At 42.6% G+C, this 61,895-nt stretch overlaps 1 protein-coding gene across 1 annotated transcript; it reads right to left on the bottom strand.

Moving 5' to 3' along the window:
* Positions 1–3,136: 3,136 nt before the first annotated feature.
* LOC120528502 (tripartite motif-containing protein 16-like) lies at positions 3,137–31,945 on the bottom strand. The gene is made up of 6 exons (XM_039752678.1): positions 31,302–31,945; positions 27,353–27,448; positions 20,868–21,101; positions 14,619–14,778; positions 10,199–10,264; positions 3,137–5,110 (listed from the first exon to the last, which is right to left on the bottom strand). Exons 1-6 carry the CDS (start codon positions 31,884–31,886, stop codon positions 4,569–4,571), a joined length of 1,683 nt encoding a protein of 560 aa, XP_039608612.1. The 5' UTR covers positions 31,887–31,945; the 3' UTR covers positions 3,137–4,568.
* Between the last annotated feature and the right edge of the window lie 29,950 nt (positions 31,946–61,895).

The raw sequence follows: 61,895 nt of genomic DNA, 5'->3' as shown, positions 1-61,895 counted from the left end.
CATAAAGCACAAGGGCGTGGCACGTCGCTCTCTGCCATTAGACCTCAAAGGGCCGCTTGAATACTTTCACGGCGCGTACATGCATCTATTATTTAAGCGAGAGTGTATTTACGTTTATCTCTACGTTTATTCATATTTAAAATGTGAAAAAACTTGGCGAAATCACAATAAACAACCATGCACTAAGTTTGCAGACTGGCACAAATGCCACCTTCGCGCAGCTCCAATCGTTTTGTTTACAAGTTAGTATGGCAAGTTACATATCAAAATGCTCGGCTGCTCATTGGCTGTAAGTCTGGAGTGTCACTCACAGTGTCCAATCAAACTGGTAGATTCTACCAGGGTTTGGAGTTGTGCGTCATCGTTCAGCTGTCTGTGACACTCGTTGGCTATACGAGGTGCCAGTCACCCCCAGACCCGTCGTAATTGGCCAACTTAGGTGTCGATCAGAAGCTAACACTTCTGTGTTACATGCGGTAGCATGGTTATCGCCGACAGAAACAAATTACGTCTGATATGACCAATAGAAATGAAAAAAAATGTCGGAGCTAGTCTCAAGTTATGAAACGTTTTCTGGAGTTTTTGTCCCTTTGAGAATATATCGTGTGTTTTGGACCTAATCGTTTTACTGGATTATATTCCCTGGAGCCTTACGGACACAATGGGATCAATACTGCTCGGAAATATTGATGTTTGACTTGCAGGGGGTCTTCAAAGGTAGTCAAAAGTAGGAAAAGTCAGCTCTTAAAAGTATTTACTTCTCTGTAAAAAAGGCTTTAGTGTCAGTGCTGTGGTTGTTGTGTGTCAAAATGGTTTATATCATCGGAAAGACGAGACTTTGAAGTTTCATTTGATGGGTAGTATGTCGAGATGCATGGCAGATGGGCATGCACACATTACTGTAACGTTTTTAAAACACTGTTATGTCCCGGGACCAGCACGTGTGCGCGTTAATGGCCTTTTTATAACTTCAGTTTAACTTAATCCTGATACTCTGTATGTTCAATTCATCACAATAACTATTCATGGTGGCTCTAAAATCAGTACTGACCCCAACTCTCTTTTCTGTTTCTTTTTCCGGTTTCTTTGTGGTGGTGGCCTGCGCCACCTCCACCTACTCAAAGCTTCATGATGCCCCAACAATGATGGATGGATTAAAAGGCAGAAGTCTACGTGATCATCATCATCAGGCCCTTCCGTGAGAACCCTAAATCCAAAGAGGACTGTTTCATTTATGTTAGGTAGAATGCCCAGAGGGGACTGGGCCGGTGGTCTCGTGGTCTGAAATCCCTACAGATTTGTTTTTTTCTTTTTTCTGTCCCCCCCTGGCCATTGAACCTTACTCTTATTCGATGTTAATGTTGATTTATTTTGTTTTATAATTGTGTCTTTCATTTTTCTATTCTTTAATATGTAAAGCACTTTGAGCTACTGTTTGTATGAAAATGTGCTATAGAAATAAATGTTGTTGTTGTTGTTGTTGTTGTAACTGTGAATGGGGGGTATATCGAGGGGGGCGACTGTCAGAATTGTTACGTAAATGAAAGTGAGTGATTGTCTCGTTATTTCATACACAGACCTCGTATAGGCAAACAGTTCTTGCACTGTCAGTGAAGAAAATGCAAGCCGCTGTCGTTCATGTGAGACCCCCAGCTTGGACCCTCACTTTGGCTGAGGAGTTTGATTAGAGTGGCACAACATAGCTGGGCACACACGTCGGTGACATTTCAAAGGACTGACCTCAGTCATCCTCTGGTGGTCCCGCTGATCCTGATGTTTGCGTCTGGGGTGTCTGGGATGTCTGAAGAACACGACTGAGTGTCACTAATAACACTTTAGCTCAGGAGAGGCGCATTTGACATCCAGGAGTTTCACTTTACACTAAACTGACAAAGCATCTCTTTGACTGCACAGATGTGACGACGATGGCCAGAAAACATCCCAAGGTATGGAGGAGCAGCTCAGTGGTAGTAAAGCCCAAATTTGGGCCTGGGTACAAGTAAACACAGAAGCCCCCAACTAATACTGTCTGCCAGTGTGCCAGTTTGTGCTCAGAGTGCTGAGAAAATGTCTACTGAACTTGATACTTGTTAGGCTACAGAAAATGAAACACGTGGGCTTACCGTACAACTCGAACCATCACGCTGTCAGGAAAGTTTTACATCCTTTTACACCCCGAATAACTTTCAAAAATGAATAAACAGCATCTTTAGACCTAGAATGTTCTAAACCTGCTGAAGGTGCAGTGGGAGAGCCCACCTTGTGAAGATGGTGTGAAACGTCATCAATGGGCGTTAGGGAACACGTGTAACATTTCTGATTTTCAGGGCTTCCTCTTCACTCTCTCCATTCTGATGATGTTGGTTATGAAGTCGTTCATCTCTTGACTGTGTCCATGATAAGTCATGTTGATGGCGAAGTGGCCGCCACCTCAGCAATCCTTGTATGCCGACTGATTTGGGCACTCGGTGGTCCGCATGTGCTGACATTCTACATGAAGAGCCATGAGTCGGGCACCGTTCACTCTTTTGTGTTTTCCAATTGTCTTTGTTGTTTGGCGGCACGGTGGCGCAGTGGGTAGAGTTGCGGCCTCGCAGTTAGGAGACCCATCTGGGTTCGCTCCTCCATGCGTGGAGTTTTCTTGTTCTCCCCGTGTGGGTTTCCTCCCACAGTCCAAAGACATGCAGGTTAGGTGCATTGGTGATCCTAAATGTCCCTAGTGTGTGTATGTGTGTGCCCTGCGGTGGGCTGGCACTCTGCTTGGGGTTTGTTTCCTGCCTTGCGCCCTGTGTTGGCTGGGATTGGCTCCAGCAGACAGACCCCTGTGACCCTGTAGTTAGGATATAGCGGGTTGGACGATGACTGACTGACTGACTTTGCTGTTCCTTGTGTTTCTCACCACCCAGCTTCCAGCTTTCTACTTGTAGGCCTGTTCAGACCGAAGCCTGATGATAGCAGTGGGCCACTGGCTGGGTTGGGTTGAGCTTCTTCTGGGCTGGCCAGCGACGTTCCTGAGCTTCGTTTTCAATCCTACCACTCATGTTGTCAAGTTTGTGATGCCATCTCAGAACATGAAGTCCTTCATCAGCATTGTAAACGAACTGAAAGCAGCATAAAAACGACTTGAACACATTGCAGCAGTCAATCCTACTAAACGTAGGTACATCTTTATTTTTCAGTACCCTGCATATTTGTATAATTTCTTAGTTTTACAGTATTTTCAAGATTAAAAAAAGAAAAGCAAACAAAAAAACAGGTGTTAGGTAGTTTTATAAGATGTGTTTTGAAAGACATAGTGGTGTCTCTGGAAGAAAAACATTGTAATTTAACAAAAGGAGGTCTTTATATTAGCATGAATGCTGAACCAGAACTTTAGTTGATGTCCTGAATGCCCAATTAGCACAGTGAACTCTCTCGTTCGCTTGAAAGTCGTCTCCCCTTCTCTTAGCTACGTCGCAAATCAATCCCAAACTGCTTAGTTCATGCCAGATAAGAGTCGGGTCACATCTGGTGACTTTTTGGTGACCCTTAGTCACCATATTCTCAGTTTTGTTGCTTATTGAAGTCCTAACAGTAACAGCCTGTCTTCAAACTCCAAGATCCTCCATTAACAAAATCAGGACACAAGTCACATCACCTTCACTCAACGCTAAAGACGGGCTGTGGGAATATTGGATGGGTTTGATTTACTTAAGAAATACTTATAAAGATGCAGATTGGGTTCGAGCTGACAAGAACATAACAGAGTTAACATACATAGAGCCAGTTTATTCGTCGTATCGCTAAACATCCATCTATTATCCAACCCACTATATCCTAACTACAGAGTCATGGGGGTCTGCTGGAGCCAATCTCAGCCAACACAGGGCGCAAGGCAGGAAACAAACCCCGGGCAGGGCGCCAACCCACCACAGATCGCTAAACATCAAAATATATTTTTCTAGTGAGAGGATTTACGGCTGAGAGCAGAACACAAACCCTGAATGGAGACACACCGTATATCCACATATGTACACACACGCAACACAAAGTGAGCAGATATTCTTCAGAGATAAAAACTGAGGTGCCTTCTGATTGAGTGAGACACTTATAAAATATTGTTGAGGTCTGCAACATTTCCTCTTGATTTTTCAATATTAAGAGACAAGTCATTCTCATCCATCCACTCTTTTAATTAATTCAGGATCCCATGAGAGACACAGTATGTCACTTGGTCTACAACTAAGGCCTAGCTGGGTGTCATCAGCACACATGTGGAAATCAATGTGACATAAAGTGAGAACAATGATTGGACTCTGCAGGACACCATATTTAACTGTTGAGTATAATGACATAATGAGTCCTGTCAGCACCTTACTCTACATACTGGAATCAGTTTGATAAATGCAAACTAAACCAGGAGAACACCCGAGAGCTCAAACATAATTTCAGACTCAAAGGTGCCAAACCCCATTCCCGTCAAACCCTTCCAAACGTCCATCTTGCAGAATTCATTTTGATCCCAAGCTACAACCACAAAAGAGGACCTCCACTTTTGGAGACATTAAGTAACTAGCAGATGATGCTGGTCACTTGTCACAAGGCCTGAGTTGGCAGATTGTTACACTGGAGTTTAGATAAACCCAAAACCCTGGATAGAGAGGCTCAGTGAAGGAGGTGTTGAACCTGTGCAGGAGGGTCATTGTGGGAGAGACGCTATAAAATGACAGAGAGCCAGCAGGCCAGTCCAGACACACACCTATCCTGGGGTTGTGTGGTGCACGGATTAGAGTCTCCTTGTTATTGTGACACACAAAATACTGGGAATCAGAACGGTACAAACTCCAGGACTTGTCGTTGTATCCAAGGCCGCACTCCCTGCCCGGTCCTTTCCTGCTCAGTCCTTCAGATGCCACTCCAATTGCCATACTTTTTCCAGTCCACTCCACCTCCCAGTAAAAGCGATTCCCATTCAGAGCCTCACTACACAGAACTTGCTCCCAGCAGTCAAACCTCTGAGAACGATTGGGGTATGTGTTCATTTTCCAGTGACGTGTCACCTGCTTGTTCTCTTCAGACAGAAAGAGACACCTGTGTGCCATCTTGATGTCCAGTGTGAGTGGACAGGAATCTGAAAGGAGAGAAAAGAAAACGAGTGAGGAAATCTGGGACTGGGGCGGAGCAAAACACAGACAATTAACAAGAACCAATCAGGAGCTGCTATGACGAGTCACTAACAGTAAAGAGCTCCTCTGATTGGACAGAATGTGTGGGAATTAAAAATGAAATGAAATGAAAAGTGAAAACAGAAAACAAAATAAAATGCAGGCAAGCTGGACAACCAGAAGAAGCCCCAGTAGTCTGGAATTACAGGAAAGGTCAGAGTTCAAATTGACTGTCCACACTGACCGCTGGCTTTATTAAAATGGCCCTTTTTATTGTCACCGTCCACCTCTTTAATTTAAAATCAATCCACTGCCACACTTCATCACCAAACTGATTTTTCTTTCCTCACAATAAGTCTCTGATCCTCGTTGTGCTCCTTCCATTCCCATTCTTTTGTTCTTCTATTTCCAGTGGTCTATTAAACATTTAGGGGTCCCTCCACAGGTCAGGGCTATGCTATCTGTGATTGAGTTAGCCTCATGACTGACATCTTGCTGATTTAAAAAAACAGGAGAAAAAATGGACATTGAGCATCTAGTGATACGCAACTCATGAGACAAATAATCCTTTAAGCAAACTGAACCTGCTTATTCAATGAATGGAATACTCAGTTAATAGAAATGACCTGAAATAATAGTGAAATAATTGTACTTTCTGGTGATTCGTTGGCCTAATGGTCAGGGCTGCTCCTTCACAGATTCTACCTTCTGATTTTGAGTCCTGGACCCGGTTGTTGTCTGCGTCACATCGGTATCTTTTGTGCGTTTGCAGATCTCTCCTCTGTTCTACCAGCACATCTTCAAGTTCATTTCTTTCCTGCTGAATGTGTCGTGTTCCAGACAGAGCGTACACTACCGTAGACATCATGGCCGACTCACAGAGTAGATGTGGAGGAGATGACTGCACTTCTCATTGATCTACATACTGCTCTTGTCACAAGATGCTCTTTCTTTCTTTCTTTCTTTCTCGCTTTTTTGTTTTATTGTTATCAAGTAACATTCATTTCTGTCAAGACATATTTGTTTTTTTTTTTCCTAGTCCAATATTCAGATCTCAAACTTTGAACTTTATTGCCTGAAGTTTCTCTTGGTGTTTCAAACATACAAATAACAAAAGTAAATATTCTGTCTCACGTCCTGAGCCGTGATGTCAAAGGACTTCAGCGTAGTGCAGTTTCAGGGCCGTAATCTTATCTGCTGCAGTTTACGCTCTCAGTGAGCCGATGCTTTGCCATATCAGACTGTCATGGAGAAAGTGAGGAGGATTTCAATGACAGCTCTCTAGAACTGGACCAGCACCACGTGGGACACTTCTGAAGATGGTAGAGAATAAGAAGACACTGCTGAGCTTTTACGATGAAAGAAGATCTTCTTCCATCCAATTTCAAACTGAGAGTTTTGGTAATGCCAAGTAATTTAAATAATTTCAGCCTTTTGGCAATGAAAGAATCTATTAAAAATAACGGTTCTTTAACACTTTGAATACCAGATACAAGTTAAATCGTTGAACCTGTCGAAACAAGACATACAAGATGTGTTATAAATAGACAGTCCATAGTTATGTCATCACAAGAAAAGGGATGAAACTGCTGATGTTATGAAACAAGTAGATTTGTTGCCAGATTAATACAAATGACAGCAATCAAGATAGTGACAATCAATTGGATGAACTTGTCGGCTCTGGCACTGATGCGGATCACTGCCCCGTTTCTTCATTCAAAGGTGTCTTACTTGTCACAACTGTCAAGACAGAACTACAAGGACATTCTGATGCCCATTAAGTGCCGTCACTGAAAATGACCAAATGTGTTGTGTGCAACAAGCATGGACAGCACAAAGAAACACGCTTGTGCTGCTAAGCCTTCACTCTGCATGGTGCCACACTTCAAGGGCTCATTCAAATGGAGATATTTACATGTTCTTTTTTTTTTATACATTTAACAGAATTACTATCGCTTTCTAATATATTTCTTTACATTTTATATGAGTTTTGATCGAGTTCATAATTTTTCATATATGCACAGACCGATACTGCAGTGTTCTGGTGATAAATGGTCCAGCAGCCAATGTGTTAAAGATAAATCCACCCCACAATCATTGCTTTGCTACTGAAAAGTCGCTCTCAACTTTTGAAAGTGATATGCGATTTACGTGAAATGTACTGTCTACTTCTACACTGTTTGATACGAAACTGGTCTACAATCAGTGTACTCTGCTCAGCCTTTGTGCATCGGAGTTATCAATCAACTTACCCAGCAGTTTACTAGCCTTGGAACTCCAAACACTCTAGAAACTGGGAATTTTACATTGGCAAGATTCAGACGTGTCCGTGCAGCTGTGGACTCTTTGGACATCACTGACCGCAGCTGGAAGCTGCACAAGCGGCGTGAAAGACCACGCCAATGCGGCACTCCAGAGGTCATCAGTGCTAGACTAAAGGCCTATAAATCTGCACTTCTGTCTATTCTGTCGTCTACCGTCCACTCGCTGGAAATTAAAATGGACAATTTAAGAATGGATGTGATCGCCCATCGTGAGGTGGGTAACTGTTGTGCCCTGATCTTCACCGAGACGTGGCTAAATTCTGTTATCCTGATAGCACCATTCAACATTCTGTGCGGACAGGAGCCACACTCCTAGCGGTAAGTCTCGAGGAGGAGGTGTATTTCTGTACACGAACAGCACTTAAATTATCTCAAGCCAACTGCTCGGAGTTCCTGAAGCTGAAATGCCGACCATTTGACTTACCTAGGGAATTCACCCCATTGGCATCACAGCCTTAGACATTCCCCCAAGTGCGAACACAAGAGACGCAATATCCTCACTCTATCAGTCGGTCAGTGCGATGCAAAATACAAATCCGGACTGTGTGTGACCAGATTTGTTTACACGAACAGGCACTTAGGGCAGCCCTCCTCTCCGCCACCTTGGAAATTCGGACCATCTCTCTGTCTCTTATTCCAGCATACAAGCCACTGCTAATTAGAACAAAGGCGTCTGTGACGCAGATAAGGATCTGGCCAATGGGAGCAGCTTCAGCACAGCAGGACTGTTGTGAATACGCAGACTGGAATGTGTTCAGAGGGTCTGCCACTGTCAACCAGGATGATCAGTAGGCCGAGTCATATCCAAGTGTGTGGCCGTCATCAAGAATATCACCACAGGTGCCAACTGGAAGCCCTGGCTCACCAGAGAGGTGCAAGCGCTTCTGAGAGCACAAAATGCGGCCTTCATTTGATCCACATGAGCCAACCTGAATCGGGGCGTGAGAGCAGCAAAGATTACTTTTGGACAGAAAATCCAGGGTCACTTCACTGATTCTACAGACCCCCGGCATACGGTCGATCACAGACTACAGGTGTCCTCCACCACTCTGTGACAACAGCATTGCTTCCCTCAGTACACTTAGCACCAACAACAACACCATTGATTTCTATACAACATTCCTACACAAAGTGCCTTACAAGATGAAGAAAGAAAAGTTTATAAAAATCAAAAAGAAGATTAGGCAGTACTCTGGTTTCCTCCCACAGTCCAAAGACATGCAGGTTAGGTGCATTGGCGATACTAAATTGTCCCTAGTGTGTGCTTGATGTGTGGGTGTGTGTGCCCTGCAGTGGGCTGGCACCCTGCCTGGGGTTTGTTTCCTGCTGTGCACCCTGTGTTGGCAAGGATTGGCTCCAGCAGACCCCCGTGACCCTGTCATTAGGATATAGCAGGTTGGATAATGGATGGATGAATGAAGATTAGGCAATACTAATTAACAAAGAATAAAGTGAATCCAAATGGGCTGAAAAGAAAAACAAAATCTGCAGGGGCTCCACGGTCACGAGACCACCCAGTCCACACTGGACATTCCACCTGACACAAATGATCTCAATCAGTCCTTGTGGTTTTCAGGCTTCACTTATTTCAGCCGGTTGGTAGAAAAGAACAACACAACAGCAATAGACGATGAAGCACTCAGTCTCGACCAAGCTGATGTTTGGAGGACACTGTGCAGGGTCAACCACAAAAAGTTGCAGGTCATGATAACAACGCACAGGTTTTCCCCTGTCTGAAATATTTGTTTTTCAATTTTATTAGAACACTTGAACACTCTAGATGAGATCAGGCCATTCAGCCCAACAAAGTTCGCCAGTCCTGTCCACTTATTTCTTCCAACATCAAACATCAAGTCGAGTTTTGAAAGTCCCTAACGTCTTACTGTCTACCACACTACTTGGTCACTTATTCCAAGTGTCTATCGTTCTTTGTGTAAAGAAAAACTTCCTAATGTTTGTGCGAAATTCACCCTTCACGAGTTTCCAACTGTGTCCCCGTGTTCTTGATGAACTCATTTTAAAATACAAGTCACAATCCACTGGACTAATTCCCTTCATAATTTTAAACACTTCAATCATGTCACCTCTTAATCTTCTTTTGTTAAACTGTAAAGGCTCAGCTCTTTTAATCTTTCCTCTTAACTCAACCCTGTAGCCCTGAATCAGCCTAGTCGCTCTTCTCTGGACCTTTTATTTTGCTGTTATGTCCTTTTTGTAGCCTGGAGACCAAAACTGCACACAGGACTTTAGATGAGGTCTCACTTGTATCATGTATTTGTTCTCAGTTTTTAATTCATTCCTTATAACCTCACTTGTATCTCACAACGTCAGCAAAAATGAGCTCAGTAGTAACTGGTGAGAGTGAATTAGAAACAGATGGAAATGGAGACTGAAAAGGGAGAGACTTGAAAATAAGAGCAAATAAAAAAGAAAACCAAAAGAGAAAGAAGAAGAAGAAGGGGACGTGGGTGAAGCACTTGTTTCGGAGGTCGACCCCATGCTTTTCTTTCCTGAGAGTCTGTTCACAATTGAAGGGACTCCCTCGGATACTGTCATCTCTTGAATCTCTCTATCCCATAATGCACTGGTCTCAGGACCCCCACACTTTCAGCACATCAGTCACTTGACACTCACACGGAGTTTTCTGCTGGTTATCACAACTTTGTCTGAGATATTAAAAGAGAAACAATTTCAGTTCTGGTGGTCCAATCAGTCAAAGCCCAAACTCACATTGTAAAAACTCCTCTCTGCTCCGAGGTTCAGGAGTCTGGAGGGCGAAGACTGGAGCTGCATGACCTGAAAAAAAAAGAAAAGAGAAAGGAAAATGTGAAGATGTGCACAAATAAACTCTAGGAAGTCACTGCACACTGGGTGACCGGTCAGATAGATAGATAGATAGATAGATAGATAGATAGATAGATAGATAGATAGATAGATAGATAGATAGATAGATAGATAGATAGATAGATAGATAGATAGATAGATAGATAGATAGATAGATAGATAGATAGATAGATAGATAGATAGATAGATAGATACTTTATTAATCCCAAGGGGAAATTCACAAAATATAAAAAATACAAGAGATACAAGCCATTACAGGCCAGTAAGCTTAACAAGCATCACAGGAAAATAAATGGAAGGAATTATTAAGGATAAGATTGAGCAACACATGACAAGGACAGGAGTTATTCTGAACAGTCAGCGTGGGGTCAGAAGAGGGAGGTCGTGTTTTACTAACATGTTGGAATTCTATGAGGAGGCAACAAAAGGATACGATCAAAGTGGAGCTTATGATATTATTTATCTGGACTTTCAGAAAGCATTTGATAAGGTGCCACATGAGAGGTTGGGCATCAAGTTAAAAGAAGTGGGAGTTCAGGGTGATGTGTTTAGATGGGTGCAGAATTGGCTCAGACACAGGAAGCAGAGGGTGATGGTGTGAGGAACCTCATCAGAACTGGCCGATGTTAAGAGTGGTGACCAGCAGGGGTCAGTGCTAGGGCCGTTGCTATTTTTAATATCTATAAATGATTTAGATAGGAATATAAGTAACAAGCTGGTTAAGTTTGCAGATGATACCAAGATAGGTGGATTAGTAGATAATTAGAATCCATTATATCATCACAGAAGGACTTGGATAGCAGACAGGCTTGGGCAGATTTGTGTCAGATGAAATTTAATGTCAGTAAATGTAAAGAATTACACATAGGAAGTAAAAATGTTAGGTTTGAATACACAATGGGCGGTCAGAAAATCAAGACTACACCTCATGAGGAGGATTTAGGTGATCTGATTATGGACACCCAATGGTTTGAGAGTTTGAGAAAATCTGCCAAACCTCCACGACAAAGTTTGTTTTTGTGGGCTGATGTGTGACAACCAAAGCTGTGTGCTCTGTAATAGTTAATGAAATACTAAGTGCCTTGAGCATGGGAAAGGCGCTATATAAATAAAATGTATTATTATTATTTATTATTAAATACTAAATATGCAGCTTACTTTATAATAAAATCATTATAAGGTAAGCTTAAGGTGTTTGGCCAGTCGTAAACACGGGATAATTAAAGTGGACACGATGAAAGGGAATACAATTAAAAAGAATGGTCACATAAGGAAATCTGCTTCTTTATATTACTGTTTTCATGTTATTGTCAGTCAGTCCGTCATTCTCCAACCCACTATATCCTAACTACAGGGTCACGGGGGTCTGCTGGAGCCAATCCTAGCCAACACAGGGAGCAAGGCAGGAAACAAACCCCGGGCAGGGCACCAGCCCACCACAGAGTTTTATGTTATATGCACTATATAATTAAATCAAAAATAAAAGAAAAGGAAGAAGAAAAATCTGAAGAGAATTCCAGAATCAGGATGAGGTTTGGACCAAAGTCGCACCGCCAATTCGGCATAAAGTGGAGAGCAGAGTTGACTTCAATCAGCATATACTGTATGTATACTGTATGTCACTGAGCTCTGTACAAATATATTTTATACATCGACTTTTCTTTCCATGCACAGTGGACAGATTTAGCACAGGGGGCTCGTCATTTAGAACTGCTAGGCCAAGCATAAGACCAGATAGATAAAGACAGCTGGGGAAACGTGGAGTCAGACTGAGGACCACTGTGTACTATTTCTGTGTGTCAGAGTCGGCATGACATTGGATCTTCTCTGTGCCTTGTTTGGACTGGCAGGATTCACCTAAGTGGGGGTCTGCACATGAAGGAAGAGTATAAAGCCTTGGCACATTGCCCGGCACACCTTTGAAACCAACGGACGAATGGGAGATAACATCATATCGATCTGGAGCGGTGAAAATGGCAGACTGTACACATCGGGCTCCCACTCCCGAACTGGCTTCTTGTCATGGCTTCCCTCGTCTGTTATATCACGTAAATTGTCATTAAAGAAAGCTAAGTTATTTCTCCTATGTGATTTCTACCGCCATATCACTAAGGGAGGGGTATGGCCTTTTGATATCATATCTGTATAGTTTCAGGTTATGTGACCCTCCGCAATGGCAAAAGAACAAATTCCAACAAGGGAGCTAGCGCCTCCTGCTGGATACACTTCATGCTGGCATTCAAGACACTAAGAGAAGTCAAATCTGTGTTATTATTATAACATCTTCCTTCTTTGACTGTGTTACTCTGACTTTAACTACTGTACTCTAAGTAGTGAGTTTAATTTATGTTATTCCTGTATTTGTATTTTCATAAATTAGATTTATCAATCATTTGGCCTACGTTCTCATGTTACTCTGGTCTCAGAGGTCAAAGTGGTTTCTTTGAAGGGTTAATGAGAGTTAAAGTTGTGAAATATAAGAAGACTCAAACTGCAGGATCAACCTCAAGCCCCAGAGGTCACCACTGCCTTCAGATCTCTCACTGCTTAGCCTGGAGGAGCTGAAAATGGTCAGCTAGGTGATTTGGTTGACATATTTGATTGTAAAGTAGAAGAGTCCTGCATATGAGGTGGAGAGAAGCCTGAAGATGACTCTTTAGGTGAATATCCTAATGCATTTGTCCACTCGCTGATTATAGAGGTGGTAGGACGTCACATCAGAAGCAGACGTATGAGCTCTCCAGAGCGAGCCAGTCTAAGGTTTAGTTTGTCCAAAATTCATCGCCCAATTTACAACTCTCCCTGTCAAAAGTAAAATAATCAAAGCACTTCTCGCATTGGAAAGTCTGTCTAACATGCATGTGTCTGACCTTTGGGCAACACAAATATAAAAGAAGTGAGACGCCCTCTGCAAACCACATTTGATAAGATCTTATAATATGTAATCCATCTCTCACACAGGAGGCCGCACACGCCTAGACCAGTACAAGTGCTACCATGTGACAAAGAGGTGTCAGTCCACCATCACAGGCACTGCAACAGCTTCATTCTCAGCACAAAGTCATCTGAAGGCTTACAAACAACGAGTTGACATCCTTCCAGAACCAGTAGCTAAGACTTCAGCTTGGTGTCTTCCTCTCCTTCAACGATAACTTGAAGGACTCGACCACCAGCACTATGTAACCTTTTCTTCCAGCCAGGACCTTGTTTAAAGCTGCCAGACATCAGCCCAGAGCTGAACTTGACTGACGAATGGCGAACACACTCTCCATGTCTAGGCTCCCGTAACGTTGTTATATACTCTTTGCAGCCAATCCCAGTTCATATTTTTCACAACCCACCCCATAGGCTTACACACCACCGCCCTTGCAATGCAGCATTCAGTCACCTAATTACAACTCCTGTGACCGCCAAGTAACACCAGGATGTGGGCACATGGATTTGCACTCAGCCTGCTAGGCTTCTCGAGCACACACGATTGTCCGTGACATTCACCGACGGTGCTTTCCTGTTCAGCTAGTTAGCCACTCATGCTGGCACCCCACTCTATACCAGTGCAACCCTCCAACATCCTTCACTAACACCTCTGCTCACCCTTCCTCCATGCAGTTCCTCCTTCTTTTGAGGTAAATCCAAAAAATAACTTTCAAGTAGGACAAATGGTTTAGTTGGTTTCTCCATTCCCTAACTTAAATTAACGCTGTGACTCAGCCTAGTGCGTAAGCCGAAGTGTCCCGCGCTGAGATGCTACTGTTTAAACACTCAGGCCTCATTCAGTCAGCTGCGACACCAGCCTGAAGATTGTTAATCCTGCAGAAGTTGATTCAGACCTCGTACAAGGCACTAGTGCCAGTTTACATCTTCACTGGCCTCAAACAGGCCACACTGGGCACTGAGCAGACTTGGCCAGCTTATAACAAATGAAAAGAAGCAAATGAAATCAGTCACAATGTCAAATAAAAAGGAGATTCTGAGACAGCACACCAAAACCTTCATAGATTTTTAAAATGTCATCAGCAACTAACGAAAAGCAACTCTAAGTGTACAACATCACTGCACAGAATTAGTCCCTGCAAAAGGTGCCATATATGAGAAAACAGGATTGACGGTTCAGGATAACGAAATAATGTTAAAGAAACGACCCTCCTGGTGCATCTCACCTCTCTGCCTTCTCTTACCATCCCTCTGGTCCTTTCAAGGCAGCTGAAACAAAAACCTGCAGCCACAGTGGATCCTCAGGACCGAGTTTGGGAATCATTGATCTAATGGACTTTAACAAAGGATACAATGTCACCAGACACTCTACCTGATGGAGTCCTTGTCATGAAGTCCCACTGGCTGATCTTCTCCAGACTCTTCTTCAGACTGTAGAGCTCATTTCTCAGGTCCTCAGAAGAGAAGTCAGCAGCGACAGTGAAGCTCAGCGAGTCTCCATCATCATTCAGGACAGAGTGAGACGAGAAAGTCTGTGACAGGAGAGAAGAAGAAGAAGCTCTTTTCATTTAAGGGGTCTGTGTGATGGACAGTCGATATAAGGGGGTAAATGGGGAGGTCCCTTTCACTCATGTAATGTTGATTTATGGAAGTATTTGAACATAGCAGAGTGTTTAATATTATTGACCTCAACTTTCAATGACCTCTTCACACAGAACTCCATGAGAAGAAAGTCATTAGAGGATCAACTCCAGATAAAAGAACTAAGGGGTGCAGCGAGGTGGGCAAAGAACTGACTTAAGTACAGAAAACAAGGCATGATGGTGTGCAGAACTGTAGAAGTAGAAGAAAGGGGGACTGCTGTGTCAAAGCCTAAGCCACAACGTTCTCAAAAGGAAGACAATTTAATTAATTGAAATATATTACATGTAGAAAGGAAACCATTAAATTCAATTGCAAAGTGGAAGGTCTGCAGTGAGGAAGTGGAATCCACCCCATAAGTGCCAAATCATCTGAGAATGTCTGCAAGTGACCTGACCTGCTGTTATATTTCCAGTCAGAGGTCTACAGAGTGAAGAGTAAAGCAGACAGGCCTGTTCCTTGTGCTGCTCCAGTGTTGCTCGCACAGTCCTTGAGTCTTTCTGACAGATAGTCCATCATCAGGACACCACAGGCTCACCTACCTGCTGATCTCTGAGCTGACCCCTTAACAGGGATGGCTGGGTGGTCCTGAAGGCTCTGGTGAAACCAAAAAACAGAATCCTCACAGTGTTGTCATTTTTATTCAGGTGAGAAAAAACCTTGTGGAGCAAACAGATAACTGCATCCACCTCTCCAATCTTTGTCCGATAGGCAAACTGCAGCAGGACCAGGTGGTCTACCACAACAGGATTCCTATAGTCCAGGAATAGCCTCTCAAAGGTCTTCCTAATGTCAGACATGAGTGCCACTGGTCTGCAGTCATTAAGTGAAGAGGCACCTTCTTCCTTTGATCGGGATCAATGCAGGATGTTTTCCTCAGCAGTGGCACTTTCTGGAGTCTTAGGGACAAACTGAACAGGTGACAGACGACACCACAAAGTTGGTCAGCACAGGTCTTAATACCTTGAGGACTGACTCCATCTGGTCCCACAGCTTTTCAAGTGTGTAGCTTCCTCAGTTGTCTCCTTACTTGGTCTTCGGCTATGGACAGTCCAGACTGGTGGTCAGAGGTGGACTTGTCACTGGCCATTCCAACTGAGGTGGTAGGAGCTGTTGATGTAGTAGGTATGGGGTGGAGAGACTGGGCATTGGAAGAAGATGGAAATGGGAGGGAAAATCAGTTAAACATTGATTCAGGGCGTTGGCTTTGTTCACATCCCTTTCTGGCACCTGAGCCCCGGATTGCTTGAGTCCAGTAATTATACTTAGACCTTTCCAGACATCCTTCATGTGATTCTGAGTGAGATTGAAAGCTTTCTTTCCTTCATTCAGCTTTTTCTTTAGCACATACTGTACGTTCTTCAGAGTTTCTTTGTCACCAGATTTGAATGCATTCAGGAGAACTTTTAACTCCTTAGTAATCCAGGGCTTGTTGTTTGGAAAGCAGTGCACTGTCTTGGTGGGTACCACAGTGTTGACCCAGAAGTTGATATAGTCTGTGATGCAGTGACTGAGTCGCTCAATATTGTCCCCATGTGACTTGCACATCATTTGCCAGTCTGTTAGAACATCAGAACACTCTGGACGAGAACAGGCCATTTAGCCCAGCAAAGTTCGCCAGTCCTATCCACTTAATTCTTCTAAAATAACATCCACTTGATCCACTGTACTAATTCCCTTCATAATTTTAAACACTTCAATCAGGTCACCTTTTAATCTTCTTTTGTTAAACTGTAAAGGCTCAGCTCTTTTAATCTTTCCTCATAACTCAACCCTGTAGCCCTGGAATCAGCCTAGTCGCTCTTCTCTGGACCTTCTCTGGTGCTGCTATGTCCTTATGGAGACCAAAACTGCACACAGGACTCAAGATGAGGCCTCACCAGTGCATTATAAAGGTTGAGCAGAACCTCCCGTGACTCGTACTCCACACATCAAGGCGCTATATAACCTGACATTCTGTTAGCCTTCTTAATGTCTTCTGAACATTGTTGGGAAGTCGATAGCTTGGAGTCCACTATGACTCCTAAATCCTTCTCATAAGGTGGACTCTCCATTTTCAGACAGCCTGTCTGCTATCCAAGTCCTTCTGTAATGAATTAATGGATTCCAGATTATCTGCTAATCCACCTATCTTGGTATCATCTGCAAACTTCACCAGCTTGTTACTTATATTCCTATCTAAATCATTTATAGATATTAAAAATAGCAGCGGCCCTAGCACTGCCCCCTGCTGGTCACCACTCTTAACATCGGCCAGTTCTGAGAAGGCTCCTCGCACCATCACCCTCTGCTTCCTGTGTCTGAGCCAATTCTGCACCCGTCTACACAGCACACCCTGAACTGCCACTTCTTTTAGTTTGATGCCCAACCTCTCATGTGGCACCTCATCAAATGCTTTCTGAAAGTCCAGATCAATAATATCATAAGCTCCACTTTGATCGGATCCTTTTGTTGTTTCCAGCATGTTAGTGACAGTGATATTTTCATAACGAGAACTAGAACTAAAAACTAAAAAATATTGTTTTTTTTTGTTTGTTTTACAAGCACGAGAACAGAAATTAAAGCAGAGAAACTAAAACTAAATAAAAATTAAAATTAAAAGATATGTAAACGAATGAAAATTGAGTAAAAATGAAAAAACAGCAGTAGCATTTTCGTTCAATCAGATTGAGTTGTGCAGACGGGTTGTCCGCATGTCGCCCTGAGTGTTCAGTTACGTTATGCTGTTCACTATGCGGTGATCTTCTGCCATGTGACGCAACTTCCGTTGTGTGTTTGCTGACCATCTTTGGTTTGTCGGGTTGAAGTAGTAATCACGTGTGGTTGACGATGGAGAGTTTTGCACAGATGTTTGTGGGATGAAAGCGAGAAAGTAATGTATGGAAATATCTTAATTACAGTGCAAACAATAAAAGAAAATGTAGCGTGCGAGAAGAAGAAAAAGAATCTTGGAGTTTCAGTGCAGGACCAGCTGGATCAGAACTTAGTGGCAGCCCAGCACTTCTCTGGCACCAGGACTGCACTTCAATACTGGCAGCAGAAATTATCAACATACAGTCTGCTGGCACCAGTGGCCGAGGACCTCGTCTGTGTACCTGCTTTACAGGCGCTCGTCGAGCGAATATTTTCACTTACAGGCGGAGTGGTGGCTCTGAGGCTGGGGATCTGCACTGGCAATCGCAAAGTTTCTGGTTCGAATCCCGTAAATACTAAAGGGGACTCTGCTCTGTTGGGTCCTTGAGCAAGGTGGCCATTAACCTCCAATTGCTGAGCGCTTTAAATAGTGAGAAAAGCGCTATATAAATGCAAAGAATTATTATTATTACTTTGTGGCTATCTGTGCAACAGACATTGTTGCAACTCGAAATGCGCGCTTCTTTAAAGTTTAACAGCAACGTGCTGCACAGACTGGTGTCTTGGGTTGAAACATTTGATCTTGCCAACTACACTCATTAGGCCACTTCATCTCTCTGATCATTGATAGTCAAGGCCACTGACAGACTGAGGAGACCCCACACTATGTGACTCTTCAATTCCACCCGGTTAAACGTTAACATTATACAAAGTTATTGTCTGTTATACATGTATTGTTGTCACTATTTAATTTAATATTGTTTATTATCAGTATGCTGCTGCTGGAGTATGTGAACTTCCCCTTGGGATTAATAAAGTATCTATCGATCTATATTCTAACTACAGGGTCATGGGGGTCTGCTAGAGCCAATCCCAGACAACATAGGGCACAAGGCAAGAAACCACCCCTGGCCGGGGTGCCAGCCCACCGCAGGAAGCCAGAGCACTCGGACAAAACCCACACAGACACTGGGAGAAAATGCAAACTCCACACAGGGTGGACCCAGGAAGTGAACCCAGGTCTCTTAACTGCGAGGCAGCGGCACTACCCACTGCGCCACCGTGCCACTCTATCTATCTATCTATCTATCTATCTATCTATCTATCTATCTATCTATCTATCTATCTATCTATCTATCTATCTATCAGCACGTCAGGCTCTCAACACATGGACATGAGTGACCCAGTGTCCACTTCCTCCACAAAAAGAAGAAGCCGCCATTCAAAGCCATTTCAGCCTCCAGGCTCCCCTTCCTCACTCTTCTGGTGGTAACAGGTTGCCATCTAACAATTAATCAGGATGTGGTCAGATCTGCCCAAAGGTGCCAGTGGTTTACACTTAAAAGCATCTTGAGCATTTCAATACAGCAGGCCTGCTTGTTACGCGTATTTCCTTGAGTGGAACACAACACAAACTAATTTAAATTTGTCACATAGTTAAAGTCACCACATATTATAAGTGGAGGGTCTGAGTGATTCATTGTTAAAACTATTGGTGACAGGGTGGTCCCCATTTGTGCAGGGAGGAATATTTACATTAATATAGATGACGTCACTTATCTCCCTGAGCAGATAGCATAGATGAATTCTGACATCCAGAAGTTCAACGTCTGAATTACAAACTGTAGTTTAAATCTGCTAACTTTAATTGAATCTTCTCCCCTTTACACCATTGCTCATTTCTATAGATGGCCAGTCCCCCTCCTGTCTTTTTTACACACTGCATTGATGATGATAATACTCGTCCTGGGTATGACAATAATCTGCATCCAGCCCTGCATGTAGGCCCTCCAACCTTCTTCTTCTACTTTCGGCTGCTCTTGTTAGGGGTTGCCACAGCAGATTATCTTCTTCCATATTTTCCTGTCCTTGTCATCTTGCTCTGTCACACCCATCACCTGCATGTCCTTTCTCACCACCTTCTCTTAGGCATTACTCTTCTCCTCTTGCCTCCCAGCTCTATCCTTAGCACCTTTCTCCCAGTATACTCAGCATCTCTCCAAACTAACACAATCTCGCCTCCCTGAATTTGTCTCCCAACCGTCCAACTGACCCTCTAATGTCCTCATTTCTAATCCTACCCATCCTCGTCATGTCCAGTGCAAATCTTAGCATCTTTAACTCTGCCACCTCCTGCTCTGTCTCCTGTGCCACCATCTCCAGCTCATATAACATAGCTGGTCTTACTACCATCCTGTAGACCTTCCCTTTCACTCTTGCTGATACCCGTCTGTCACAAATCACTCCTGACACTCTTCTCCACTCACTCCACTCTGTCTGCACTCTCTTTTTCACTTCTCTTCCACAATCCCCGTTACTCTGAATTGTTGATCCCGAGTATTTAAACTCAATCCCTCCAACCTGCAGGGAAAAACCTAGGGGTTGGTGGCAGAATTAGCTCTCCAGCCACCATAAAAAACTCCCACTGGTTCCATTCCACCGGAACTAGTGTGGTGCTGAGGTGTCACCCATCGCATGGCTGCTCTTGGGCCCTAATCTGGGATTCTGAGTTGGTTTGTCATGTGGTGGGTGCAGCAATGTGCTCTATCAGCGCAGACTCCTAACCGATAATAAGATGAGTTTCGTCCAGCATTAGCACAGTGTCATGTCCCTTGTACAACACACTTTATCTGTACAGGTGTGGGTCTCTGTGTTACAAAAAGTGACATAACAGCAGAAGAAAAAGACCAGAGACAAGAGACAAGACTGGACTGTGGGGTCTGAGCTGTGAGAAAATGCTGAAGGATTTCACTCTTATCAGTTCACTGAGGCCAGTGACCTGAAGAGGTGACACAACAGAAGTGTTTGAAGATATGAAGGGAGGTAGTGTGGGTCATCTCCTAAACTGGACATTTCACAAAACTCTACTTGCTCATGTTGAACTGTGGATACAAAGAAAGAGGTACCAAGTAGTGCAGGTGAAAGCAGCATCTCAGAGGCTTTTGTATGTCAACTCAGTGATGAACTGGAAATTTCAGGTGGATTTAAAAAGACGATCTGTGTTGGCCTGTATAGCCTATCTTGTCATGTTGTACAAACTCCTCAGATCTTTTCAATTTGACTCTAAAGTTTCTCCGGTCCCACACACCCCAGTCTGATCAGACTCCCTGTGAAGTGTCACTCTCACCTGTAGGAAGTGGAGATGGTCCTTGGTCTCTGAAAGTTCCTTCAGCTCAGCTTCTCTCCTCCTCAGCTCCTCGATCTGCTTCTCCAGTCGCTCAATGACTCCTTCAGCCTTCTCCGTTTCTCTCTTTTCTTGTTCTCTGATCCTCTCAGTGACTTTGCTGCAGGTTTGCTTGATGCAGTGAATCAGATTAGTGAAGCTCTTCTCATGTTCCTGCACTTCTTTTTCCACAGAGATCTGATTAGATGGAGGAAAGACATTACATTAAGTCACCTGATAAGAATTACAAGGATCAAGAGTTTTGTTGGCATTTAGCGGTGAAAATCCGTCAGATGAACACAAGTGTCTACTGTTTGGCTAGCAGTTTCTAATTTTAACATAATGAACTCTTTTTCTTTCTTTCTTTCTTTCTTTCTTTCTTTCTTTCTTTCTTTCTTTCTTTCTTTCTTTCTTTCTGACTTTTCATTGGCATCGGACAGATAAGGCCAATCAGACCAGGTTGATGTTGAAGTTATTGCTATTATAATTCCCAAGAAGTCAAAAAAATGAAAACTATTAAAATTAATAACTGCAAATATGTCTCAGTGGGTAAAAATAGACGGGTAAAAATTGTGGAGAATTCTCCTCTGTGAATAAACTAAGGAGTAAATGTGACCGTTCAAAAAGAAGAAGAGCAGAGGAGTCACATTCTGTTTTTAAGATCGCAATCCAAACAGAAGCTTATTGTAATTCAAATGACCTCAAAGCAAACAGTATTGTATTATAATTGTATTTACTTTAACGTGTTTACAAAGCCTTAAACCATCTCACCCTGTCCTACATCTCAGAATGCCTTTCACCTCACACTCCAAATCGTAACCTCAGTGTGGTGTAGCGGGTCCACAGCTCAAGTCAAAAAGGCCTTCCCGGCTCAGAGAGGGGTATGTAGTGTGGCCGGAAGCAGTTCCAGGGGTAATTCAAGATGCGGGTGGTCCTCGCTTAAGTGCACAGGTGAGGATTTGTCCACGTCCGTAATTGTTGCTGGGAGTTGCTGATTGCCAAACCTGATCCATGTCCCTGTGATAAATAATAGAAGCACGAGGCGTCTAGAGAGAAAAAGAAACAGAAAAAAATGAATGGCTCGCCACATAAAGCCGAGAAGGCAGCGGCAGTCGGGACTTGAGAAGTGAAAGCCCCATCGTGAGCGTCCTGGTCGCTGGGGAGCCTAAGTCACAGTCTGGGTGGGCAGAACCAGAGCCAGGGATCAGAAAGGCGAACAGACTGGCAGTAGAAGGTAGCAGAGAGAAGGTCAGCAGCAGGTAGGGTGGCTCACCTGGTGCATAGCCTGGGTGGGAGAAGCAGGGGAGTCAACAGTAGAAAGGCACTGGGATCTGTTTTAAAGGACGGCTTCGAGCCATTGTTTTAACCTCGTTGTTTTTATAGGATTTTTTTTCTAGTGTGCCTTTAGCCTCCACAACTCACCTGTTTTTATCAGAGATGTCACAAGTCGCAACTTTCGAGACCAAGCTCTCTAATAACCATGAGTCGTGTCTTAAAAACTCCCAGAATGGCACTGCCCATAAATAAAACTAAAAGACAAGTTAAATCAAGCAATAAGATTGAAGGTGGCTGAAGGCTAAAGGTAAGAGAACATGGCGGAGTGTAAGTGGTGCACAACTCATCAAGGACATGACATTGATCGTCTGTTAAACCAGGTAACTCAAAGGAATGCCTCCTAAGTACTTCCAGTAAAACCTGTGAGGCTATCGCTGTATTTTTCAATCAAAAAATTAATGATATTAGAAATAACATAGTATATCCCTCCAACACTAAGGATCCTCCTAAACCCCAGCATCCTGTTATAAACAAATTAAACTCTTTCACTAGGATAGATTTACCTGATTTAAAGAAAATAATCTCTCAATTAAAACCCTCCACCTGCGTCCTTGACCCGATACCAACAAATTATTTCAAAGAAGTATCGGGCGTGCTAATTGATAATGTTCTTGACATAGTAAACTCGTCATTAGATACGGGGGTCTTCCCAGACTGTCTTAAGACTGCTGTAGTTAAACCCCTACTTAACTCTTTTAGAGTGGATGTCGACTTTTGTCGACAGGAGGGGTTGAGGGCGAATGTCGACTAAAGTCGACATCCACGGATAGAGGGCGATAATCAGCTGTTAATGGCCACAAATCTCACTGTCACGTCACAGGCATTCCCTCTGTGCTTGGAGGAATGCTAGACTCGTTTACTCGGAAACTAATCCTAGCGTGTGCGTGAGTTGTGAAATGTAAACAATGGCAAGATGGCATCGACATGTGACAAGGGAGCGAAGTGAGTGCAGGAAAGAAAACACTCGGCAGACAATGTTTTGCGCATTATCGCGGAGTCGGACTCTGATTTTTCAGAATCGTATTTTATTGACGGTGATCAGGAGATCGAGCAAGAGAGTGAAAAGCTGGCATCAGCTGATCAAACACCAGCCGATGCCGCGCCAGCGGATCTGCTGCCAGTTGAGCGCCTTCGCGCAGCCGATGTATCTACGGCAAGGTTCGCATGGGATAAATACACAGACGCTGATCTGTTGAGAGCCGATCTGGCTGCTGGACTTCACAAGACGGCATGGCTTGCTGTTGGACACGACAGATCACCAGCTGCTGTACTTCAGGCTGCTCTCTCCTGATGCTGCTTTTCAGCTACCGTCAGACGAGATAAACAGGTAGGCAGAGAAATTTTTTGAATCGCGGGCTGCGTTTGCATCGCATTCTCGTTTTTCAAAGTGTAAACCCACAACAAAAGACGAGATGAAGCATGCTGTGGTATTACAAATAGAGATGGGACAGAACTGGTGATATAACTTCAGGGAGCATTGGTCCAAACGTGCTTTGTCCCCTGGTGGCTTTGGACAGGTTATGCAGCATGGTGATAGGTACGTGCTACTGCTGCAAAGTTTGATTCACTTCTGTAATAAACAGAAGCAAATCCCATGGGGTGAGCCAGGCTGTAATGCCATGCATAAAGTTCATAAAGTTTCAGAAGATGAAAAGAGGTGGCAATACGGTTTTCATGCGGGCAGAAAACTTGGTGGCAGTGGAATGGCACGATGGCAAAAGGGTGACTTGTCTCTCTACAGTACACACTAACAATATATGTGAGAAAGTGCAGCAACAGACAATTGAAAAGTAGGCACCAAAGCAACACGTATTGTAAGGAGTGCAATGTGGCAATGACTGAAATTGGCTGCTTTGAGCGACATCAGACTGTGCTGTGTAAAATGTATGTGAAGTCATAGAGTATGCAGGCTCATACAACATGCAAGACAGGAACATTTGTCAAAAGGAAATATTTGTTGTTGATTTGATATGTTAAACAATTGCTTTGTGTTCTTTTTTAAAAAATGTTAGTTTTTGGAAAAATATTCAGCCCTGGGAGATAAGAAAAAAATAAAAATAGCCCTAAAAGAGTTAAGAAACATAATCTTGACCCCTCGGCTCTTGACAATTTCAGACCCATCTCTAACCTGCCTTCTTAAGTAAAATTCTAAAGAAGGCAGCCATTATGCAGTTAAATGACCACCTAAATAAACCTGCTATTCTTGATAAATTTCAGTCGGGTTTTAGAACAAATCACAGCACAGAAACTGCACTCGTTAAAGTAGTAAATGATTTGCGGGTAAATGCAGACAGAGGCCATTTATCTGTTCTCATCCTCTTAGATCTGAGTGCTGCATTTGACACCATTGATCACAACATTCTTAGAAATCGCCTTAGTCAATGGGTGGGCCTCTCTGGCAGGGTCTTAAATTGTTTGAATCCTACCTGACAGGGAGAAAATTCTTTGTTAGTTGTGGTAATCAAAGACCCCTGATATCCAATATGGTGGTCCACAAGGCTCTATCCTGGTCTGCTGCTCTTCTCAATCTACATGCTTCCGTTAGATCAGATTATCTCAGGGCACAACGTGAGCTACCACAGCTATGCTGATGACACACAGCTGTACTTATCAATAGCACCTGATGACCCCGACTCTCCTGATTCACTAACACAATGTCTGACTTGTATCTCTGAATGGATGAATAGTAATTTTCTCAAGTTAAATAAAGAGAAAACTGAAATCTTAGTGATTAGCAATAACGGATAAAATGAGGCTATTAGAAATAAACTGGATACATTAGGATTAAAAGTCAAGACGGAGGTAAAAAGCTTAGGGGTGATTGTTGACTGTAATCTGAATTTTAAATCGCATATTCATCAGACCACTAGGACAGCATTTTTTCACTTAAGAAACATAAGTAAAGTTAGACCTCTTATATCATTGAAAGATGCTGAGAAATTAGTTCACGCGTTTGTTTTCAGTCGACTAGATTACTGTGACACACTCCTCTCAGGACTACCCAAAAAAGACATAAATCACTTGCAATGAGTGCAGAATGCAGCTGCTAGAATCCTAACTAGGAAAAGAAAATCCGAACACATCTCTCCAGTTTTGATGTCACTACACTGGTCACCTGTGTCATTCAGGATTGACTTTAAAATTCTGCTTATGGTTTATAAAGCCTTAAATAATCTCGCCCCATTTTATATATCGGAATGTCTGACACCTTATATTCCAAATCGTAACCTCAGATCCTCAAATGAGTGTCTCCTTAGAATTCCAAGAACAAAACTTAAAAGAAGTGGTGAGGCGGCCTTCTGCTGTTATGTACTTAAAATCTGGAATAGCCTGCCAATAGGAATTCACCAGGCTGACACAGTAGAGCACTTTAAAACACTGTTGAAAACACATTACTTTAACATGGCCTTCTCATAACTTCACTTTAACTTAATCCTGATACTCTGTATGTTCAATTCATCATAACAACTATTCACAGTGGCTCTAAAATCCGTACTGACCCCAACTTTCTCTTCTGTTTCTTTTTCCTGCGCCACCACCACCTACTCAAAGCTTCATGATGCTCCAGCAATGATGGATGGATTAAAAGGCAGAAGTCTACGTGATCATCATCATCATCAAGTCCTTCCGTGAGAACCCTAAATCCAAAGAGGACTGTTTCATTTATGTTAGGTAGAATGCCCAGAGGGGACTGGTCAGGTGGTCTCATGGTCTGGACCCCCTACAGATTTTATTTTTTTCTCCAGCCGTCTGGAGTTTTTTTTTTGTTTTTTCTGTCCCCCCTGGCCATTGGACCACCTCACTCTTATTCAATGTTAATTAATGTTGACTTATTTTATTTTCTTATTGTGTCTTTTATTTTTCTATTCTTTACTATGTAAAGCACTTTGAGCTTCTGTTTGTATGAAAATGTGCTCTAGAAATAAATGTTGTTGTTGTATCATTAGGGATACACTGCAGCATTTGGTGTTCTGTGCGGGCGGCACAAATGAAATTAATAAATAGTTCTCTTTTTCATGGGCACACTTTATTCTTGAAGAAACAGAAGCAGACTTAGAGCCTTTCAGCAACAAATAAAATCCAAAAGGAAACTTCAGAAAGCCTCGCTTGGTGAGTAAATGGTAACTCTCTTGGGTTCTCTCTTCTTTGCTGACCTGTCTTGGTCTGCAAATACCAAAGCGGTCATTAAAAAGGTGCAGCACCGACTTTACTTCATCAGGCTGCTTAGGAAGAATAACCTGAAACAAAAGCTGCTGCTGAGAACCTTTACTGCTCCTCCGTAGAGATCGGGCTGACAAATTGTATCGCATATCGTATCACATATCATATCGACTGGCGAGCTTTGTTGGGCTGAACGGCCTGTTCTCGTCTTGATTGTTCTAATGTCCCAATCACAGTGTGGTCCAGAAGCTGCACTGCAGCAGACAGCAGGGGTCTTCAGCAGGTCATCAATGCTAGCTCAGAAGATGCCCACTCTACAAGACTTGTGTACTTCCTGCTACCTCGGCAGGGCAAACAAAACCATTTAGAAGGACCTCTGACATCCTGGTTTGCACCTGTTTGACCTCCTGCCCTCTAGTAGGCTCCACAGGTCCATCAAATCAAAGACAAACAGACTCGGACAGTTTCAATCCCCAGAGTCATAACTACACTGAATTAGAAAATGGCACCCATGGCATCTCAGAGATGATGTTACTGATTGCGCTTTGTCATAAAATACTAAAGCCTAAATGGCAGTGTAAGGAAGTCCACTTTCAATAAAGTCCTCAATCGGTCAATCAGCAGAACAAATAAAGTCGAGAAGTTTCAAATGAACAAGGAAAGGCCATTGTGTAATTCTGCTTCCAGTGAGTTCATTCTGACTGTCAGTGCCAACCTGCACATTGGGGTAAACTTGTATTTAAGCAGTGGGCATGGGAATTTCAGACAACATTAGGGTTCTGTCTGAATCGATAAAGAATGACATGAGAACAATGAAATGCTAAGAAGGACACGGTAGAATCTGTGTTTTCTTGTTCCGCCTTTCATGTCCTCATATGTCATTTCGGGTGAAGCTCTGGTGGCTCTTCTAGTTTTGCTTTATTTCTCCTTCCTGCCATGTTAAATGCACTCACCTTCATCTCGTTCATCGCCCTCCTCGTCTCCTTCAGTGTCTTCTCTCTCTCCTCAAGTCTCCTCTTGATGTCACTCAGTGTCGCCCCCAGCTGTTTCTGTTTGGACACACAAGAGGACACGCGTGGTCAGATCAGGATTCACGTTCACTTTTTGAGTTCTCCTTTCATCCTGAACATCTAGAAATATTTCTACAACACAATAACAGGACATTTCATAGACACAACTTAGTTTTTCCTTTGCGATTGCCTTCATATTCAGAGTTCATGATGCACGCTGAAGAGATTTGATTAACACATTTGAAATACTAAAGACTGGCTCAATCAAACAGTGAGGTTCAAGGTGGAGATGCTCAGCTGAATGCTAAAAGTAAAGAAGACTGCAGGCAACTCATCACATCGGTGACAAGGACATCATTAGGGACACATTGAAGCATTTGGAGCTCTGAGTTGCACAAATGAAATTAATAAACAGTTCTTTTTAAGAGCACACTTTATTCTTGAAGAAGTAGACGCAGATGTGGGGGTCTTTCAATGACAAATAAAATCTGACCTTCAGTTCAGTTGTACACAGCAGCCATTGAGTCTGTTCTCAGCTCAGCCATAACAGTGTGGTTTGGATCCGTGACTAAACAGGTCAGGCTGGGGGGCAGGCACTGGTACAGCGTGTCAGCGCACCCACCACAAGATGAAACAGCTCAGGATCCTGGTTGGTATCCCCCAGGCAGACATGCGGTCCAGTCCCAGGTTGCTGACTGACGCTTACGAGCAAAGCCCACACAAACAGCCCAGTCTGTAATCGTGTGTTCCTCGCTCTTATACAAAATGTGGGAGTCCCCCTCCGACAACGTCTTACACAGACGGCTTACACAGTCGGATCTGCTGTCACCAACGTAACCACATCTAGCGAGTCCTCATCAAAATCACCTTCTAGAAACAACTGTAAATAAATATCGAAGGAAAGAACCAGTGACTCTAGTAGGTGGAGTGGTGGCTCTGAGGCTACGGACCTGCACTGGCAATCAGAAGGTTGCTGGTTCAAATCCTGTAAATGCCAAAAGGGACTCTACTCTGTTGGGCCCTTAACCTGCCATTGCTGAGTGCTTTGAGCAGTGAGAAAAGTGCTATAAAAATGCAAAGAATTATTAACTCTAGCGACATAAAACAGAATTAATACAAAGATCACACTCAGCAAGCTCAATAATGCGGCACCTTAGATAGAAAGAAATATCAGACAGTTTTATTATTCAAAATTATAAAAAGACACCACAGACATATTGAAATAAACCATCATTATAGAGAAAGACAGCGCTGTCCTGTTAAATATGAAAAAAGAGTAAAGAGCGCCATATTACCAGGAAAGTGCAAACCGACTCTAATAAAATGCGGGGTACAAAATCTGTACAGTTTCGTCTGTACTTTCATTTCATTTTGCTCAAGGCAACAACAGATGAACTACATTCATGTGAATTTACCCTTGGGATTAATAAAGTATCTATCTATCTATCTATCTATCTATCTATCTATCTATCTATCTATCTATTATATAGTGCCTTTCATCTATCTATCTATCTATCTATCTATCTATCTATCTATCTATCTATCTATCTATCTATCTATCTATCTATCTATCTATCTATCTATTATATAGTGCCTTTCATCTATCTATCTATCTATCTATCTATCTATCTATCTATCTATCTATCTATCTATCTATCTATCTATTATATAGTGCCTTTCATCTATCTATCTATCTATCTATCTATCTATCTATCTATCTATCTATCTATTATATAGTGCCTTTCATCTATCTATCTATCTATCTATCTATCTATCTATCTATCTATCTATCTATCTATCTATCTATCTATCTATCTATCTATTATATAGTGCCTTTCATCTATCTATCTATCTATCTATCTATCTATCTATCTATCTATCTTCAGGACACATCAAAGCATATCCTCTTCCCAGTTGTACCTCACTTTTAAAACAGCCATTCCAACAAAGAAAGGAAGACATGCTGGTGCCTAAGGCTATCGATTAGTTTATAACCAGGGTGTCTGGGACAACAACTAGCTAAATTATTTTACAGCCTGGGAAAGGAAGACTTGGCGACACCTCAGGCAATATCAAAAAAACGGACAGTGAATTAATTCAGATTGACAGCAAGCCAATCAGAATATCTAACAATCATATCTTGCAAAACCCCCCGGTAGAATTTTATAATAAATATGCCTCATCCGAAGTGTGACATAGGAGGGAGGAAGAAAAGGGATGAAGACTTCAGGAGAAGAGAAGAGAGCGACATCAGCGTGTGGCCGTTTCCATCTGAACATCAGAAAAGCATCACATCCACAGCTACGAGTCTCGATCACAAGACACCTGCAGCATTCATCCTTGTCATCTTTACTTTTTCGTAAGCTTTTTCTAAAGACTATATATATATCCAGACTTTCCTCTCAGTATCATTTTCTAGTATTCTTTGTTCCAGTGGTATTATTATTATTCCTGTAATAAATATCATGCTGCTTTTAACGTTCTATGCTTTGTCTTCATGTCTAGAGTGATTGAAATAATAAGGTAGATTTCTTAGTAGCACCTGGTGCAGCCGGAGATTTGCCATTACCTCTGTGCTGCAAGGTTTATTAAGGCTGAGGGTGAGAGCTCCACTCAACAGTAGGGAACAGGACATAAGGAAGGTATTCTTGGCTGATATATGGCCTATAGTCAAGAGTGATGAGCCTTTGTATGTTTAAATGTATTCTTGTAGACCAAAAGTAATATTTATGTCTGAGATATTGTATGTTGTTCATGCCAATAAGTAAGTAAGTCTCTTGAAGTGCTGAGTGACAGGCTGTTATTCCTATAGCATGTGTGTGGTTTAAAGTGCTGGAGGTTAGTCAGCATGTGTGTGTCATTGATGGGGCACTGTTGACTTTCTGTGTGTCTGCATATGTCTATGTATGTGTGTGTTAATCTTAAAGTGCAACCACAGACCAACCCGATAACGAACTTGATGAGTACACTTAACTTTGAAGAAAACAGGTAAAGGGTAAGTACAGGGAAATACTACGATAATACAGACACCAAGTGCGCAGGTGGCCTCTTTTGACAGTTTCTCTTCCCAGTTCCAGCCTCATCATATTTATAATACTTGAAGATAACTCAATGTTCATCTGCCATTCACAACCTTCACCAAATGGCATAGGCCTGCTCCACGTGTATGTGCCATTTGCTAGACGATCAGGCCTTAAGAATTATTTTCCTTCAAAACTCAATGTCTATTGTAACAACCTGTGGGGTGAGACAGACGGAGAAAGGAGTGATTCCCTTCACCCCGCTCACTGATGAGTGTCCCTGTTCGGCATCTTTGATGTCACTTTCATCGCACCACTCAGAAGGTGACACATGCTCCCAGATGCTTTGTCCCTTTGTCCACCTACACAGAGGGTCAGAGTGGAAACCGTATGCCATTCTGTCTCCCAGCTTCGTGGGCCGACCCAAGGGCCGGGGTTTAAATCTAAACCATGCGACTATCCACACATGTGGGAGATGGGAGATGTGATTGAAGTGCTCACTGTGTGCTGTGTCTGTGCCCCCTTAATGATGCTATGGGAGCTGCTTTTTATGGTTGTCCCCTCAGATAGGCCTTGGCCACTTGTGAAGCAAATCCCTGGCGTCTCTACACTACTAATTTAAAACCAGACAGGTTTAACAGAACATTCTTAAAGCCCACTCAAGGTCCAATGGCTTTAGTCAATTTTAGTAGCATCCTCAGTCCATCAGAGGGTGCAGTGCCACACACCCAAACGGGTCCAAGTTATCATCCCCTGCCATCCTGTGCGATCAGGCTCATACATTCTCCGTTAGACCACATTTAGAATTCCTATAAGAACTCTTCTTGTTATACTGTAGATTTTGTTTTTATTAATCATTAAACTCCACTCACCTGTTTTTGTTCTCTTTCAGTCTCCAGCTCGACCATTTCATGATTTTTATGTCCAGTCACCACACACATCATGCAGATGTACGTCTCATCAGTTTTACAGAATATCTCCAGACTTTTGTGATGTTTTCCACAGAGCTTCTCCTTCAGATTTCTATCAGGATCAACCAGCTTGTGATCCTTCCAGGCCGCTACTTCATAGTGAGGCTGCAGGTGAGTCTGACAGAAAGAGGCCATGCAGGTCAGACAGGACTTCAACGCTCTGAACTTCTTCTCAGTACAGAAGTCACACTCCACGGCTCCAGGGCCGGCATAATTTTGAAATGAAAGCGGACGAGAAATGAGTCCTGCCTTCTTTAGTTTCTTAATGACTTCATTCAGCACGGTGTTTATGTGCAGTGCAGGCCTCGTGGTGAAGGCCTCTCTGCACTGAGGACAGCTGCTCACTTGGCTCTGATCCCAGTAGTCCGTGAGGCACTTCAGACAGAAACTGTGACCACAATGCAGTGACACGGGGTCAGTCAGGGTGTCCAGACACACCGAGCAGGTGATCTCGTCACGTAATCCACACAGCTGGGCTTCAGCCATTGTCAGTCTGAGGAGAGGAAGACAAACAAGGAAGTGATGAGTGAAGAAGTGGAACTGAAGGAAGATGTTTACTTGGTGAGGAGGAGGAGTTTTCAAGTGAAACCTGAGAGCTCACAGAGAGGAGGAGGCAAATGTAATGAACAGTTCATTAAAGACGGAGGCCCAGGCAGTGAAGATCACAATGTGATGAGGCAGCTTAGAAGACTCAGACCTCAATACACACTTTTAAATATAATTAAAATAAAACCAGTATGAACAGATTTGTATGGTTACCTCCTCATCAGACAGAAGCTCTAAACTTAAACTTTCTTTTTATATTCTCCTTATATATCTACTCCTTATTACACAAATTCTCAGTCCTTCAATTTGTCCTCTCTTCCAGGTTATCACAGTTGTCACTTGTGGCATGTAGGGACAGTAATGGCACCCCAGACACCAGTACACACACACACACACACACACAATCCCAGGTTCAAATCCAGTGCTTTTATTCAATAGCAAAGGGTACCTTTGACAGGATGACCTGCTTTTCTAGGATGCTCTCTCAACGGCTCCGACACAAGACAATACAGCAAGTAATGTCTTCCCTTCTTCTCCTATTCCTTCCATTCTCCTCCACTCCTCCCAGTCAAATGTGGCCTGTCGTCTCTCCCGGCTCTGACTCCCTGGGTCAAGTAGGGGACTCTCTTTTAACGCCTGACCCAGGAGTACTTCTGGTGCTCAATCAATTGGACGTTGACCACAAAATTCTCCCCCAGTTTTGCCATAAATAGGTTTGCATAGTGAGGTGTGAGCTGACAGCCCATTGCAGTCCCCATTTGTTGCAAGTCTTGTCCAAATGAGAAGAAGTTGTGGGTCAGAGTGAATTTTATCATTTGTATAACTGACTCTGTGAGGGGCCTTTTGGAAGACATCAGTGGAAATCAGTGGTGTCCTGGATGGGGTTGGTGGGATTGTGGGCGAGGGGTTGAAGGATGTGCTCCACCCAACCTGAAACATCTTCTGTAAGGGAGTCAGTTCCTGAGATGATCGGCCTTCCTTCTTTGGGGATATTAGGAAGCATCTAGAAGTAACACGTTTTGAGGCTCTCAGGAATGAAACCGTTTACATGCTGCCATTGTTGAAGCAGGCTGGCGCTGGCACCCAAAGAAGGCACTCGGAGTCTCAGGACAGGCAGCAGAATCAGGCTTTATTGTATGGCGCACATACAGACTCACTTAGAATGGGCATTGATTACGGTTCTTATCACACAAGACATTATTCATCCTCATCGTACTCCTAATGTTCCCCTGCTCTAGTCCACCATTATTTCTCAGCTGTCCATCATTTCTGTCTGACAGGGCCCTGACAAGTACTCCCTACTAGCTCGGTGCTTGCTGCCTTTCTTTAAAGCCCAACTTGAGGGTCCGTCCTCCTCTGGCTCTCCTGCACGTCTAACCTTTGGTGATTTCTGCCTCATACAGAATAATAAAAAATATGTAGGCATACAGTAAGTCTTTTTTTAAGTCTTCTCATGTGCTTACAGTACTTTTCGAATATGTCCAGATTACTAATTTCCAGCATACATTTCTCTATAACATCAGGGATCATGTAGACAAGGGGGCTCAGTTGCCTCAAAGGCTTGCATTTTGTAAATGGTTCAGCTAGCCAATGAAAAGTGTTGTTACTCAGTTACCATCAGTCAGATTGGGGACCCCTTTGCTCTGAGTTCCTGCACAGGACTTACCCACCTGTACAGCCAAATGTCATTTGAGCAGAGTGACTGTCCCCAACCCTCTGACATACGTCTCTATTGTTCTCAGTGAGATCTTCGCTGTAGTCTGTAGCATATCGAGTGCTGTTGTACACAGCGCAGTGACTGGACCAACGTCTCTAAATCTCTGCTTACATCTACCAGTCTGCTGCTCTTGGGATCTCACTGGACGGCCAGGCTTCTCCGTATCCACTATCGCCTGGCCGGTAGGGAATCCTTGTGCTTCTTCAGCCACCTCTGTGACATTGTTATGTATGAGACCCCTTGGTGCATGCGTGGGGGAGGAAACAAGGGTACCTCGAGAATCAGAGCTTGGGTGGCCAGCTTTCTGGCTGCCTGGTTTGGCCGTACCAGACTTGAGACACACCATCCGGTTAAAGTCATTGTTTGATGGCGGACTCGCTGAGGGTTTTCGGGAGCTGAGCAGTCCATAGTCCGTATCCCGGTGGTGTGAATGTGAGTTGCCATCTTGGTTTATCCAGTTTGCACTGTGAGTGGCCACATGGCTATCATCAGCAAATAAATGCTCAGGAATTAAGCTGCCCATCTGATACATGGCATGTTTCACACCTCAGTGAATAAGCGATTAGTTCTGTTCTCCTGTTCTCCCCTTGGCCTCTGCATGGGAAAGGTGCTCTATAAATAAAACATTATTATTATTATTATTATTATTATTATTGTCTGGGTCACGCTGAGCATTGTCCAGGGGGTCAATTAGTGTATCTCCATAGAAATGCTCAAACATGCAGTCCCTTGCAAAGACAGGGTGGTGGACTTCAGTCCTTTGTGTCCACTTTCCCCCAATGAAGCCCACTACTTTCTCAGATACGTTCACTTGAGGGAGCAGCACACACTGAGACATGAGGGGCACACAGAAGGTCCAGAGCTGTGAAGAGGTACTTCTAACCTTCTCCATGATGTCATGGTGCCATGATGAGTTGGCTCAGACCCTTTTTCAGGCTGTAGTCAATCTGAGAGAAGACCATAATATCATTGGTTGTGCTCCTTTATTTGCCATGTAGTGTAACAAAACTTAAAATATGTTTAGAGCTGAGCCAGTTATTGTGCTCATCCTAATTAACATGATAATAAAGGTTCAGCTGTCTGATTACTGAGGGATGGTGGTGCCGTCTCTAGCTCTGCTAACTCGCCGTTTCCAGTCCTGGCCTGTCTGGTGTCTACACCTTCTCCTCTCGCCTGTGTGGTTTATTCGGCTTCTCCATTTTCTCCATCCACACACCAGATGCTTGCTCATTAGGCTATGTGGTGACTGGTGGGTGTGGCCAGAAGCATCATATTTGACAGGCACTCTATAGCCCAATCACAGGCAAAATCCTGGAAAATCCTACAGAATCCGGCCCACTATTGGTTTAACCCATTTCAAGCAAGCAAACAAACACTCCCATAAGGGAATACAAACCTTTCTAAAAAACAACTGCCATTAATTTGAATAGCAGAGATATATGAGAGATCTGTGTGGAAGAAAATACAGACACATCTCCACTGGAATGCCTCGATTTAAGCAATAAAACACAGGCAAGAGAAAGCGTCAATCATTATTCTTTATCTAAATCTCACAAGAGGCATCAAGTGCATGTCAGGTTATATAGTGCCTTGATGTCTGGAGTACAAGTCACAGGAGGTTCGAGAGTCCACCTTATAAGAAGGATTTAGGAGTCATAGTGGACTCTAAGCTAATGACTTCTCGACAGTGTTCAGAAGCCATTAAGAAGGCTAACAGAATTTTAGGTTATATTGCGCCTTGATGTGTGGAGTACAAGTCACAGAAGGTTCTGCTCAGGCTTTATAACACACTGGTGAGGCCTCATCTGGAGTCCTGGGTGCAGTTTGGGTCTCCATAAAGACATAGCAGCACAAGAGGTGGTCCAGAGAAGAGCGACTGAGCTGATTCAGGGCTACAGGGGATGAGTTATGAGGAACGATTAAAAGAGCTGAGCCTTTACAGTTTAAGCAAAAGAAGATTAAGAGGTGACCTGATTGAAGTGTTTAAAATTATGAAGGGAATTAGTACAGTGGATCGAGACTTGTATTTTAAAATGAGTTCATCAAGAACACGGGGACTCAGTTGGAAACTTGAGAAAATAGATTATCACATAAACATTAGGAAGTTTATCTTCACACAAAGAACGATAGACACTTGGAATAAGCGACCACGTAGTGTGGTAGACAGTAAGACGTTAGGAACTTTCAAAACTCGACTTGATGTTTTTTAGAAGAATTAAGTGGATAGGACTGGTGAGCTTTGTTGGGCTGAATGGCCTGTTCTCACCTTGAGTGTTCTGATGTTCTAATATCTTATTAGCAACATGTTACAAAGAAAAAAGTGTCCTCTGCGCTCTATTTATATAATTCAATGATGAGCTCACTACTCAGAAATAAAGGGATTCATGACATAATCAGAAAACGTTTAACCTGATTGGTTGCAGATGTTGCTAACAGGACTGGCAAATGTTAATACCTTAAATGGCCACAATTTGATTGATAGTCCTGTTTGCTTAGGATGTACGTGACTTTTTAAATGTATTATTTTTATTCTTATTTTAGGAGACGTGTGAGTTCCCCTACAGGTTTGAGGATTAAGACAATGAGCTAATTCTTTATGATCCAGCTGGGCACAAAAACATAATAAGCGAAAATATAGAAAAATGATTATACCATAAAATATAACATTTTCTCTTAAGGGGTTATATAAAATATTTAAAAATGTATTTTATCATCCATCTATTATCCATCCCGCTATATCCTAACTACAGGATCAAGGGGGTCTGCTGGAGCCAATCCCAGCCAACACAGGGTGCAAGGCAGGAAGCAAACAATAATAATAAAATAACAATAATAATAAAATAACAGCATCAGCTTAAAAGCATAACTCAGGTGCACACTGGACCAGGATTCAAATTCAACTCACACTCAAAGACAAGTAAGGCAAATGATGGACGGACAGAAAAGCAACATGGACAAGGAGTCGTTCAGAAAATGAAAATCCTGCAAGTCCATTTCCAATTGCGTACTGTGTGTGACATAATGGAGACACATGACCTGCCTGGAAGTCAACTAATTTGACATTTTGGTTCAAGTTTTGCTCAGTCCACAAGACACTATGCGACTACCTTCTACACGTAAGTCACTATATAACAACTGCTAACATCTTAAATATTTAACAGGAAAGCACCAGGAAAAAAGAAACCAGCAGTGCTAGAGGAGTTCAGAGACTGAGAGGTCTAAGCTGTGAGGGGATCAAAGGAGACAAACCTTTTCAGCTTAAGCTTTCATTGTAGGCATAATTACAAAGTTCTTCATGATAGGAAAAGGAATAAAAGATCGAATTGCAAGAAATGAAAGAACGAGTCAGGGTTTGACTAAAAAAAGCTGAAAATATGGTGAACTCCACTTGCTGGATCAGAGGAGGCATAGTAAGCACTGCTGCCTCACTGGACAAGAGCCCTGGTCTCAAATCTCCATCCATACTCTGTTTGTATGGCTCACTTGTTCTGGTAATGTCTGTGCTTTCTACTGGGACTTTGTAAAGTCCCACATCACACAACATGAGTGCTCAGTTAATTGTGGAGTCCAATGTGATCCTCTGTGTGCAAGTGTGTGAGTGGGTCCTACTGCAGACTGGGTCTTGTCTTGTCTTGTATTGTCCACAAACTTGAAATGGAAAGTGGATGGACAGATCGGTCAGACTGCCCTCCCCCTCTGGTGGCCACTCCACATATCACACAAAGGATGAAAATAAAACATCTAAGCAGGAGACATTAAATGTAATCTGGAACACCCAATCAGGGCATGAAACCACCAAATGACTGGTGCAGAAGTGACTGAGGACTGAGTCCCACATAACATCCATGGCAAAGCTGAATGGTAAAGGTGTGGAAAGTAGAATGTGTCAGTAAATGATAAGAATAAAACTTCTGAATAGAAAACTCTAATGAATTTATTTGGAAATTAAATCCAGGCCCAAATGTTTAAAGCAATGAGATGGTCACATGAGTTTCACTGCTGTGGCGTGAATGGACTCTTCTGTCACCCACTGCTCCCTCTAGTGGCCACACAATACAGAGTTGAGCTAAAGTAAAACTCAATGCTCCCCTGTTAACAACAGAGTGTAATAGCAGGCTGCAGTACCTATGAGGCCACTCATGTAATACGCCATCAACGTCAGTCATGAAACATCCATCCCATTAGACTATGGTTAACATTAGGGCCACGTTACACTGTGGTTAACTTTAGATTGCTGAGCGCTTTGAGTAGTGAGAAAAACACTATATAAATGCAAAGACATTATTATTATTATTATTATTATTATTATTATTATTATTATTGTTATTATTATTATTATTATTAGGGCCCCGTTACACTGTGGTTAACATTAGGGCCCCATTACACTACAGTTAACATTAGGGTCCCGTTACGCTGTGGTTAATATTAGGGTTGTGGAACAGTTATCTGTCTCAGAGGGTGTTTCGTGACTGACGTATGTCACGGGTATTGCAGGCTGCAGTAAGTCCCTTCTCCCTGTTAATCTGAACCCCTGTCTTGTTGACACAAACACAGTCAGGGCCGTGACTTGACTGACGTTTGTTCAGAACATTTTTAATGTCGCAGGTTAAGTGTCACCTTGTGAATTGTGTTCTGATTTTTGATTGATGTTGTTTTATTGTGTTCAACAGTTCTTTGGTGTCACACACATGTGATGTCAGAATTAGTGATCATACGGTGAGGTCCTGAGTGTTAATGGAACTTAAGAGTGTGGAGATGGTGGCACGTGATGTCACATTCTGCAGGCTCCTTCATGTCTGCTGTCCTATGGATGTACAGTAGATATTGACAAGTCCACTGTGAGGGTCAAACCTCTCATTGTGTATTCAAATCAAACATTTTTTTACTTCCCATGTATCATTCTTTCCTTTTATTTGCATTAGATTTCATCATCCAGAAAGCTGCCCAGACGCTTTATTAATAATTTGACTGAGTCCACATTATCTAGTTTGGTATCATTGTCAGACATAAGCAGCTTCTTCTTCATATTCTTAAAGGCACCACTTATTTATTTTAATTAAAGAAGCAGCAACCCCAGCAGTGACATCTCATGAAGACCACTCCTTCGAAATTTCTCTCCCGTCATTCCTGGTGTTTAAGCCCGATATGTTCTCCACACTTGAACCCCACTTCTTTTTTTTGGTTGCCAGCCTCTCTTTCTGGTAATCAGCTCAATAACCTCATCTGCACCTCTCTGACTGCCCACTTTTGTTTCTTCTCTCTATAATTCCCCCATACTTGTTAATTTCACGGTCTAAACCCATGATGACTGCTGTCTCACACTCCTATTCTCCTTAATAACTTCTTTCATCGCTTGACCCCAACTGGGCTCTAATGAATTTGACTGGCCTGCTTCTTCTAGTTTATCCAATGGAATAACATTTGGCAGACCCCAGCCTTTCTGTGTTTCCTCCACGTGCAGTGATTTCCTGAATATCCGCCCGGAGGTTTTCAAAATGTCAGTTGGTGTTCTCTTCAGTCAGTGTGTCAAGAGGATTCCCTTGATGTGTAATTTCTTAGTTGGACCAGAACTTCTCTGTCATTCCCAGATTGTTGGTCACTGGGCTACTCAGCTCAGTCCATGGAGGGCTACAGGTTTTTGTTTATCTTGACGTCAGATGGACTCCTGTCTCTCTATTATAAAAAAAAAAATCTTGGGGCAGAAGATGAGGGCAACGAGACATGATCTTCTCAGAAGACGCTTTCACATCCCGCAAGACAAGGCAGTGAGACAAAAGGACAGCTACTGTACAGGCTTTAAAATGATGAGGGATTACTGTATTTGGACTTTGCTTCATTGACAACGATTTCACTTGTTGACACTGATGTCATTCTGTCACCATTTTTGTCACTTTTTGTTTTCCTGTTGTTTACCTGATTCTAGGCCGTTGCCAACACGTGACAGGCATGTTCACGTATGATGCACTGAGCACCCAATGTGGTCAAAACTTATTTTTCAAGGACATTGAGGGTGAAAGTTCAGTTTTCTTTATGATATCTCAAATAAAGTCAGCTGTACAAATGTTTGAAATCCAAACGTGAACAAGAAGGTCATTTTCAAACTCATCTACCTTAGACTTCAATTATGGATGATTTTCCTGTTCTAATTTTGCTTTGTGTCAGGTCGATGGCCTTAACAAATCCCCACCACAAGTCACTGAGACGGCAGGAGGAGTCGCCTGAGCAGCAGCGTCTTGTGCCTGATGTGCTGTCTGTAGAAGCGGCGGCTACACCAGCTAAATGACACGAGACTCACAGGATCTTCACCTCTAAACAGAAATAAGGCCGTAAATAAAATAAATAATGCCTTTCTTATTCCACCCACATAAACCACATTAAGAAACGCTCCTGTGTAGCGTATCCTGTGTTTGTTCCTTCCTTTCCTTTTGTAATGCTGAGAAACTTGGGCCGCATCGATTATTGCTTCTCCCTACTGGCAGGTGCCGCTTCTACTCTAAACGGCTAAAAACCCGTGGGGATCGTGCCTTTCAGTCTGTGGCACCAAGGCTATGGAATAGCCTGCCTTGTGGTCTGCGTGGAGTCGAGTCCGTTGATTCTTTTAAAAAACAACTAAAAACATTTCTTTTTAAGCAAGCCTTTAATCAGTGCTGAATAGTTTCAGTTTGTTTATTTATTGTTTTTATTGGTTTTATTTATGTTTTTGTTGAACTGTTTGTATTTATTTTGTATTTGCTGTTCAGTGATCTGTGACCTTTTGTCTGTGAAGGGCGCTATATAGATAAACTACTACTACTACTACTACTCTTATATCACAGCTCCAGATGATTCAAAACTCTCCTGACATGAACCAGCAACAGCCATCTTCACCTTCACCGGCTCCCTGTGCCTTGGAATACAAAATTCTATGATTATCCTACAAAGGTTAATTTAGTATTGAATTTAATACTTTGGTTTATTGTCTTTTATTCTATTTAATGCTTTGGATCTCCTGTATGTATCGGTTTTACTGCAGAAATATTTGTACCCAATGTTACCTCTACCCTGCTGTTTAAATAAGCACCTTGAGTATGGGAAATTTGTTTGAACCATCAATCTGAGGATGGCACACTCAGGTTTTTAGGTGCTTAATGCGGAGTAGCTTAGCGACTTACCTGAACGTTTCCGTGGTGAATGGAGACTTCTTCAGGGCTACCGACATGGGCAAAGACCTCCAGCACAAAATTTTTTGAATTTGCAAGTCTAAAGGGAATTGCCTCAGGATACCATCTAACATAGTCTACAAATAGTAAAATATATTTGTGACCCTGTGCAGAGGGTCCTAGGGGGTCCTACAATGTCGACTCCTATTCGCTCAAGTGGGATGTCAATAAGTGGGTGGGCACGAGAGGAGCACAGTCCCACCTAGGAATCTTCCACAGTTGACACTCCGGACTAGAAGTGCAAAAGCAACCGACTACCCGATTTATGCCCAGCTAATAAAATTGGAACTGAATCCGCTCAAGGGTCTTCTCAGTACCCAGATGGGCACCTAGGAGGTGGGTGTGAGCTACACTGCAAACCTGCTGCCGGAAGGCTTGTAGGACTAGCAACAGCAACCTGACCTCGCCCTCATGCTCAGCTACACAATATACTAGATCGTTATTAATCACAAAGTGATGTCACGATGGCATGTGATAAGACGTGCGCTGGCCGTTGATCACAACAACTGCATTCTTGGCAAATTTAAGTGAGTTATCATTGTACTGTTCTCTTGTGAACAAGGCTGGAGTTTGCCTAAAATGAAAATGTAAAGTAGTGAGTGGATCCTGAGGAACCTCGATGGGTGGAGCAATGTGCTGAGACGCCTCGCCTTCAGTCAGTGGCACGAGAGAGCATTACGTCACTCGCGTCACACAAAGTTGTCACATGATCGTGCCCCTGCTGACGCAGCATGGAGACAGTTTACGATGGCGATTCTCCATCTATATTCAGGCCCAGATTTTTACTCGGGGTGGTTCATGTCACTCTGCTTTTTACATTTGACCAGTCTCACCCCAGTATCATGGGATAGGGTGGCTTGCACATGACCGCCACCCTTAGTTTTCATGTTACCCCCTTGTTGGTGAAGACACAGATGGCAGACCTGTACCATCGAGTTTCTCCATGAATACAGTTCAGACTAGTCACTTCCAGCCTCCATTGTTGTAGAAACACATAATGGCAACAAACGATGGAAATGTTACTGCCGGAAACTAAAAGCGCCGTGACCTTGTGCCCATTTACTGTAATCATCTTGGTAAATGGAAGAGACAAAGGGTTAGCCATCAGACAATACCCTGCAATTCATGGGCTCACTGAAATGGGCACAATAGGTGATGTTGTGACCCTCCTCCCTGCACTTAGAAGTAGCACGGGGGGGACGCCATGCCTCTCGTGTGATCCAACTGCCCGACCTGTCATTCTGTGGACAGGCTTAGGTTCAGGTAGGCTGGCAGTCAGCAGGCTGTCCTGACCCCTCAAGTCGTGAAGCTGCCTGGTGGCACTCGAGGGTTGTTATTAGGGTTTCCATGGATGTTGTCTCAAGCCCATGGATCCAGTGGGTGAGAAAGTTGGGGAGGACATTCATTAAGGAGTCACATGCAAGTCTCTCTACAATTTCTTTGGGTGACGCTTGCTTTGTCTTCAGCCAACACCTGACTCTGCCCCATAAATCAAACTCTTGAGAGTGCGCTGGCTGCTCTGGGTCAAAACGGCACTCTTTACATGACCTCGCCGTATTGTAGCAGGACCTTGACTTTGAGTTGATCACGCTCACCTGCAGCTTGCTTTTGTAAGTAATGAGTAAAGTAACTACGTTACATTTACAAGGAATGATTCCTGACACGGGGCGTTTGCGTTAAGCATCGGGATATGTTATTAATGAAAAAGAGCATCTCTTAAACATCGAACGTGCTTAATCAACTGGCTGAAGAAATGGAAAATCAATGATGTCTTAATTTTCACCTTCATGTCATTTTAAAGACAGCATTGTTCACAGAACCAATTAAAGTGCTTAAAATAAAATGAAATAAAACTAACTTTGTTCTATTGACTGATTCGCATTTCACTCTTTAGTCAATTGTTTAGTCTGTTATACAAAACTGTTCAGTAAACTAACTGGAATAATTTTAATATGCCCAGGATAGTGCTAAATAAAACTGATTTGCATTAGAAATTAATTGGAGTTATTTCTGCTTTATAAGAAAATATTCACAAGCTTGAAGGAAATACAAATAAAATGTAAATTAATAGGCAGTTGATTTCAATTAAAAATCACTAATCATACAATTAAATCATGACTTTTTTTAATCGAACCGCAGCCCTACAAATGACTAAATGGTAGGCTGACTGTGAGGACAAAGAATTAAATATTTGTTTCTTATTGGGATATGAATTTGACTTGATTGGTGCAGTCTGTGACCGCAGTACAGTCCTTGACCCGTGACGAGTCAGAAAGAGAAAATCAGACAGGAAGAACAAAACTCAGTTCTTTACATGTTAATGTTGTGTTACAAAAGCACCGACGCACGAGCGCCACACCTGACTCACTCACTTTATCTCTGGGGATCGTTCATCTGGCCCTTTATCCCCCTGACACTCTTCTTTATCACCCTCACCTCTCACTCTTTTTTCACATTCTCCTCCTCTTTAATGTATTTATTTATGTCATGTCACATCAGCACAGACACACGAGTGGCACACCTGACTCACTCACTCTGTTGAGGTCACCCATCACTCTTTATTCTCACCTTACTCCTTCTTAGAGTTGTTGTGATGTAATACAAAGTAACGAGTTACTGTAATTTAGTGACATTTCTCAATAATGGAGTAGTGTATCACACAACTGTTTAATTTCTTGTCATCACAATATAGTTACTGGCAAACTAGATTTTGTTGCTTCCATTAAGTACGTGTTTCTAAGCAGATATGAATCACACTTGAGGGGAGTTCCATTTCCTATAGAGGTTAAGGAGTTCAATCTACAAATCTAAAGACATGCAGCAGTGCTGCATCTCAACGGGCGTTTTGATCGCTTTAATCTCTTTAAAATTGCAGCAAAAACAAAGGAATCTGTGCACGGTTGGTTAGAGTTGGTTTTACCAAAATTGTCAGTGAATGTAAGAGAGGTTATTTCAAAATATGACAGATTTCTTTTGAATTGTTACGTGCCTTTTTAGATAATGTAAAGAACACCAAGATGGGAGGGACATATTGCTGTTGTTATTGCCGATCACTGCTTCCACTTATCAATATACAATCATTTTATCATTTATCAACTCACAATTGGCTAGTATTCAAGTAACAATTTTGTATTAATAATCATTTGAAATGAAGGCCTTTATTTATTGGCAATAAAATCTCAAAAGCTGTTGCAGGCCAGCACTCCACAGAGTAGGCCTCACTATCAAAGGGAGCCTGTCCCCAAACTAAAAGGTAGGCTTAGAGTCTGCACAGGCCCGAATATAGAGAAGAGAAAAAAATGAAAAATGAAAAAACAAAACCTGGCCCAAGAAAACTAAACAGAGGTGTTTAAATATTTAAACGTTTATTAGGATTCAAAATATTACAGAGGGGACAAATGACCAACATTAGGTTTTGCAATAAAAGCCAAAAACAATCAAACGAATCACATCACAGCAGCTTCAAACCGGAGCAGGGGTCAGATGTCAGGAGATAGGACAAGCAGGACAAGTTAACTCAAAGATTATTAAGTATTAAGTTTGGATGCCAGGAGGAAGCAATGAATTGCCTGACAGCTGTGGGCAAAAACTCTCCCCAGCGGTGCATCTCTGCACAACATGGTGGGATGAGCCAGTGGCTAGAAGTGCTCCAAGACAGCGCCTCCTGGAGGGGTTTTTGCCAATTTTGCCACCATCTTCTCTTCCACAACAGCTTTTATTATAAATTCCAGAACCTGTGCTGTGTCACCTTGTGCTTGTCACATATCTGAACGATTTACAGAGTGTGGTAAAGGTATGGTAGTTAGAAGTGGGATTACCTTTTTTCCAGAAAACAACAAGTGACCCTGTTAAAATTTGATGGAAGCAGTCGGCCATTTCTAACAGACTGCTTTCTTTGAGTAACTATTCCAACTCTGCTCTTTTTATCTTTCTTCTCTACTGGATTCTGAGAGTTTTTAACAACTCGGGGTCCACCAGGATGACTGATGTATTGAGATGAATTGAATTTATTGAACTTTATCGCCAGACAACAGGAATTTCTCTTAGGGTCGCATCTACACATGTGACATGACCTGCTGGTGAAGATTGTAATGCACGATGGAGAGGCCGTCAAGCTGGCCATTCACTCTGATGTCAGGGTGACAATGCCACTCCTTCAGAGGTCCAGGTGGGCCAGGAAATCAGTACGAGGAATGTGTGTGTGTGTCAGCGGAACGGCAACATAAACTGAGATTTCCATTGTACATCCTGACAGTGAAATCCATCTGCTTTCGTCAAAAGGATGAAGGAAACACAAATGAGATCAGGAAGGAGGGGAGAAGTTTTCATTTCTAATGCGACACGAGTTGCCTCCCAGTGTACAACACCAAACTGCGTCAGAGCTCTGCAGACATTTAACTGACCGGTGAGTCTTCATGTTCAAAGAGTTGGAATGAATTACTTCAGAAGCTGCAGACCCCTTAAGTGATCTCTAGAGACATCACTTCTGTGCTTTTACATTCAGGTGTGGACGCTTGAGAATGACTTAGGATACATACCGTATATACTCGCGGATAAGCTCTCCCGTGGACAAGTCGAGACTTGATTTGATCGTATAATTTCTGGTATTTTATAATGCGAATGCAGAAAACTCACACCATTGGTCCAAGAGATTACGACATGCTAACGCCCACCTTAGAGAGGGCAGCACACGGCCTTTTGTCTTCTCTCTATTGTGCCTACGTGACCACACAGTAATACCCGAACTATTCTGAAGCGACGTTTGCACTGTTTTGTGTTTTTTGTATCTCACACCTTCATACACTTTTATCATAAGAGCATCTCTTATCTACGAAGAAGAAAATATGAAGCTGGTTTTAAATTAAACGTCGTTGAAGTAGCGAAAGAAATTGGTAACGGCAACAAAATTTGATGCGCCTGAGAAACTGATACGAGATTGGAGGAGGCGAGATGATGTAAAAACAGAAAATGTAAGCGTTGCATTTTTGATTTTATGATCGATTTTTTGGGTTTCAAGACCCGACTTATACGTTGAGTATACACGGTAATCTACATCTACATTTCTTTCAACAGGTACATTCCAGAAGGACCCCTGGCATCTCATTGGCCCTCATAAGCCACACATGTCAGCCTCTCTCTCTCCACCACTGAATATTCAAACTAAAAATATAATGGCGGCACTCTCCCTGCTTTTTTATCTCCAAATTCAAAAGTGTATTGAACCAAAACTACTAATATTAAAAAGAGGACCTGAGCTTGTGGGGACATCAAGTGACTGGTGGAGGGTACTGGTCAGTGGTCACATGGTGTCAGATGGCTGATTGTTACACTGGAGTGAATATCAACCCTAAACCCTGGATAGAGGGGCTCAGTGAAGGAGGTGTTGAACCTGTGCAGGAGGGTCATTGTGTGTGAGACGCTATAAAATGACAGAGAGCCAGCAGGCCAGTCCAGATACACACCTATTGTGGGGCTGTAGGGGGCGCTGATTACAGTCTTCTTGTTATTGTGCCACACAGAGTACTGGGATGGAGAGCACTGCAAACTCCAGGACTTGTCGTTGTATCCAAGGCCGCTCTCCACTCTTTTCCTGCTCAGTCCTTTATATGCGACTCCAATCCTTATGAGGTGTCCACTCCACTCCACCTCCCAGTAACAGCGAGTCCCAGTCAGAGCCTCTCTGCACAGAACCTCTTCCCACTCGTCAAATCTGTCAGGATGATCAGGATATTCGGCTTTTGTCCTCCGCCATCTCACTTTCTTGTTCCCTTCAGACAGACGGAGGTATCTGTTTGCCGTGTTGATGTCCAGTGTGAGGGGACAGAAGTCTGAAAGGAGAGGAAAAAACAAGTGAGGAAATCTGGGAATGTGTAACGGGACTGGGGGCGGAGCACAACACAATTAACAAGAACCAATCAGGAGCTGCACTGACGAGACACTAATAGTAAAGAGCTCATTTGATTGGACAGAATCTTTTGGAATTAACACTAGAATCCCTGAAGTCTGCAAATCTTCACAGACCACCTTCATTTTCCTTTCAGCTCCTGATCACCGCACCCTCTGCCCAGTTACGAGCACTTTTGTTGTGCAGAATGCGCTCACTGGTCCGTCCTCCATTCAGCCAGATGAAGTCACCGCACAGTAAAATTCTCACCACTCAGGTGGTGATGGGTTGTAGGGCATTGCATAGCTAGACGTTTGAATGCGTGTGTGTGTTTGCTGATTTGACGGTGAAAACGCGCCTGCCTCGTAGATCCACTCAGCTGGTGCAGAGGTAGAGCTGCTGCTTTGCAGTGAAAAGGTTTCCAGGTTTGAATCCTGGGTCTTCTCTGAATTTAGTGCTTTGAGTAGTGAGATGTTATTATTATATAATTAAAACACACATTTGATTTGAGTCTGTAACAGCCTGGCATGAAGCGGTGATAAGGTGGTCCGGGACCACAAAAACATGTGCAGGCTTCAGAGATTCTACTGTTAAAAACAAAATTCTACAATTACGAGAAATGCCATATTGTCACAGTCGAGGTCAGAGTTCTAATGGACTGTCCTCACTGACAGCTGGCTTTCTCAAATGACACTTTTTATTGTCACCGTACACTTCTTTAATTTAAAATCAGTCCACTGTCAAGCTGAGTTTTGCTTTCATCACAATAAACCCCTGAACCTTCCATTCTCAGTCTTTCGTTCTTCCAGTTCCAGTGGCCTACTAAACGTTTAGGGGTCACACCACAGGTCAGGGCTACACGGAATATGAAAATAAGAAATAAATATAAAATAAGAACTGCCTGAGAATGACAAGTTTGTAATGAGTTGTCATTAAACTTGTGACTGACGGCTTGATGATTTACTGGGCAGCAAACAAGACGGCCATCGAGTGCTGAGAGACATGAAGTTCATGAAGAAAGTCGTCATGGAGTGAGCTGAAGCTACTCAGTCATTAAAGGAGACGATTCATTCAGTAGAAATGAACTTTAATATTAAAAGAAGCAGCTTCAAAATACTAAGAGATATGAAGAATAGGAACTGAACTGTGAATACTCGATTCAGGACAGCATGATGGCCGAGGAGTTGGAGCTGCGGCCTCACAGATTGAGCTTCACGACTTTGAATTTAGTGCCCAGTGGTTGTCTTTGTCAGGTTAGCGTGTTCTCCTCGTGTCACTCCTGGTTTTCTTCACACAATCCACAGACGTGCATGTTGGGTGAATTGGCGACTCTGAGTTGGCCTTGTGTGTTTGTGAGCACCTGACTTAACACAACGCAGCCTGAACTGGATTAAACCGGTTTGATAATGTTGTGTTAAAAATCACGTCAATGTAAACCCACCACAGCCATGATGGTCTGCTGACCTCAACGAATCAGTCCATGAAGACGATCGGCCGCTGCTCACCAATCACCGAGTCACTAATTGAATTTCAGTGAATTTGTAAAGCAGCCTGAGGACGAGTCAGTGAGGAAAATGTCTGACATTCACAAAATGCGACACGGACTCAGTGTGTTCTGTTAATGAGCACTCGGCTTACTGGGATTCCATCTGTCCGTCCATCCGTCTATCCATCCATCCATCTATCATATAGCACCTTTGACACCTGTCCATTAGTTATATTGTGTCTTTCACATTTCTCTGTCTTAGTGTCTTTCATGTCTGTAACCCGGCCACAGGGGATGCACACACCAGTGTGTTTCTTCGTGCCGGTCCGAAGCCTGGATAAATGGTGAGGGTTACGTCAGGAAGGACATCCGGTGTAACATTTTGCCAAATCAATATGCGGAACATAATACAAATTTCCAGATCAGTCGAGGCCCGGATTAACAATGACCACCACAAGTACTGCTAGCCAACAGGGTGCTGGTAGAAATCAGTAGAAGAAGAATAAGAAGGAGAAGAAGAGAGGGAGACGTGTCCGGAGGCAGGAGGAGAGGAGGAAGGTCAAGAGAGTGGAACTGAGGGTAGGAACTTTGAATGTGGGCATTATGACTGGTAAGCGCAGAGAGTTAGCAGATATGATGGGGAGGAGAACGGCTGATATATTGTGTGTGAAGAGACTAAATGGAAGGGGAGTAAGGCCAGGTGGATCAGAGATGGATTCAAACTGGTCTATCATGGTGTGGATGGGAGGAGAAATGGAGTAGGAGTTATTCTGATGGAACAGCATGTCAAGAGTGTTCTGGAGGTGAAGAGAGTGTCAGACAGAGTGAGGATTATGAAGCTGGAAACTGAAGCTGTGATGATGAATGTTGTTAGTGCTTATGCACCGCAAGTTGGATGTGCGATGGATGAGAAAGAAGATTTTTGGAGTGATTTGGATGAAGTGATGAACAGAGTACCAGGGACACAAAGTGGTAATCAATGTTCCCTCTAAGCTGCGTGTCAGTGACGTCACCCTGTGAAGTTAGATAATGGTGGCAGACCGTCATTAACATGCCAGCGCGTGTAAATAACCAGCGAGCCACATTAGTTAGCACATTTTATTTCGCTGAGTGACCAGTCGCTGCACTGTCTACTGTACTTCACTCAGTTTGCCTTCTCTAGACATACAGTAGTGCATTAAATTAATCGTTTTTCGTGTCGATTTCATTAAATTAACAGTCTTTGTGCTGATATTTTAAAATGTTGAAGAGAAAAACACGTACAGCAAGTGGTAAAGAAATGCAAAATAAGAAAGCGCGAGATTCATTCAAGCATGAATGGTTAAAAGTAAAAGTAACCACAGATACGCCAGATTCAAGGAATGCTGCGGTTGAATTAGGTTGCACATACGAATAATCAGATAAGAATGGACTTAAGTGTAAGTTCTGTGCTGCTAGTTCAAGTAATAAGGCTAACAAAGACAACGAATATGTCACCGGAAAGTGTAGGGATACGTGGAAGCTTGACTACTGCAAATGACATTTATCGTCGCGTATTCACGTAGAAAATGTTGAAATTTTGTACAATCGCTCACATGGAATCGACCTGAAACATCTTCTGGTTGAAACAAGTACTGAGCGAGAAGAACGAATTGAGCATAACGAGCGCCAGCAATCAAATGAGGAGCAAGTTCGAATCTTAATGGACAATGTCCTTCTTGCCATCAGGATGAACGCTTTGATGCGGTCAGTGCAAACGATTCATGACAATATGGGAAAATATGTTTCTCTACCAGACAGTTGGTGAAGTAAGAACTACGCCTTTGAGTTTGTAGAAGCAATCAACGAAGTGGATGCAAACAACATATTTATAGAATTTCGAGCTGCATCGATCCACACGCTCATCGTTGATGAAAGTACTGACATAGCAGTACATAAAATGCTAATCATCTACTTTAAATATCGTCCAATAAATTTGTGTGATTACAAAACCGTTTTTGGTGCGATCATTCAGCTAACAGCATGTGATGCTTCAGCCCTTGAAGCAGCAGTAAGACAATACTACACTGATCATGGACTCGATATGAACCGCATGGTTATGATAACGTCAGATGGAGCATCAGTTATGTTATGTTAGGCTGTCAGAAGGGATTGGCCGCTTTACTCAAGGCAACGGTAACTCATCTTACTGAACAGCACTGTGATGCTCACCGAGAAGACTTGGCACTTACTGATTCTTGGAAGGATGTTAGTTTGTTTCAAAATATTGAGATTCTGTTGCGTACCGTTTATACTTTATTTAGTCGATCTTCACTTGAACAATTGGCAAGTGTAAATGATATGGATGTAATTGCTTTTCGGCCAATTCATGAAGTTTGTTGGTTGTCACGTCACTTTGTTGTCAGTGCTTTTGTTAAAAATCTTGATGTTTTAGCTGCATACTGTGAAGAGCAAGTGCAATGCAATGATCCTGTTTGTAATTATGTTTTGAAATCATTACGAGATCCACGGTATCAGATTGCTCCGTATACAGCAAATGATGTTTTAACTTAGCTCATTTCCATCCATGTTATTACAATGAATTCATTTATCTCCAATTGAAGCACATCAATTTTATTTGTCTAAAATCTGTAAATTGGAAGCACAATATCTGGGTGAGAATGTTTACTGGAATGATAAAGTAAAAGTAAAGTTTGAGTGAAAATGAAGGCATTGACACAAGACACATCACACCGTTCATACGATCAGTCTGCGATCACTTTAAGGTAAGATTTCCAGCGGATGTTGAACTACAATTGTGGTCAGCTTTTGATCCCACAGGTTTGAAAAACTGCGCATTTGATTTTGGAGTCAAAGAGATAAAAGAACTGTGCGTAAAGTGTAAAGATTTGTTACATACAACAAATGATGAGTTGATTATTACTTAATACAATGACTTCAGATTTCAGATCAGAGAGAAACTAAAATCTGGTACCATGAATTCAGTACGTGAAATCACAGGAGTAACTTTAAATGATGAACAATTTAGCTCACTCGTAATGTTGATTGATATTTGTTGTAATTTTAAAGCATCCAGTGCTGATTATGAACAAGGTTTTAGCCTCATGAAAAGCGTTAAAGTGAAAACACGAAAGAGGCTTGACGTTACTCATTTGGATCATCTTATGTGAATAAAATTATATTTAAATGCTGGAAAGACTGTGGATTTGCACAAAACGTATAACGTGTGGAAGGAATGTAAAATGAGACGTGAGAAGTTGTAATAACCACCTTGTTCATTTTATCAAGCCAGACTTTAACTGTATCGTATATAAAACTGTTGTGTTTTATTGAGTTTCAATACATTAAGAACATGGTTGATATTGTAATATCGTTATGTTATTAACAGTGTGATTATTGGTAGTGCCACTGCCACTTAGCTGACTTACATTGCATTGCGTTAGTTATTATACTTCATGACTTGTCGTCGTAGTCTAATACTCAAGTCAGTTATACTGACAGCTTATTGGCTACATGTATTTTGTTTGTATTTATGTTTCTCTGTAACTGGGCGGTAAATAAATAAAGTTTCATACATATTATATTAATTTATCACAATACTGGCCTTCATCACATATTTAAATTGCAAGCCTAAAAATACATATTACCTTGCACAAGTCCTTTCAGAGCACCGGCCACACAAAATATATTTTGTACACATGCCCTTGTTAATTAGTGGGAATGCTGGTGGTGATTGGAGCGGATTTCAATGGACATGTTGGTGAAGGGAACAGAGGAGACGAGGAGGTGATGGGTAGGTATGGTGTTAAGGAGAGGAATGAAGAAGGTCAGAGGATAGTGGATTTTGCCAAAAGGATGGACATGGCTGTGGTGAATAAGAAGAGGAAGGAGGATAGGGTGACGTACAAGAGTGAAGAAGATGCACACAGGTAGATGACATCCTACGGAGTAGAGTTGATCTGAAGGAGATTGAAGACTGCAGAGTGGTGGCAGGGTAAACTGTAGTTAAGCAGCATAGGATGGTGGTCTGTAGAATGACACTGGAGAACAAGAAGAGGAAGAGAGTGAGGGCAGAGCCAAGGATCAAATGGTGGAAGATGAAAAGGAAGACTGCAAGGTTACATTTAGGGAGAGGAGGTGAGACAGGCACTGGGTGGCAGTGAAGAGTCACCAGACAGCCTGGAAACTGCAGAAGATGTAGTAAGGGTGACAGCAAGAAGGGTGATTGGTGTGACATCTGGACAGAGGAAGGAGGAAAAGGAAACCTGGTGGTGGAATGGGGAAATACAGGAGAGTATACAGAGGAAGAGGATGGTGAAGAAGAAGTGGGATAGGAGACAAAGAGATAAGGCACAAGGTGAAGAGAGAGGTGGCGAAGGCTAAAGAAAAGGCGTATGATGAGTTGTATGAGAGGTTGGAAACTAAGGAGGGAGAAAAGGACCGGTGGGCTACAGAGAGGGGCCAAGCTGGGAAAGATGTGCATCAGGGTTAGGGTGATAAAGGATAAAGATGGAAATATACTCACAAGTGAGGAAGAGGGTGATGAGAAGATGGAAAGAGTACTGTGAGAGGCTGATGAATGAAGAGAACGAGAGAGAGAAGAGATTGGATGATGTGGAGATAATGAATCAGGAAGTGCAACAGATTAGCAAGGAGGAAGTAAGGACAGCGATGAAGAGGATGAAGAATGGAAAAACCGTTGGTCCAGACGACATACCTGTGGAAACATGGAGGTGTTTAGGAGAGATGGCAGTGGAGTTGTTTAATGGAATCTTGGAAAGTGAGAGGATGCAGAAGTGTACTGGTGCTGATATTTAAGAATAAGGGGGATGTGCAGGACTTCAGTAACTACAGGAGGATAAAATTGACGAGCCACAGCATGAAGTTATGGGAAAGAGTAGTGGAAGCTTGGTTAAGAAGTGAGGTGATGATTAGTGAGCAGTGTGGTGTCATGTCAGGAAAGATCACCACAGATGAGATGTTTAGAGCAGGCCAGAAGGAGTTGCACTTCATTTTTGTGGACCTGGAGAAAGCATATGACAGGGTGTCTCGAGAGGAGTTGTGGTATTGTATGAGGAAGATAAGTATGGCAGAGAAGTACGTAAGAGTTGTACAGTTGTATGTACGAGGGAAGTGTGACAGTGGTGAGGTCTGCAGTACGAGTGACAGCAGTGGGATTACATCAGGGATCGGCTCTGAGCCCTTTCTTATCTGCAGTGGTGATGGACAAGCTGACAGACAAGATTAGACAGGAGTCCCCGTGAAGTGTGATGTTTGCTGATGACATTGTGATCTGTAGCGAGAGTAGGTAGCAGGTGGAGGAGACCCTGGAGAGGTGCAGATATGCTCTAGAGAGGACAGGAATGAAGGTCAGGAGAAACAAGACAGAATACATGTGTGTGAATGAGAGGGAGGTCAGTGAAATGGTGAGGATGAGGGAGTAGAGTTGGTGAAGGTGGTTGAGTTTAAATACTTGGAATCAACAGTAGAGAGTAACGGGGAGTGTGGCAGGGTGGAGTGGGTGGAGAAGAGTGTCAGGAGTGATTGGTGACAGACGGGTATCAGCAAGAGTGAAAGGGAAGGTCTACAGGACGGTAGTGAGACCAGCTATGTTATATGAGCATGAGACGTTGGCACTGACCAGACAGCACTAGACGGAGCTGGAGGTGGCAGAGTTAAAGATGCTAAGATTTGCATTGGGTATGAAGAGGATGAACAGGATTAGAAATGAGGACATTAGAGGGTCAGCTCAAGTTGGACGGTTGGGAGACAAAGTCTGAGAGGCAAGATTTTGTTTGTTGGGACATGTGCAGAGGGGAGATGCTGGGTATATTGGGAGAAGGGTGCTAAGGGTAGAGCTGTCAGGAAAGAGGACAAGAGGAAGGCCTAAGAGAAGGTTCATGGATGTGGTGAGAGAGGACATGCAGGTGATGGAGTTGACAGAGCAAGATGATGAGGACAGGAAGAAATGGAAGAAGATAATCTGCTGTGGCAACCCCTAACAGGAGAAGTGTCTTTCATGTCTGTCTGCTGTATCTCCCTTACAGCGCCTGTTGTATTTGTCATTTCCTCTGTTATAGTGCCTTTCATGTAATCTATTGTTACAGTACACTTGTTATTTTGGGTATATAGTGCCTTTCATAGTTACATATTATATACTGTTTTTCACACCATTATCATTTCTTTCCTACCTCACAGTATATAGTGACTTTAAAATCTCTATTATAGGTCACCTTTCACATCTGTCTCTCTATTATTTTTGTCACCACCTGCCCCCAGTAGTTTTGGTCCCCTTCCATTTTTTAAACACGAATTCCACTTTTCAGATAAATAAGTGTAAACTGACCACAGAGATGGTCAACCACCATTCATTATTTCACAGAGCAGACTCTTTGCTTTTAAATTTGGACATAAACAATAAAATAAATGACAATGGTGTGAACACAATTACTGGGGCCCTCACCTAATGTTCTCTAACTGAATGATTTCAGGTGAGACCTGCCATCAAGCCCTTCCTGTGGCTCTGGATGAGACTTCTACTCCTCTCATTCTCCACTCGTTTGCAGTTTGATGGACTTCTTCTCCCAAATGTAACTTCTAAATCTTTCAAAGGATGCGGACATTGTTAGTTTCCACATACCCCTTGGGGTTAGAGCACAGGGTCAGCCATTAAGGGCCTTGATCAAGGGCCCAGCACAGTAGGATCTCTTTTGGCAGTGACAAGGACTCGAACCAGCAACCTTCGGGACACCAGCACAGATCCTTAGCCTCAGAGCCATTGTCCCTTCTGTTTCAATGCAATTGAAATCATATTTGGTTGGTCTTACTTCAGTGTTTTGGAGGACCCATGATCTGCACTTCTGACTGAGCTTTGTGATGTTTGCTCCAGAATGTCTTGATGATCTTCTCATTTTATTGTGCCCTGCACAGACTGAGCACAGCAGCCCCCTCCACGATTCATGTTTTTTTTTTTTTAATGCATCATTTCATCAGTCCAAAGGACCTTCACCAGCACAGTGGCTTGTCAATGCACAATCCGGCAGTGGGGTCTTCTACCATGGAGCCCGCTGTCACTGACACAGTAACAGATGGTGTGACTTGCCCCTGTTGTCCTTTGACCTTGGAGGTCCGCCTGAGTCTCTCGATGTTTTCTTGTTTTCGCTCCACCATTTAAACTCTCCTTCTGTTCAATCTGAGGTCAGTTTTACTCTGGTGGTCTCATCAGGGAGGTGGACTACATTTCTGAGGACACTCAAACATCTTATTTATATGAGTAGCTGTGCTCACTGGAACATGAAGCTCTGTGGAGGTGGTCTTGTAGTCTTCACCGTGACCACCCTTGGCTGTGACCTTCTTCATCTCCTCCTCTTCTCTTGTCCTCGTTCAGTGTGAGGCACACAATGACACAACACAGCAGAGTGAGGACTTGACTGATTGACTGAGGACCCCTTTGACACTCATTAGAGGAATCAGTCAGCTGGAGATGTCACCACAGTCCAGTGAGGTCGTTAAACTTCTAAGGACCCCCAATAATTTCCATAGCCGTGTGGAGTAAAGAATTGAGGATGACGAGGACGTTTGTCAGCTTTAACTTATTTCACATACAATTGTGCTTCATTATTAAAGTAATACTGTGTCTGTATATACAATCGTGTGAAAAAGTAAGTGCACCCCATAAAATTTTTGAACATTTTTAACCTAAAGGGCCATCACAAAGATGTTAGATTCCTTTAGTTTTATGAGGCAGCATTCTAGTAAAATCATTTATATTTTTTCTCTTAACAAGCAACACTCAACACTCTATGATGACAAAGGGAACGCAAGATTTTAGAATTTTTTGATGTCTCCAGCTGACACCAGGATTCAGCCCCTTTGCTGGCATCCCATTCTATCGTTCATTGTTGAGTTGTTTCTGCACTTTGTTTTGAGTCCACCGGTGATCAATTCAATTGATTGGACCTGATTAGGAAAGGAACACACCTGTCTACAGAAGGCAGGCAGTGGAGAAAAAAAAAAAAAAAGCCATAACATTGAAGGAATTGCCTGAGGATCACAACAACGTGCAAACATTTCTAAGCAGTGAAGGTTCCTGAGATGACAGTGACCTCCATAATTCTTAAAAGGGGTATGTTTAGAACACTCATGACACTTCCTGGAGCAAACGATGGAGAAGGACCTTCATAAGAGAGGTGATGAAGAACACTATGGTCACTGTGGCTGAGCTGCAAAGAGCCTGTGTGGAGATAGTAGAAACGTCCAGAAGGATAGCCACTACCACGACACTCCACTAATCATGGGTTTTATGGGAACTGTGGTTAGATAACACATGGCGGCCCACTTAGAGTTTACTCAAAGGCATCTAAAGGACTCTCAGGCTGTGGAAAACAAGATTCTCTGGTCTGATGAGACCAACATTGAACTGTTTGGTCTCAATTCTAACTGCCACCGCTCATCATACTCAATACCATTGGTGGTGGCAGCATCACAGCATCATGGTAGGAGTTGTTTTTCGGCAATAGTGACTGGGAAACCATTCAGCATTGAGGGAAAATGAATCAGTCAAAGAATAAAGATGCCATCACTGAAAACCTGCTTAGAGAGCTCTGGAGTTCAGTCTCGGCCAAAGGTTTACTTTCCCACCTGACAACAACCGAAAGCACAAAGCAAAGAGAACCCAGGAGCAGCTTATGGATAACTCTGTGAATGTTCTTGAGTGGCCCAGCCAGAGCCCATTTCTGAACATCTCTGGAGGGGCCTAAACATTGTTCTCCATGGGTGGTCTCCATCCAGCCTGACAGAGTTTAGGAGGATCAACAGGGAGGAATGCTTAAGCTGTCCCATCAGACCCAAGAAGAATCCAGGCTGTGCCAATGGGCTGTGCCAATTTTAGGCAAAGACCAGGGGCCTCATCCATAACATTGTGCGTTGAATTCACACTAAACCATGGTGTACGGGCAAAAGTGGAAATGTGTGTACGCACAATAAAATTCAGATGTATCAAACTGTGCATAAGCCAACTTCCACACACTTCAGCCCCATTAATCCTGGTCAGCGTGAAAAGTAACGCATGTGCACACACCTGTAAGACCCACCAAGACTCCTCACAAAATCTGCATATTTTAATATGCAAATCAATATACCGATCACCTTCCAACGTTCAATGTTTGGTTAAAAGACAATGGTAAAAGCACATGAAAAAATGAATTTCAGCAGATGCGAAGTGGAGGCAAACATAAACGTACTATTTGTTGCTTACGCAGTGGTATAAGAAACAAAAGGAAGTTGATCGAGTGACATAGCGTGTCAGAGAAACTCAAAAGCTCAAGTTCACAAAGTCACACAGCGGCCAAAATATAAAAGAAGTTGTCAGATATCAAAGTCGCCATGAAAAGGAGAGTTGTAGCCCACTATCTGAGTGTCATATGGAAGTGTATTACGGTACGGAGAAAAGAAATAAAATAGGGACACAGTGAAAAAAATGTTGAAATTTCCAGATTAATCTCACAATTTACTTTGTCATTAAAGCAGAACGTCATAAACTTCATCTTAAAATCGTTTAATTTACTAGTTTCTCAGATCACGTTGTAACTAAAGTAGCACGTTAAATGCTTCGTATTGTATGTGTTCTTCTATGTGCTCGATGTGAGTCAATCACTACGTGCTTCTTAAACGGGCTTTTTCATACGCTGACTGGACACAGAATCCATTACATTTGTGATATTACAGCGCTCTGTATAAATGAAATACTGAGATGTATACTTGATATAATTTTCATGATGATAGGAGTTAAAGCGTGTTATTAAATATGGGAACACGGTGGTGCAGTGATAGTGATGAGCTGGCGTCCTGTCCAGTGATTGTTCCTGCCTCCTGCAAGATGCTTGCTGCGCTCTTCGCGACCTTCGATGAAATAATTTATTGCAGCAGTACTGTCTCTCTCAAACGTAATTCCTGTCAAACGACAATTCCTGTCCTTCCTTTTCTTTCTCCAAGTAACCAATTGCCACACAATCGGATGGAATAATTAAACATGTACCAAGAAGATTTTTCAATGTTTCTTAAGAATCCTTGAAGAATCATCATTCTAAGCTTAGAGATGGCTTGACATTTATTACAGAGCTATCTATCCATCCAGTGTCGCGGCAGTCTCAGCAAGAATACAGCGCAAGGCAGGAACAATCCCTGAATCGGGTGCCAGCACGTCGCTACCGCTGCCCTCAAATGTTTAATTATTAACAATATACATTATTTAAATTAAGTGACAAATGTATCTGTATAATGTAATATACAAACATTACTGCAATTCACCTAAAAAATGATATCAAGACCTCCAAGAAGATAGAGCCTGGGCAACTAAATCGACTGAGAAGCCACTCGCCATCATTTGTATATACGTGTTCTCTTCTATTGAAATGAATTCCTTTATTGTTATTGTATGGTACAATGAGATTCAATATGTAAATCCTCCATAAACTTATTTTCCTATAAAACAATAAAATATCAACAACAGCAATCATAATAATATGATTTAAACTATGAAAAACATGCAATATGAAAGCATAAGTGGCTCAGGTTGTGCAATATTACAGCTGCAGTGCAAGTTTCCATTAAGGTGATTGTACTTATAAGTATAAACAGTTCTACCGCGAGCACCTGATGAACTGATTCAGTACGTTTAGAGCTCTTGGGATTAAATTATTTCTGAACCACAAGGTTTGTACAGGAAAGGCTCTGAAGTGTTTGACGAATGGCAGAAGTTCAAATAAACTGTGCACATGGCTGAGGCAGCCTGTACATGATGTTCCCCACGATAATTCTCCTCGTTCTTGACACAATCTGCCATACAGCTTTCCGATCAACTGCTGTAGAGCTGTGATTCTCCACTCTGATACAGTTGGTTAAAATACTCTTGAGTTGTACACAGAGAGTAACAATGCTAAAGCAGCTATTTGGTATAGTTTGGCCCTTCTGTGGACCATTATATTGTTACGATCTGATTACAATCAAGGGCCTAAAACTAAAATGATATGTGGTTATTTTCAGTGTAAAGCTGCATCAGGGATGTGAATCAAATAAATAAAGGGAAGCCACCCAGGAACAGTAGTACTTCATTGACACTGGGTGCCACCAGTTTGCAAAACCGAGCGGAGAACTTGTGTACGCCAGGGATTGAGCTGGTGTGAGAATGTGGTGGCTTTATGGCAAGTTTATCTTTTACACATTGCGATGTGAGCATGGAAATGGGCGTACACAACATTTGTACATGAGGCCACAGGACTTTTGGAACAATGTGGTCTGGACAGATAAGGCAAAGATAGAGATATATGGTCAAAGTGCCAGAAGACATGATTAGTGGAAACCAAAGACAGAATTTGACCAGTAGAACCTGATACCAACTGTATAGCGTGTTGCTTACCTTTTCACAGGCTGAAATGCTTTGTCTGCTTACTTTTCATTGAATAAATTATTGTAAGATATAATGTTTCATTTTTTTATTCTAATAACCTCATTCTTATCTATAATTACTGTTTAAATGAAGAACAAATCTTGTTATGTCCAGATATGTTCAAATGGAAAAACAAATCCTGGGGAGTACTTGCTTTTTCACATGAGTGTATATTTATATGTTAATGGTAGTTTATTTTATTTTTTTTTGTTGTGTGTGTATGTTAAGAACATTGGCCTTCTTTAGTTGCATATACCGTAGTGTGCTGTATATATACATTATTATTATCAACATTATAAGGGAACAACTGGAATAGAAAAAGCATAGAAAAAAGAGCAAAAAGTACCAAGAAAATAACAACAGGAAAAGAACAATGGAGGTTGGACTTGAGTGACAGGAGTGCCTGGCGTAGTCGGCAGGATTTCATTTTTATTTTGTTTCCGCTGAGGTCACTTGACACTTATATGAGACTCAAGTCAAACAGACTGCTTTGGTGATTGACTACCTGAGTCTCTCTATCCCATAATGCACTGGTCTCAGGACCCCCCAGATCTCTTTCTGCTCATCAGCCACACAACACTCACACGGCTCTTACTGCTGGTCACACTTTTGTATCACAAACTGTCTTGAGATATTAAAAGAGAAACCATTTCTACTGTGATGACCCATTCAATCAAAGCATAAACTCACATTGTAAAAACTCGTCTCTGCTCTGAGGCTCAGGTGGCTGTAGGGAAAAAATTGGAGCTTGATGACCTGAAAATAAAACGAGAATAATAGCAGGCATTTTGTAATGTCTGTTAAATTGTTAAACACGTATTACAAACGCACTGTAGTTAAAATAAAACACAAAATGACAAGCAGCCAAATGACAAAACCTGACAGTGCAGCAACAATGCAGAAAGAGCAGGCAGCGTACAAACATACAAATCTATAAATATACGTATAGAATGAAACATCCTGGATCAAAGGCTGGTACATGAATGTAAAAGAGCAGACCTTCAAATGTCTCACCACTCAGTGTCCTCTTATGGTCACTCCATCCTTCAAAAGAGGACATTGAGTGGCCTTCCACAACAACATGTACCTGATGTCAAGGCCATGATGTCCCACTGGCTGATCTTCTCCAGACTCTTTCTCAGATATGACAGCTCCTTTCTCAGGTCCTCAGAAGATAAATCAGCAGTAACAGTAAATCTCAGCGAGTCTCCATCATCAGGAAGGGCACAGCAAGAGGAGGCAGTCTGTATCAGGAGAGAAGAGTTGATGAGATTTCAGAAAGGAACAACTCCAACATTTCTTGGAACATCTTGAATCAGTCAGCGTTAAAGGCTTTGCCCTCTCCAGATGATACCACGAAAATTCATCTCACTTTAAGCGATGTATTGGATTTGAATCGCAAGTCAACCTCACACTGACCTCAAACCCCTTCCTGTGATACTAAGAGATGAAATATGATGAATTAATTTAAAGATAAAGACCTAGTGAAGCAGACAGAACGGAGAACAAAAATTATATACAAGTCACAAAGGTAAATGACAACAATCAGATCCATAACCCTACACTCCCAACACACACAGTATTCAAATAATGTGAGCCAATAGACAACACACAATGTCCAGAAAGATTTGTCACTTCTGATGACAAGTGGTGGTCTTCTTTCCAGTCTACACTATCCTAGAGTGAAAAGATTGTATACAAGTCACCCAATCTCAATCCTCCAAACTCTTCTGTTCATTTATTGATGTACCACGTCAGCTCAGGAACAGCCATGATGGGAAATAATACAAGGCAACTTCCAAACCAAAAGAGGACTTGGTACCCAAATGAGACAATCTTCTCTCTGGTCTTGGATGGTCCAGGCCTGTTTCAACTGCTCCTGATTTAACTGTACGTTGGTATCTATCACCACAACACATCCACAGGGAATGCACATGCCAGTGTGTTTCTTTGTGCCAGTCCCAAACCCAGAAAAATAGGTAGGGAAAGTTCAGGAAGGGCATGCAGTATAAAATTTTGCCAGATCAACATGTGGACAATACAAATTTCTATACTAGATCAGTCGAGCCCCGGGTTAACAATGACCGCCACCAGTACTGTTAGCAGACAAGGTGCTGGCGGAAATTGGGTTATTTTTGGCCAAAGAAGGAGAAGAAGAGGGGGGAGACGTGTCTGGAGGCAGGAGGAGAGGAGGAAAGTAAAGAGAGTGAAACTGAGGGTAGGAACTTTGAATGTTGG

Source organism: Polypterus senegalus, chromosome 4 (genome assembly GCF_016835505.1).
Source record: "Polypterus senegalus isolate Bchr_013 chromosome 4, ASM1683550v1, whole genome shotgun sequence".
Taxonomy (NCBI): domain Eukaryota; kingdom Metazoa; phylum Chordata; class Cladistia; order Polypteriformes; family Polypteridae; genus Polypterus; species Polypterus senegalus.
Note: the sequence above shows the minus strand (reverse complement) of the source record. Positions and strands in the feature narration are given on the sequence as shown.

Bases quoted from the DNA above. Each gene is read 5' to 3' on its own strand.
- LOC120528502 (XM_039752678.1), bottom strand. From the start codon at position 31,886: ATGGCTGAAGCCCAGCTGTGTGGATTACGTGACGAGATCACCTGCTCG. The intron at 27,449-31,301 runs GTGAGTGGAGTT...GTGTCCAAACAG, and splicing joins CTGAAAGAGAACAAAAACAG to AAACAGCTGGGGGCGACACT. The intron at 14,779-20,867 runs GTGAGAGTGACA...CTCCTGTCACAG, and splicing joins ACCATCTCCACTTCCTACAG to ACTTTCTCGTCTCACTCTGT.